Consider the following 72,089-nt stretch of genomic DNA (forward strand, 5'->3'; position numbering starts at 1 on the left):
TGAGATTTTTTGGCCTTTCAGCAACTTTAAACCTGAGAAATTTCCAAAGATTGAAAATGTAAACACAAATAAATTTGGCTATGTGACATAAATTCATTTTTCATTAAATGTTTAAATATGTATTGATGATGTTTGGGGCTATAACATGTCAAATTGGTATGGATTGCTTATAATTTGTAAAGAATCTCTACCTGAACTCATTCACTTGGTGAGTGAGTGTTCATTTTAATGTTTATGTTTATATTTACATTTATGAAAGAAAACCAGTTATCCCCAAACTTGCTTACTTTCTAATTCATGAATCAATGCGTTTCTTTCCTTCCTATCATTGCCTTCTTTTTTTGTAATGGTTTATCCAAATGTTCAGATCGTTCCTGATGCTTAAATCTAAAAAAAGAGCAAGAACGGTAACCACAGAGAGGCAAAATCAGTGATTGCCAAATAAATGTAATAGTTATACAACATGGAAGAAATTTAATATACGTTATATATTTTTTCTTCATGGTGTATTGCAAATTTTGTTTTAAAATATTCCCCACAAATATACCCGCTCCATAGATCATACTTAAATAGAGACAAGGGGCTATCAAAGATAAAGAGTGAGGGACAAAGAGGAAAGAAAATTTATTGTCTTCTTTTTGTTTGTTTCCTTCTTGCCCTCCATTTTGAAGGGGAACTCAATTATACTAACCTGAGGTCACTTGCCCCTCTTTAGCTTGGGTTATGAGGCTTCCTGTTGCTCACCAAGGCCAAAGCTGTAATGGCATGTGTCTCTTCAACTTTGAAGTCATCTATCTAGTTTCTTAGCTCTTACACAGAGTAGCAAAGAAAACAGAGCTGGTGTTCTTTCTTTATTGACCAAAACCTACTCAAAGCCATGTCTTCCATGCTACTCTCTCTTCCCATGGAAAAGAAAAAGAAAGCACCAATTTCATGAATAACTGAGATTTCTGAGGGCATAGCAAGGAGCATTAACAATCAAGGTAAACTCAGAGCAAAGGCACCAAAGTAGCTGAAGTGTTTAGGGACTGGCAAACTTGTAGGATGAAATCTGCATATGAAGGACTCACGAACACAGGAGATGAACAGGGTGTTTTTGAAAAAGTCAAGCTAAGAGTGAGTCAAGTGAGTCAAGCTAAGTGACATCTCTGCTAAGAGATGTCATTGAGTGACATTTCTTTAGTGACACTGCTGTGGTGTAGGACTTTTCCTACTTTTTCAGGTTCAGAGACTGTATTTGTCAAAATGATAAATCCTGAAGCTCGAAACACACAGCAAGCCAACTTGAACAGGAAAAAAAAAAAAATGAAAGAAAGAAAATCCAGTTATTTCTTGGCTGGTTATCGTGGAGGAAATAGAATTAAAACAAAAAAAATGGGCTAAGTACATTAACATAGGTGGTTGAGTGTGGATGGAGAACGCAGGAAAAAAAAGCAAATCACCACTTCATATAACATTATTATCTTACACTAAAAAAGATATTGATAAATGTCAGTATTCAAACGTATCAAAACATAGCTAAGATATGTATATTAATTAATTATTTTTTTAGTTTTCCCTTTCGGGTAATAACTCACTTCTTTTCCTATTGTCCAAGTTATCAACAAGACTGACATTATATTCCTTACTTAATACATTTTCTACAAGTTCTTATGAGCATATTTTTTTCTGTAAATAAAATAAGTTCATTGCTAGGAAATGGCACATGGGCTAGAATTACATATAGGATTTATGGCGAATAATGAGAACATTGAAGACATTTAATTCAATATGCTCGATGTTTGTTGAATTTCTCCTGGGCAAAGCCCCCATAGAAGAAATATGAAAATGAGTAAGAGTCCCCCACTTCCAAAGTTCTACTGTCTAGAAGAAGAGCCATTTATATGCAAGGAACTGTAGTTTGTAGAGACCAGATATGCTACTGTATGCATACTATTTGAAAAACACGAGGAGAGAAATTGATTCCTCCTAAGACAGGGTTAAAGGTGAGGTGGAATCAAGGTGATAAGGCTGTTGCTTGGGACTTTCAAGGTTGGCGGTGGTCAGTAGAGTTAGCGACAATCCAGAGTTGTGTTGAAGGAACCAGAGGTAATGCTGTGTATGTAGGTCAGGCAGTGGGACTACACAGGCTGTAAGAGGGTGGAGGGCTGGAAGGGTGGGCAGGGCCAGATCCTGAAGGATCTCAAAGTCTCAACTTGGGATCCGGACGTGGCCTTAGCAAACCGGGTAAGGTTTTGAATGGAGGAACAAAATGAGAAAAATAATTCAGATGACAATGAGGAAGATAAGAAGGGACCAGAAGGAAATCAAGAGGTGCCTAAGAATGAAATTGGAGACAGAGAAAAAGGAGATGCTTGTTTGGAGAGGGAGTTTCGGAGAGCTGACACGGATTTAGTTGCAGATGCTCCGCAGACTTTTAGAAATACAGAAAACGGTGCATAGAAGGGACCAGGATGGGGCTCTCACGAATTTCAAAACTCTCCTCAGTTCTAGGGTTTCATATTCTCTGGTGATCACTGACTGAATCACTTTGACTTTTTTCTTATCTGCTGTAACATTATATTGCAAAGCCCATTGCATCATTTCTCCTTTCGTTTTGGGCTGTTGGTGCTTGACTTGTGATTATTAACTCAGAAATGGTTCTATCAGAGGAGGCTCAGTTGCTGCTGTTATCTGGCCTTCCTTGCAGTGGCCTGTGTCAGGGGAATTTGTTTGGAAAGTAAAAAGTGTATCTCTGTTCTTTTGGCAAATAGAGTCAAAACTCTTTCTCTGCTACACTTAACACCCTTTTAACTTCTCGGGTTCTTCTAACCCCTCTGGTTTCTGTTTTCTCTCTCTTGAAAGTGCATGAACCCATGTGATTGTATCCTGGCACCTGGACTAAAAATACAAATACTGCATCGCAGCAACACTCCTAACTATACTGTTGTCTCCCAAACACTGGAGAAAATTGGGGGGGGGGACATCTATGGCACTTGATTTTAATCTCTTTTTTGGGAATGTGTAATTGGTTGATGTAGAAAGCATAAATGAGCTTCTTATAAATAATTTTTTGGCTCTCTTTTTTAAAAAGTTAGGCTAAGCGACACTTGGCACTTTATTGTGCCATAAATTAATGGTACACAACTTAATAAATATTGTAATATTAATTGTATCAAGTAATAGATTAAGGTTTCCATGTGCCTTGGTCCAAGAAAAAAATCTAAACTTGTAAATGACTTGCTGAAAAATTAAGAAGACAAGGTATTTCTCGACATCTTCATGTTTTGCAATTCTTGACACATGAAAGTGCAGTTCTTTTCCTTTATTGCCATTATCGTGTTTTGCAGAAAAATCCATATTAATGCCAGTTATATCCTTCATAATGGTTAATTTTCTAAGACAAAGACTCATAGTAAAGAGAAACCTGGAGTTCTTAAAACAATTAAAAAGCAAAGAAAGCATCCTGAGCTTTGAAATTAATGGAAATTTTTAAAGATACACTTTTTCTTTTGTTCTAAGTCTATATGCTCTGATACTATTTATACTTTTTTTGTTTTTGGTGTTTGTTGTTATATGTCCTGATTATTTCAATATGTATTTTAAAATCTTGAAATGATTCTAGCACTTCCACAGTATACCAGTGTATGTCGAATGGAAATCATTGTTTGAGTCTGCATTTAATTCAAAATATATGTTCACCCTCTTCCTTCATCGGAGTCCTTGATAAGTCTACTTTAAATACACTACGATTTATTTCAATAGAAGTGTTCTTCTCTGAATTGTAGGGCTAAAATATACGTAGCAATTCTCTTTCAGAAAGTGATTACGTGATAATTTAAACAATGTCAGACTGGAACTATACGAAACATGTTTTGTTTATGTGTCGCAAACAGGTACAGGTTTTAAAGGAGATTCATTCTTCTGCACTAGGAATGTTTCAACCATGGAGGAGGCTTGCATGTGGCTGCAGAAGTCAGGATGAAACCAGATTTGCCTCAAGGAGGAGTGAGGAGTTGAGGCAGCCTACTTGTTCCTTAGTAGAGTGTGTGCAAGGAGATGGGCTGTCCAATATATACCACTCACTAGACAACTACATTTGTTTTTAGGTTCAATGGTAAATGGATGGGGCTCTGCATCTGATGAGGATCGTAACTTTTCTAGTCATAGATCTAGCGTAGGTAGCTCCTCCGATGGCTCCATTTTGGCCAGTGGCAGCTTTGCACACGCACTGGTGGAAGCGGCAGATAAAGCTGGTTTTAGGCTGCATGGAACCAGCCTTACAAGAACAGGTTGGTAGACCCTGAGTCCACACTCTTTGCATGAGAGAATCTTGTCCTTTAGACACTGAAATATTTTTCTCCTGTTCTTTCTCCTCAGTGAGTCTGACTGCAGGGCTTTCTGTGATATGCATGACCACCGTTGTGATCCTCAATTACCAGAACTTTCTTCTGATGCTACTTTTTTGCAGAGCCAAGAATAGGCTTCTACTCACCACCTTCTATCTGTTCTTTCCTGTTCCCTTCGTGGCTCTGCTGAGTAATTTGGAAAATGCTTCCTTTTTAAATTACAACCAAGCTGCAACTGAGATTGTCATTAAATTTTCAATAACTCACATGTTGCAAAATTCTCACACAATCGATCATGTGCCCAGTGATTAAACTTATTCAGCTTTTATCACCATTACTTTCCTTTGCCCCATTTCTTTCTGCAAATGCATTTTCTGGGAAGGCTTTCTCAGCATGGGGTGAATGGGTCTAAGGCTGTCAGTCTAACAGTACAAATGGCTGATGGTCTTATTAATTGTTTGGCTGTTAAAATCTTAACCCAATAATTTATTATCTGTTTTAAAGGATGCTAATTAAAGATACACCTACTGCATTTGCAACTTGAATAAAATGATGACTACATGTGATTGCTCTTGCCATAATCTAATTTGGGTTTCTGAGAACAATTGAGTACCAATTATATAATTTTTCATGTATCTGATTCTTTTCCCCAAAAGAAATGTGAGATTCATTCTAATAATAGATGAGTAATTTGTGTTTGTTGTTTGACTGAAACAAAATAACTTTGGCATGATCCATGCTATTACATGACTGTACTTCTTAAATGCACTTTTAAGAGGGTTCTAATATATGAACTAAATGGAGCTACCTTACAAAACAAACTAATGAAGACTTTAACACATTTTTGAAATCTTAATCATATTAAACTAGTAAACTGAAGAAAAATGATTTTGACCCTTCACTAAACTCTCAGGTGATGAAAAGGAGTCTTGGAAATTTTCTTTGAATTATCCTATCAGTATTTCTTTTGAGTATGCATTAGGAATCTTCAAGCATATAAAAAAATTTTTCAAGCATTGCAGAGGTTTATTTTTCATATAGCATCCGAACTAAAATATGTTGTGATATAACGGTTATTTGAATTGTCTTGCTTTATAAAGCGTAAGTCAGAAACTTTCTGTTGCCTGAGTGCTCTGTGTGGCATAGCTATGAGCACAGCAGTGAGAAAGTGCAAGGAAACTAATAAATTAGAAGGCATAAGTGCATTTCTTACATGTATGCTAATAGCTAATAAAGCATTAAGCAACAGCGTGTCACATTGACTTAAGAAAATGTAACTACATACAATAATTTTGTGTGAAATGAGAGCATGCGCAAGAGAATAAATACATGCACATAAAACCACCCTCACCTACCATAATAAACATTCTATTAAAATCACAACATGTTGAACATTTATTAGCTACCCTTTTCACAAAATAAATTTCCCTGTGTATGTACTAAAGCTCAAGAAAAGGACATAACACAATTTCATTTTTCAATGAGAATTTGGAGTCTGCTCAGGTACAATAATAGTCATCAGAAAATACCTGATATGCAAGGTGAATTTAACCTGCTACCTATCCTATACTATATGCTAATGTTATTGAGTTTCTGTAGAAGCGGTAAAATTCATCGTGCATTTGTATGAGTTGGTGAGGTCAGTTTAATATATGTCTCTGAGCAGATCTTTCATGTAGATTTGTCAAATGCAATTACTTCAGGACCTTTTTCTGTGCTCAAAGTGAGTTTGTAAGATTCCATGGATAAAATTTGGTTAAGCAAGTAAGACAAGTACATAATTCAGTTCCGAAGTAACTTCTTTAATTTGAAGAAGTAAAAGCAGCATGAATTTGCATATATCCATGAAAATATCACTAAGATCGTCAAGGTTAAATAAAAATATAACCAAGTGATACCAAGTTTTGGGTTGGTGGATTTGTTTAATACCCATTGGCTTGAATTTTTTCAGTGGGCAGTGTGCTGGTTACTAAAAATTGGGTAAAATATATGCGACAAGGCATTTTTTTTTATGGAGATGCACCAGTATTTGATATCTTCAAATGGCATCTCTTGGCAAGTTTACAGGTTAGGCTAAGTAAGAGCAGAAATACAAAACAGGCAGAATCACTGCCTTATGACATTCTCTATACCCCATTCCCTTTGTTTTCTTTTTAGGCAAAGCTTTTACCTCCTCTCAAAGACCTCGGCCTACCAGCCCATTTTCTACTGACAGTAATACCAGTGCAGCCCTGAGTCAAAGTCAGAGGCCTCGGCCCACTAAAAAACACAAGGGAGGGCGAATGGACCAACAACCAGCATTGCCTCATCGAAGGGAAGGAATGACAGATGGTAGGTTTGTTTCCTTCTCTCTTGTCTCCTCACTGAAGAGATGCGCTCTGTGCAAATCATTAACTTAGATTAAAGTAGCTATGGTAGATTAGGCATTGTCTCATTATATAACAAGGCAGAAAACCTAGCAATATGGTCTTGTTCAAATAAAACCCAACCCTCTTTTCCAACAATCTGGAATTATTTCTGTATTACCAAGCCCCAAGAAATGTGTGCCATACCACTTTCCAACGTTGATCTTGCTGCCATTCTGGCATTTTCCATTAATGCTTTTTAATGAACATTCCCCTTTGAGGTTAGGAAAGAAAACGTAGGTAGCACATGCACTTCCCATGCATTTCTGTTTTAAACTTGGGACATTTCTGACATCAGATTGAGAGAACTTAGATGGTATTTCACTTTTGAAAAAAACAAAGTGATTTGTAATTTAACAGTTTTTTTTAGTTTCATAAATTTCAGGGCTAAAAGCATACTACAGATCATCTGGTAGATGGGTCAACAAACTTTTCTGTAAAAGTCCAGATAGTAAATATTTTTGGCTTTACCTGGCCATACAGTCTCTGTCACAAATACTCAACACTGCCATTGTAGTATGAGTGTAGTTATAGGAAAAAAAAAATGAATTGAGTGTGACTGATTTCCAAAACCTTATTGATAAATAGGCAGTGGCTGAAATTGGCCCATGGACATAGTTTGCTGATCTATTTCAATTCTTTTATTTATGTATAACATTCAGTCTTTGAGTATTTGCTGGTTGCAGGAAGCACAATATTACTGGAGATGTCCTTGTTCAATAAAGAGTAGTTCATCTCTATAAAGCAGGGAAGCCTGCTTCTCCCTCTTCCACTCCGCCTGCTTATGTTCCCTCTCTCACTGTCTCTCTCTCTCTCTCTGTCAAAAAAAAAAAAAAAAAAAAAAAAAACAGGATCTATTTCCCATATGTTCAACTTAATTCTCAGACATTTAAAAATAGGAATACAAATATTTATCCTGACGTTTTATTCTAAGGAATATTTAAGATGATTGATGTCAATAGCCTAGTATAATGCCCAACCCAAAGGTGAATTTCTTCCCCCTTCTCAGCACTATCCTCTACAGGCACACAGACTTTATCCTGAGGTAGTTCTACTAAACACCAAAAGGATGAACTTAGCCAAGCCGCACATTAGAACCATCTAGGGAGCTCTTAAATTATACCCTGGGGATTGTGATTTAATTGTTCTGGGTGAAAACCTATTGTGGGTATTTTTAAAGCTCCATGAATGAATCTAATGTGCAGTCAGCATTGAGAAGCTATGACGGAGTCCGTAGCATTCATTTCAGTCTCTTAGACTTACCATTATAGGACAGAATGAGGCTTAGTTGGGGAAGTACTTACTCTTTATTGGTTTGGGGGGAAGGGTCTGTATTTGGCTGCCATCTTTGTGCTTTCTTTTGTCATTTTGTAATTCAGGGCCAACTTTAAAAGTCAACCATAACTTGTTCTAAAAGCTTTCAGGTTTATTTATCTTTCCCGTTACCTTGTTTTCATTGGGAAGTGTTTCTGTGGAATTTGAGGGTAAGGGTGCACTCAAGATTTTGATTCCTTTATAAACGAATATCATGTGGTGAACAAAAATGCTCACCACTGCCTTTCTGCCTCAGATGATCTGAAGATTAGTTGAGCCCTTAAAACAGTCAATAGTGTTGATCTTATTCCCTCTAGATAAAAAGGACCACCCCAATTGATATGGTAGTCATAAAACTCAGAATTAATAATTTTGTATAGTTTTCCTGCTATCAATGTTGTGGAAAGAGAAAAAAATTTTTTCTGAAATGTTTGAAGATTATTTCCAAAATATGTAGAAGATAAAAAATATAAACCAACAAAATGGAGAGTGCTCCTTTTCTTCCTAAAATACTTTTCTTGCAAGTTTTTTTCAGAATGTCTGGTTAAAGCAAACTGCCTCCTAGTTTAAAGCATGATCAATTTATTGCTTATCTTTCTAAACAACAAACAGGTCCCTAACTCTTAAAGGTGCCAGCATTTCAAAAGGGGGTTATGGATTATGTGTTGTTAGTAGATATATTTTGGAAGTAGTGATATTGCAAGCGAAATTTTGGCTCCCATGTCTTCCCAAGTTTATGATTCAACAACGTTCTAATTATGACATGAGGACATTTATTACGGATGGCACTCTATAGATTATCCTTAAGGATGTTGTTATTTTATAGTAAATGTATGTGCCATAGATTTATATGGTATGAATCCATGCATCAGTATTAATTTTATAATATTTGTATGTAAAATCAAACTATTCTTTTAGGGAAGGCTGCTGTTTAGTAGCATTTAGTGTATAGACGTTTTTACACTAAAACTTTTGCTTTATACATTTTAGAATTATATTTGGTGAGTAAATTAATCAGGCTAATTACTGGCAGCTGCTATACCAAACAGGCACTTAGTACAGCAAGTTTGTTTCTCCAACACAGTAATTTATAAAGGTCAGGTGGCTCTCCTCTAAGTAGTAATGTAAGGATGTATGCTTCTCCACTATTGGGATACCATTATTTTTAAAGTGAGACATTTATGGCTTCTGAGTGAGGGGAAGACAAAATCTGGGTGATCACTTGGAAGGTTCTATGGTCAGTCCTGCAAGTGGCACATGGCACATGTCACTTCTCATTTCCCTGACAAGAGCACTGGCACATGTCATCAGACTACTGAATGGAGTGGGAAAATAATATTTTCTTGTGTCTAGTAAGAGGAACTGGGAACGGTGAAAAGCATCAGTCTCTGTCTCAAAGGCAAGGCAAACCCCAACACAAACATCGAGGATTCTTCTCCCTTGAATAAAGACTCTTCTAAGCAGGCATTGCTCAATCGAAATCTTGTGTTCCATTTGCATAAGCTAAAGAATACCCTTTAAAACCAATATATTGACAAATGCTGAAGAAAGAAGGCAGAGAAAGTAGTTTTCTGTCCATCAATCTTTTTTCCTGAGATCATTTCCTTCCAGTCTGTTCTCCCCTCATTCCTAATGTCCTGGTTAGAGAAGGGACTCTTTCCTCTGCCACAAACTAGCTTGGCCACGAACTAGCTCTGCTGCAAACTAGCCTGTACCATTAAGCAAATTTCTTTATTCATTAATCTATGCAATTCCACGCCAAATGATAGGCTGGAAACCAACAGGCAAAATTCCCTGCCTTTCTGGAGCTTACATTCTATTGAGGGAAGATAAAGAACAACATAATTATATAAGGGAAAACAAAAGTATATAAGACGGTGGTAAGAGTCATGGAGGAAAAAAACATAGGAAGTCGAGAAATAACGGGGGTGAAGGGGGGAGGTCTTTTTTAAATAAAGTCTCAGGGAAGGCTTGACCAAGTAGATGACAGTAGAGAAGGCTGTAAGATTAAAAGGAAAAGAGCAATGCTGATATCAAGGAAAGGTCATTCCCGGACACGAGGACAGCAAGTGGAAGCCTGAAGCTTATTTGCTGAAAAGTAAGAGAAGCAGTGTAACTGAAGCAGAGAGAGCAACAAAATAGAATATGAAGTTAGACAAGTCAGTGAGGGCCAGTGTTTGTAGGATCTTAAGCTTCTGTAAGGACATTGGCTCTTACTTTGAATGGGAAACCATCGAAGGGGTGTGTGTGTGTGTGTGTGTGTGTGTGTGTGTGTGTGTGTAAGGCGAAGGGTAACATTATCTTACTTATGCTTCTATTTTAAAAAAAACCACTCCAGCTGTTATGTTAAGGTAGACAAATGTGCTTCTGTGTGGAAGCACAGAGACCACATAAGAGGTTGTAGAAGTCACAGAGGGAAGAGACGTTAGAGGTTTTTCTCCATGACTCTTAACCACTGTCCCGAGGTTAAATCAGTGGAAGCAATGAGAAAGATTGAATTCTGGCTATAGCTTGGCAGAGCCCACAAGATTTGTTCATGAAATTAACACAGGCTGTAAGGCAAGGAAGTCAAAGATTACTCCAAAGTCTTGGTCACTTGTAGAATGCAGTTGCTACTAATTGAGATGATGAACACTAAAGAAGAAGCATATCTTGTAGAGGAAGGTCCAGAACTCAGTTTTGATATGTGAAATTTTAGATGCTTCCTAAACATCTAAGGTGAACTCCTCAGTATGGAAGTAGTCATGTGAGTCTGGAGCTCACAGAAGGGGAGATCCCAGCTGTAGATATTTGATTTCTTTTTGCCTTTTTTTAACCTGAAAAAGAGGATGATAATAATGGCACATATTTCATTGGACTGTTATGTGCCTGACAATAAGAAATCCTCAGGAGGCCAGTAAGAGACTCTTTAGTGAATTGATTTAGTAGAAATGAATCAACATGGAAATGAATAATAAATTTAAGTAAACATATTTGATTACATACTTTTATTTTTGCCACAGTCATTCTTAATCCATCTTTTTCCCAATTTGTTTATTTCAGTGTGCATGCCATGTTCTTTCTTCTTAGAATATACAAACTCCAAGTTTATTACTTAATTATGTAGTCATATAATTTCAGGTTAAATTAAATAGTAATCAGAATTTTGTCTAGCATAAGCAGATGCCATTTTGGCTATTTTAAAAATGAAGCTGCTTTGATGGGAATAAAAATCAATGACCAGATATGTTATTTTGAAAGCAAGTATAATAATTCCTGCTCCTCCCCACAATTGGCAGTCTTAAATCCAAACACGCAAATGAAATAATTACTTCACATTTATAATAATACATACTAAAGGAAGTCAGTATTGAATAAAAGGAAACACTAAACTCATTGGTGGATTATTCTACAAACAGATATCACAATATTGGATTAGCTCTTCATTTTGGAAGAAATGTTCCAAATGCAACTTTATTCTCCCAGATGGAAATGCTGTTCCCTTCAATAATTAGTAATTCATAATCTAACAAGAGGACATACATAAGAACTAGGAATTCTGCTTCAGCATGGGAACTCCCAAAGCAGATGCAGAGGAGAGTATTATTGTCAATTCAATGGAGGACGGTATCATTTTTCTCATTAAGAGAGAGTATAAAGCTTCTTAACAAAGTCTTTAAAAAGAACAACTTAGCCTTCCTTAAGGAAGCTGTCTTTTGTTCACAAGAAATTTGTGCTTTTTCCTTTTAAATTTCACAAATAGTATTATTAGAAATGAGAGTACAAATACAACGATATCGGAAATAATGGACTAACATTACATGCAACAGCCCCTATTAATAATATAAGTATGTAGTGCATATGATATTTGATTTTATGCACAAATAATGTAATCACTGATATTCTAAGGATGAGCAGAGAAGTTCACAATAGTATGCCAGAAAAATTAGAAGGTAGTATTGTTTAGAATGTTCAGGAGATTTCAAAATCTTCAACAAAATAATTTTAGAACTAGTATAATGGTATAAATCACATAATAGGACTAGTACACTACTTAAAGAAAGATGAAAGAAGAGATTAAGATCACAGTTGAAGACAATCAAAATATAAAGGTGTCATGATCCAAACAGCTAATGAAAGGAAAATGAAAAATTAGCCGCATGTTCGAACTTTTGATTTTTTCATACCTTATATTTAATTTAAAGAGCTTTTTTGCAAAGTTATCTATTCTACTACATCTCAAATTTTTATGATGCCTTGTCTATTCTAGCACCATGAATCATATTCTATCTGTACTCTGAACATTGGTTATTACTTATTAAAATTAATACACTGGAAAGTTATAATGTATTAGTTGTAACTCATTAGCTAACTCATGAAACGAACAGCCAGAATTGGTTGTCAGGCAGAATGTTAATTGCATTTAATAAATGTTAGCTTAACCCTTTGACTGTTGCTAAATGTACCACATACATGGGTAAAGGCAGTCATATGTTGCATATAATATGGCATATAGTTCTTAATTTCCCAAGGGCAACATTTCCGATGGAGATTGGCAGGACAACCTTTATTCTTCCCGAGGCCTTTTATTAACACAGCTGCTAAAGTGTCTAGTCATTTTGTGTCACGATATGTCTACTTTGAGGAGGTGGGGGTGGACAATGGCGAAAATATGGAGAACACATAAATTGCCTTTTATACCTTGAACGTTAGCCTCAATGTGCAATTGAAAACACTGTCCGCATATAATAGTTGAAATCAGTTGATTTTGTTTCAAAGACACTGTGATCCGGAGATAGCAAAGAGATCAATAATAGGCATTTTAGATAGAAATAACTGACCTTTGCCCCCCGCCTCCTTCCCCCAAATTTGTTTTGCATGAGTGAAACTTTTAAGATGGCACGGGTTTTTTTCTTCATCTTGAATTAAAACCTGTATTTTTTCATTAAGTTTTAGTCCATTCTAAATATTATTCACAATTTTTAGATCTTCCACCACCACCAGATCCCCCTCCAGGTCAGGGTTTAAGGCAGCAAATAGGCCCGAGCCAGCATGCTGGTAACGTGGAAAACTCAACAGAGAGAAAAGGAAGCTCTCTGGAGACACCACCAGCATCCAACTTAGAAGACACAAAGAGCTCATTGGATTGTCCAGCTAGAACGTCCCTAGAGTGGCAGCGACAAACCCAAGAATGGATAAACTCCACAGAACGCCAAGAAGATATACGGAAAGCCCTACACAAACAAAGTGTTGGACCAGGTGTGTTCTGCACAGTCCCAGGAAAGTGTGGACTTTTACCTTTTGTTTTCCTACCAGGTATTTTAGAAATGGCAGTTGTTTAAGAGCATCTGAAAAAAGTTTGCCTTGAGTCACTGAAAAGTTGGGATTCCTCAGCAGAATTTACCAACACACACTTTAAGGCTGATTCCCGTGGGGATTGTTCCTCAAGTTAACCTCTGCATAGGGGTATTTCAGCTCAAGAGACCTCCAAGCTTCACCTGTATTGTTCAGGAGACAATTTGATTTTTTGCCTTTTAATGTTTATATCAAAATACATTTAAGACCTCTAAATTTCATCTTAATGTCAATTTAATCCCTGCCTTCAATCAGTTTCATTTTGACTGAAGTTACTATAGTCATTTTGAAAGGAGAACTCTCTTCAGTCAAATCACTGAATTCATTGAAATAACAAAGTTGTTTATAAATGCACACAAATACCTCAGGATAGAAAAGGTTAAAAACTGGGCCTGTACTTTCTCCAGCTGATTAAATTTAGTTGATTGTTAACACTTCATTGGGAAATATTCTTGTTTATAAATCAAGCTTCCTGGAACTGTCCCAAAATAAATGTCATCATTTGTGGTTGGATTTTTTTTTTTTTTTTTTTTTTTGGAAGTGGTAGTGGCTGTTGGGACCTATTATAGAAATACATTTTCTGGAACATATCTTCTCATATCGGGATTCACTTTCATTGAGTATTAAAACACACACAAACACACACATAACAACATTTGAGAGTTTCTTTACACATTTATTTTTTAATTTGGACTCAATCTTTTGTAGATATGTCCACTACCCATGCATTTTCAAAAATTATATGATGTCACAACTTGGTGCTTAAGGTTTTAGAAAATGTAATATATACAAGAGCCAAAATATGTCAATTTTAATACCTAGACTTAGTGAAACATTTAGGAAGCTTACATCATTCAGGCTGTGAGAGAAAAAGTATGTGATCCTTGAGACTTCATAAAGACCATCTAAGGAGAGAAAACAGTCATCACAGTAATAATAATGGCCATACCTAAAAGAAAGGAAAAAAACAGAAGAGGTAGAGAGGGAAAAAGAAGAAGAAAGAAGGAAAGAAAGAAAGAAAAAAATGTTTCAAAATATTAGGTACTTAATAATACACATCGTGTTATTTGTAGAGAGTTGATACATAAAATATGTTTTCATTTATTATTATTTATTTATGAAAATGTGTATTTCTCTTTTTCTTTTAAGGAAATACACAATCTTTAAAATAATGTGTTTCTATCCCCAGAAACAACAAAAGTTTAGGAAACTTATTTCAACTAATACATAGTTCTTTATCTAAATTGACTGAGAAAATGTTGCTATAAAGTGAAACAAAAACCATGTTTCTTCAATCTTAATTGAAAAATTTAATTGGAACCACACTGAACGCCAAAAATTATACTCAGAAATGCTTTTGTTAAACAATATGGTTCATTGTATGCAACTCCCTTTTATTAATATATTTAAATTTTGCAAATGATATATAACATTGTATTTTTATCCCCAAATTTATTTTTTTTAAGATTTTATTTACTTATTTGAGAGAGAGAGAGAGTGAACAAGGGGGAGGAGCAGAGGGAGAGGGAGAAGCAGACTACCTGCTGAGAGGGGAGCCCAACACAGGGCTCCATCCCAGGACCCAATCCCAGGACCCCGGGATCATGACCTGAGCTAAAGGCAGACACTTAACCGACTGAGCCATCCAGGGCCCCTATCCCCAAATTTCTTTTAATTTAATCCTGTTTTAGATCCTATTATCAGAAATGTTATCTGCACATGGAAATTTTTTTAATATCCGGGCTTATTAAACCTCTTATTTTTAATTTTACTAAGGAGTGAAATGGGGACACCTGGGTGGCTCAGTCGTTGAGCGTCTGCCTTCAGCTCAGGTCATGATCCCAGGGTCCTGGGATCCAGGCCTGCATCTGGCTCCCTGCTCCGCGGGAAGCCTGCTTCTCCCTCTCCTACTCCCCGCCTGCTTGTGTTCCTTCTCTCGCTGTGTCTCTCTCTGTCAAATAAATAAATAAAAGGTCTTTATTAAAAAAAAAGAGTAAAAAGGTAAAATAGCCCATCGTGAACTTAATATTAAAAGTTTGTTTTGCCTCCATGTTGCTCTTCAGCTTAGCACTTTGTGTTTCTTTTTCAGAGGAGACATTGGTGCCCTACAGCAAGCCCAGTTTCCCATCTCCAGGAGGTCACAGCTCATCAGGAACAGCTTCTTCTAAAGGATCCACTGGACCAAGGAAAGCCGAGGCGTTGAGGGGAAGTCACCAGCGCAATGCCAGTGACCTTCTTGACATAGGATATATGGGCTCAAATAGTCAAGGACAGTTTACAGGTGAATTATGTAAGTGCTTTAGGACACTTAAAAGGCTCTCGTGATTGAGAACAAAGAGTGGGTTAATAATGTAGGGGAGGAAAAAGTTTCCTTGACCCTCTTAGGGTCCTAGGCTGGGTCTGAAAGTTAAACTGATAAAGACAGATTAACAGGAGAAAAGCCTACAAATTTTATTGAATTTATACATGTCCATGGGTGACTTCAGAAGAGCATGAAGACCCAAAGAAGTGACCAGAGTAGAAAGCTTTTATATCTTTTAGACAAAGAAACCATAAGCTTGTGAAGATTTTATGAGACCGAGGCGTTTGGGTAGGGGAGTAGTCAATGGTAAAGAAGTAACTAAGAAGAGAAGGGTTAGTTTAACAAGGTTTGTTTGCACAGATTTCTCGGTCCCATAACTCTCTGTCCCTGGGAATAAGAATGTCTTCCTTCCTCTGGTAGAGGGAGGGTAACTTTCACGTGGAAGTTTTATGACCCATTTCAGAAAAGAAGAGCCAGTGGGGAGGAGGGAGGTCAGAGTGACTTTCCTGCCTCCGTTGGTTTCTCAGACTTCTTCCGCTTTCGATATTCAGTATGCCAAGGTGTCATATTTTGGGGTAGCATGTCCTGAACCTCATCAATAATATTGGGACAATAAACAACTTTCAGAATAGTAGAAATCCTGCTTTGCTATGAGAAAAAAATTGATTATGATTTTGAGCAGGTTCAGTCATAATGTAGACCACTGCTATTTACAGTCATCTATTAAATGAATATTTCTGCTATTTCAAGTCTGATTTACACTATACAAAAATTGCCTATATTTAGGCAATTAATCTTAATATTTATAAGTTAATTAAACATAGTCCACTTTGTAGTTTTCTTTGCCTTTTAAAGAACCTCAGGAATTCCTCATTCCCTAAGTTGCTCTACATTTATTTATTTATTTTTTAAATTTAGGCAGTTGACCTTGTAAAGTTGATCTTTGATTATAATAACATATTTTATAAATAAATTTCTTTTTGAATAAATAGCCAGCATTGATAGTATAACTAATCTATAAAAATAAAATACCAGGCAACAGAGAAAGATAGCATGTCACAGTATGTCACAGGAAGAAGCACTGAATTCTTTGTGTTAATTTTTTTCATGAAATTTACCAATTCTGCTATCCAATATCAGAATTATACTTGTCGAATATTTTCAGCTGCTTGTTTGGATTCATGTTAAAAGCACTGCTGAAGGAGCAGCCCTGGGTTCCAGTCTTCTCAACCCAGAGCAAGCAAACTACCTTCCCAATCTCTGTACCTCTTGACCCAAAACATGGCATTACTATTACTATTACGCTGACATCACAGACTGGGGGATTCCACAAAATAATGAAAAGTAAAAGTACTTTCAAACTGTAAAGTTCTTTATTGACTAGACTTACCATTCTTGTTGTCTATTACTGATCTGATTATTAAGATATGTTTATAATTTTTAATTTGATTCATGACTACTTGGGTTTTGCTTTGACTTTTATTGTAGAGTAACTATAAACTCACAGGAGATGTGCAGAGATAACAGGAGACATGCAGAGATAGCTCTATGTGGATTTTAAATCCCCAGATTTTGCAATGTTTCTTTCTTCCCCTCCCATCACTATATTTCCCAACTTTACACACTCACAAAATGTGTCTGATGATGTTCTATTCATATATTACCTATTCGCCTTGCTTTTTGTTGTGCTGGTCAGATGAAAGACTACTTAATTTCAATGCAAACTTATTTCTGATTTTTTCATCTCTTTGTAGAGTAACTGAGAGGAGACATGCAAAGCTGCTCTGAAGGACCACCAGGTCTGAACTCATGGAAGTGATGACACGAAACAGTGCAATGAACAATTTCTTTATTTATGTACAATTAAAAGAACTGTAAATGCAATGTAAAGACACACAGCCACACATATCCCACAGATATTTTACTTGTGTTCTTCTCTTAAGTACACCACCCACCTTAACTCTTTCTTGTCAGGAGTATATAAAAAAGACAGAAAAGAAAACCCGCCCTCCAGGAAGAAAAGGATTTTCCTCTGTATATAATTTCTTTTGTGCATTGCTATGCAAGCTCACTCTTTTTAGATCTGTTCATACTATTGTCTGTTTTCATTGGTCTGTTGTACTATATGTGAATTAATAGGCTGTGGTGCCATATATTAACTTTTAATTGTGTAACTTTTATGTTTAAATTTTGCACTGCAATTTTTTTTGGTGATAAGCACAAATCTCTACTCCTCGTGACATGAAGAACAAGACTGAATGTGAAGGGAGTTTCCGTACTGTAAGCTAGGCTGGATGTGCTGGTTGGAACCAATCACTTTAGATGGTTTGCAGTTGGGGTGTAGGAATAGGAAGATGCAAAGGAACAGTGGTGTTGGCAAAGTCTTCTTTGAATATCAGGGACTGAGTCAATAAAAAGAAAAGCAGAAAGGTGTCTTTTGCTATTGACAAAAAGCAGGGGTCAAAGAAAGAAATTTAAGTCTTAAGGCTAAATAGGCATTACAATATACAGGTAGCAAAGATGTACTAAGCTTGCTAAAAAAAAAAAAGAAAAGGAAAGAAATTAAGGTTATATGTAGAATTAACTGAACCTGTCATTGTAATTGACCCATCTGAGAATTATAACAAGCAAAAGGAAATTAAGGTGTTTCACAAGAGCTGTGTTTATATTACAGTTTTTATAAAAGCATTTTCTGAATTACCATAATTAATCTCTCCAACTCATTAAGTCAGAATATAATATGACGTTCCCCAAGGAAACAAACAAAATGAACTCTAGAATATCTAGCAAATAGTTAAAGAGGCAATTTATTATTAGGACATACTCGGGCTGCTTCCAAACACAAAAACTCTATTGCAATATCTCGTTTCATCTTTCTAATACATGTACAGTACACACGAGAGGATAGAGCTGCATCACTTAAATTTATGACTTTGAAAAAATAATGCAGTCTGTAGACAACTTTGTGTTTTATTTGGTTAAGAAGTGAAGTTTATGCCACAAATGTATAGCCAAATTGTAAGTGCTTACAAAGCAGTGCTCAGAGTATGTTCAGTTCACAGTAAGTAGATTTATTGGAATAAACATTTTATGGTACATTCTCAGAAATTGGCTACCAACTAAAATATGTTTGACCCATTTTGAATGAGTAAGTTGAAAAGAAAAATTTAAAAGGAGAAAAATGCATGTTTATACACTTTTTAAATAAAACCAAACCTCATTAAGTGGACATTAATAACAGTGTCCTGCCTCATTTGTTTCCACGACTTTGAGAACAAGAAATTCCTGAACATCAGTCATGTATGGTCAAAATGAATCCGATTTTGAAATATATGTCAGCCACTGTATGCGTAGAGTCGATCAGTCAGGTAGAAGAGACCTTCCCTGAAATTCCCACTTGTGACATTTTTTCTATGTGCTGCCTCCACAACTGTAAATTCTATTTCTAGTTATACTTTCTCATGTTTTTCCTATGATGTGTTCAGTAGTTGGTATTTTGAAAAATGTTCGATGTAATGATTAGAATCAATTCTAAAATATGGGACCTGCTTGAATGACAATTCATACTCCCATGCATGATTGCCTCGGTCACCAATTCCGTATCATATTGTTATAGCAAAGGGATAACATAATTCATTTTTTCTATACTTTTTGTTCCCTAAGACTGCATCAACACAGGCAAGAGTGGAGGAACGTAACGTTCTTTATGGGCCCCAACATCTTCTTGGTGCCCTGTAGCTCATTTCTTCACCGAAGAGAAAAAAATATTCTGAGACACACTTATTAAATGCTTTATCAACTTTCTGCCACCAGTGCCTGAATTTTAATGCAGTTTGCTTTCTCTGGGTCAGATTGTCTAGGAAAGATGAGAAGTTCCTGCGAAGAATGACTACATACTATTCGCAACTGTAGGACGTGAGGAATTTAATTTTTATTTATGCGGTTCTCTACTTCACCTCTTTCTATTTAAAAACAAACAAAGTTTTGTTCATTTGTGTTCCCTCTTTATGCTTCTCTGTAACCCACTTTAGAGTAAAGCTTTAATTCATTACATTTATTACACGTAGATGTTGATCCCTAATGTGACAAATAAACCAAGACTTCAGTGTAGAGTATGGGTATGAAAGTGACTTCTGGAATAACGCAGGACATAGCAGCATCATACCTTCCTGATTATTTTCAGTGTATAAAACGTAACCATTTTGGTTAGGTTTTGGCAGTACAGACCCTATGGTTACTTGGAATGTTCTTTTAGAACATTCCCTTAACATTCCCTGTTAAGTCTAGTTTTACATGTAAATATAGTAGTAAAATCCTGCACCCAAGATATCATCCTCACACAGATACAGAGCAAGACAAAATGCTGTGGCTACCCAAATGAATTCAGGAATCTTACCCAAAAATCAAAAGCTTTTGTCAACTTACTATATGTAAAAAGCTTCTAATCAGTATATCAGAATGTCATTAGAAGAATGCAAACATGTATAAGACCTTCCGGAATTTTTTTCATTTTGTAGCCCATTGAATGAGTGTGATTAGAAATTCACTGAGCTCACTCTTCTTCAGGTCTACACAAGGCCTGCATAACTTGTCAGAAGGAAATCTGGTTGGGAGAGAATGCAAACTCACCTCGCACTCACAGGCCATGCTGCTGTGCAGTCAAGCCCCAAACAACACAGCTCCATTCTCAACATGCCACGTCTCCACTGGGGAAAAGCCAGTCAGCGCCCCAACTCAGGTATGCCTCCAAGCGTGCAGGCAGAGTCGGCCCACCCCTTTCCAGATCTTTTCCATGCCATATTTAAAGTGGGACAGTACAGGGGCTTGAAAACAACGGATTCCTTCACAGGATTTGAATCCAGCTCAGGGGAGCATATAGGAAAATCAAGACGAACACCTAAGGTGTCCTATAACCAAAGGGAAGTAAAAACATTGCAAGTATGCTTGTTCTAAGTAACAAAACAGATAAAATGGTGTTCTATGTCATAGTTGAATGCTCTGGGTATTTAAAAATATCTTCAATAGGATTCAAGTTGAAAGTTTGAGCTCTGATAGAACACCTCCAAATTTCTATTCAACAAATTTATGGACCTGTCCATCGACAACATAATGATACGAATACCAATGAGCTCTAAACTATGGTTTATCTTCGCCACTGGAAAGTGATTGTGTGTCAGTATTAAAGATATGAAGAACCATGACATTCACTAATTTGTACATCTGCTTCTGTACATTGTGTTTATAAAGTTACATGACGAGAATTGGTGTAAAGCAATGTTTTCCCACATCATCTTAGAGGTGAAGTTACTTTTATTTTGCTTCTCTATCATGTGTACTTCAGATGAAACCCCATACCTTTTTTCAGTGAAGTTCCATTTATCTCATCATTTTCTTATCATTTTCAAAAGCATTTATTGTGACTTTAAAATGTTGCAAGATAAGGGATTTTGTGGCCGTGGGTAGACTTTTTATACTTTGTTTTATAGATGGACTTTTTTTTAACTAGTCTGTTTAAGTCACCAAACAGCGTCCAAAATCTTAATGTGTTTCATTTGATGTTGTTAGCTCAGAAAAGAAATTGGCATAAAATTGGTTAATAGTATTGTCAAAGAATTGTGTATTGTGTACTCACTGGGAAAAAATAAAATATATTCACATTTCAAATTTGTAAAAAAGCCATTTATGTAAAACAGACTTGCCTGTAGAAAAATCAAACACAGACCATTCTGTCACTTCTGCACCTCGACATTAGTATTTTGTGACCAAATGCATAATCTGATTTTCTCCTTTGGTAATGGGGTGGGTGGTGGTAACTAGAAAGTGACGTTGACTTATATTAGTGACTCTATTGATGACACTGATGAATATAAAAAGCATTTGAAATTAGAGATTCTACCCTCTAAGCCCTACTCTCCAGATCTGATCTTCCCCACCCCATAAAGACCTTTAGGTAGAGAGAATACAAACTTCTCATCTACAAAATTACCTTCAAAAATCATTCTTTAAATATAAATAAATATGAGAATGGGAAAAAGTGGGTATTTCTTAATTGATAAGAATTATAAAATTAATTGATAAAAATGATAACCTTTTTCTAAGAGGATGGATGTTGAAAAGTTATATTAGGGACTGGGTAGAAAAGAGAAATTCCTTACTTTATTGTACTTCATGAATATTTCATTCTTTTTCACTAAGTACAATTACAGGATCAAATTATTTCTAAAAATAAAAAAAGCTCCTGTATTCTTTACGATAATATAGTATAGTAAAAATGAAATAAAACTACTGAACTCTAAAACAATTTATTCAAAAATATTTTTAAAGCACATGGTAAGTGGATAATACACTTCAGAGTTTCATTTAATTTAGATTAACAATAGGGAAATAAAACAGTATTAGAGGAATTAGAAATAATGTTGCATTAATATAATACAATGGCATAATACGTGTGATTAAAGACAAATATATCAGTTACCAATATGATATATAGTAGAGGAACTACGAAACACTCATTGCTTTATCGAATCTGGGTGCAATATGGAAACACCTACAAATGGCAAAAGGGCAAAATTACCAGAAAGATTTATTAAAATAATACACTGTTCTCTCTTGATTATTACATATTAGCTAAATAAAAGATATACCAGTGGTTCAGGAAAGCATTTTAACAAGAAATGATATTTAATGTCCTCAATTCGTGAAATTGTCTTTTTTATCTTCCAAAGAGAAGATCGGCCAAGGTCATGTGAAATTTCACTTCATAACAGAGATGTGAAATAAAACTGCACTAACTGAAAAGCCAGTTGCAAGAATTCACAAGAAAAGACGCGTAGAAAGGCCTAGTAAGGCGGGAAGCTTAACATGCTGTCTCCAAAAGGTTTCAAGGGCTCTTTCATCTCCATGAATTTAGTGCAGTCTTGGTTTCAACTCTCAGCCTCAGGAGGAGTTTTCTCCACAGCCAGAGAAGGAATTCAGTCTTCGAGAGGGTTACAAAGCCGTCAAGAATCCAAAAGACGATGCAAGACAATTGTAAGTCTGTGTGTGACCCGCGTTTGTATCTTTCCGCCCACATGCTTTCTCCAGGAAGCAGTCAAGCTACTAGAAATACACATAATCAGTTACCTTGGCAATTAATCAGGGAAAGGCACTTGTGGTTTGTGATTCAAATACAGTACCTGGGGTGCAGGTCAATGTCCATGATAGGGAATTTGCAGGCCACTGTAACTGCCCTCAGATCATGACACCATAGCACCCTTTGTCTATAAAATGCTTTTGACGGATACAGCTTTTAGGGAGTAGACAACTTTTTTGGACAATTTTTACACAATGTTTCTCTAGACAACATTTATGAATAGTTTGTTTCTGACAAATGGCTTTTTGTTTGCTTGTTTTGGTTATTTATTCATTCGTTTTGCAAGCTAGTACTGAGACACTGTGCTAAGAATCGTACAGAATGGTGAGAACAGAATTAGCTTTTGTCCTCAGAAATAGATGAGTATCTTCTGTGAAGTAGGGCCCCGATCTCTGGGAAAGTATCTTTTATGATGAATGTTTTTGAGCTAAGCGGAAAGAGGCAATGAGCAAGGCTTCCAAATATATTTGCAAGCAATAAAATCTGCATTAGTTTCATTCATATCCCCTCACACTGTCCCATTATCCATATTCTAGTCTTTCTCAAAATAGTCTATGGAATTTTAATAGGTATTTTAAAAAACAAAGACGCAAACAACGGGTGAACGTGTAAAGAGATTTCTTTACTACTTGACTTCTTTTCAAGTTTGCTCAAATTTTATATGACATAAAACACTTTGTCCTGAGGCATCTCATGGAACTAGTACTTTGTGACACCCACTTTGAGAAATACTCTCCTAGAAACTTTATTCTGTCCCTAGGCACTACATTAATGGCCCCCAAAAACCCTTGCTGTGGTTTTGTCTTTTTCTTGTTCCAGTTTTTTAAAGTCAATATAAACTCATGAGAAAGAAACGTGAGAATCTCAGGTATTCTGCAGAGATAACAGAAATGCTGTTCAGTGAGAAATTGCATGTATCCTTCCCACTTACGACAGAGTTTAAGCACTTAATTGAGATCAGTGCTCAGCACTTGAGCAACAGGGATGATTGCATTATGTTCTTTAGATTTTGCACAATCATTAGACTAAACTAAAGCAGGAAAATACACTCACTGTCTTCCCCCTCCCAACTCCCAACTCACAAAAGTATAATTTATTCACTTTTGAGACTCCTCTATGATTATTGCAAAGTTCTACTTCAAATAGAAGTTTGCTAAAAATGATAAAAAATAACAAAACAAATAAAAAAAATTTGTGGCTCACACAAAAGTTAGGGGGAGAGGACTTAATGATTTCTCAGTAAGATAATATGGAACTGAGTCCCAGTGGAAGGCAAAATGTGGCGAATTAGTCATGAAAATCTGTGTACTCAGAAATAGATAAATACAAACGTACAGAAAAGAAATTGAGGATTACCGTTATATGAACTTTCACTGGCATTAAGTATAAGAAACTATGATATAAGAGAAATTACAATGAAATGGGGGCAGTTGGGATTTAAATTTACTTAATTAATTTTGAGATGGAAGATGAATGCAATCAATAGATTAAAATGCCCCAGCATAGGTGTTTTGAGAGTAATTGCCGATGGGTAATGGTTATTCTAATGAAAAAGATGGAACAGACAAATGGAAGCAGCCTTAAAAAAAAAAAAAAGACATAAATGGAGAATAGCATTCAGCTTAAAGAGAACGATTAAAACATTTCAATAAATGTGCAAGCATTTCTTGTGCAAGTAATTATCTGTCAAGGATTAAGCCTTGTTTTCATTAATGTTGATGATATTCATTTTTTCCTAGCGTTTTCCTGGCATTTAAGGTATTCTATAGCTATAACTAAAATGCATAACACAAACACCCATGTACATATGACAACAAATTTAAAGAAATATGTGTGCTAAATATTTAATACCATGTAATTCTTACTAACATCATTTGAATAGTTATTATTTAAAAGGTTAAAATTTATAATGATGTTAAGAACTGTTTTCATCAATGAATCTCAAGTGGAAAGATATTTTGAATCTGTTCTAGTAATAAGCCAAATAAAAAGAATTATATACTTGAAATGTATTATATAGCCAATACATGTGGTAGGAAACTCATACATGCATGCACATAAACACATATACCTACACACCCACATGCATACATACATATATATACGCACATACACATATACATATATAAATAATTTCAGTTCAGTAGAATCTAAGGTATGATGAGTAGATTTATAGACTATGGAAAAGAGGCACTAACAAAGATTATTGGGGTCAAGACAGGCATTCCAGACAGAATAATGCTTCCGATACTCTCTATTTCTCTAGACAAATTATATATGTATGTATCTGTATGTATACATAAAATAAGGTGCATTTATGTTTCCATGTATGCACTTATATTTGCATATATGTATACATGTGCTCATGTATATATATTTATATGTATACATACACTCATATACACATATGTATTATATTCATCACATATATAAAACTTTCTTATCTTTGTATGTCTGAAGGAATGGATATTTTGTCATTTGAATGACCACATGTTTTAAATGAGTAAACAAATGTTGTATACATAGTATTTTGCTTGGCACAGTACAGTGGGGCCTGGCAATAACAAATCATACAATCTCACTATGAACTAGTTGGAGGCAATATAAGGCATAGAGTGAACATTATATTAGAAGTAGAAAGTGAAGCAAGTCATACATGATTGTGAGTGTTGCAGAAATCCCTTTCAGGAGTTGACAGGTAGGAGGGAGCACGGAGGTTTGGTGTGGGCAGGTGAGATTTCAACATTAAAGGGATTGAGTTGAGGGAAGGATTGATAGAAGATAGCCTGGAGGAGGGGAAGCTGACGGGACTCAGGCTCTAGCCCACAGGAAACTGTAGTCTGATGAAAGAACCAGTGAACTGAGCAAACATCTCCAATTTGGTGGAATCCAAAATATGATAAATGCATGCAGAGCGTTACCTTGGCGTTATGGAAGGTGGGTACCTACTTCAGACTCTAGGAGTTAAGATAGGAATCCCAGACCAAATAATACCTCAGTCTCTATTCCTCCTAGACAAAGAAGATAAATGTGAGGGCTTCACTTTCCCTATGCAAAAGCTACAGCATCGTAAATGTAATATAGTAAATGGTAAGCAGAATAGTCAATGGTATGGAATGTTTGGAAAACAACAACAGAAAAAAGATACAGTGGAGAAAGAGTGAATGGAATGAAAAGAGGTAGAGTAAGAATGCCTAGACTTAGAGAAGACCTAAAGGAACACAAAGAGTCTCCCATGCCCCCTTCACAAACTTCCTTTTCCGTCCTGGGGAGGTAAGGACATGTCATCCTCAACGGGGATTTATGCTTTTGTAAATGGGAAAATTCAATTCTATCTCCAAATTTTATGTATCCAGCCTTGCCCTGCATGTGGTAAGTTTCCCAATAAAGAATGCCATATAAGCCAAAATCTACAAGCTAAATAAATATCGTAATTATAGTACACTGTGAAATATTCCCGCTTAGAAAGTGTATAGTTTCATGTAAACAACAACAGGAAATACCAGACACAAGCAGAATGAGAGTAATTATGATTAATACAATACAACCCCAAGTGGGGCAGAGCGACTTTCTACACATGTGCAATTGAATGCAGTAGAGCCAAACCAGACCCCAGGGCTCAAATAGGAACTTCATTAGGGAAAATTAAAAACAATACACAATGCTGATAAATCTTGCAACAATAATCTGCCTGAGGACCAACTACAAAAGGAGCACCAACAAATAAAACTATATCCTGCAAGGAATACATGAATGAAAACAAGGATAATAATGTGCAATAAAACTTAGTAGGGAAAATGAGTTTGAAAGCAAATCTTGGTCTTCCTGTCTTTCCTCCCTCCCATTCTGCCTTCCCCCAGGATCCTAATGAGTTGTTGATTATCTCTTTTTAAAAGACCAACTACAGAAAAGCTTAGAAACATGAAAAATAATTAGAGCATAAGACTAAGTATGGATAATTATGAAATGGCAAAATATAATTAATCATCCATTCCCTGCAAATGTCTCTTCTAAAATGACTCCATAGTTTTAAAATGCACAAGAACTTTACTTTTGTAATACCCACACACACTCATAAACATACACATAGAAACAGCACACAAACTATGTGCTGACAAAATTAACTTACTATAAGACTTAGGGGCAACTTTCAACCTACTCTTGAACATTGAGTTTGCTACATTAGCTCCCCAGGCATAAACTATACCTGCTCTACACTTTGATATCATTCCTTAGTTATAGCTCCTCATCAGGGATTTCAAGTTTTCCATGTCTGAATTTAGTGCTATTAGAGATGATTTCCACCTCCCTTGAAGACATGTATATTTATTTTCCTAACCATTTGAGACTTGAGAGAGGGTTTCTAAATAAAGATTGTGAAATATTTAAAAATGTACGGCACTAAAACACCATGTCTTATACTCCTTTTGCAACTGCCAGTTTCTGACACAACAGTGAATTGAAGGGCTGCCTAAATATTGAATTGATTTGAATATCCTGGCACCCACTGAATTATTTTACCACATTAAGTTGAATGGCATTGTGACTTTCCTTGTAAAAGCATTCATTCCATTTGACTAAATACCCCAAGAGCTTAAAGTCTAAACATTTTGCAAAATAAGCTAATTAGTAGTGGAAACAGGATAGAAGGCAACAAAAATGTGTTTAGAAGCTAACAGGGTTGTTGAGCAGTAAGTTTGGACTTAAACCCACCTAAGAGGAGCAAAACATCTTATCGCATCATTTTACCACTTTATGTCAAAGTAAACAGCACGAAACTCCTCTGAAGAGACAGATTTATTCTGCTAAAATCTCAAGCAAGCAAAAATTTAGCAGGAGATTTTTTGTATACATGGTGAGTAAGCCAGTAGCACTATCTTCAGCTGCAGCTTTGCAAAAGCAGGAGGACTGTTTTTCAAAGAGATCATTTTTTTTTAATATAAACCCTTTATAAAAGCTGAGGATTGAAGTCACAGTAAATATTACCTTATTCGAGGCAATTTTATTGGTGGTGTTAAACTGTAGGCAGTAGACCAGTATTTTTTTACCTGGAGAGGTCAATCCACTTAAGCAACATATACTTAGGGAGCAAACAGAGTCAGTATTTTCCTGTGAGAAGATCCTTGCATCATCTGAAGCATTTAGCAAATGCCTGAGTATTGCATTATATGGAAGAAATTGTCCTTGAACTAAAAATGACTCCTGCATGTGCTCTCACAAGGAACTTCTCACTGAAGGAACTCAGCTGTGTTATGGAAAATGCACTACCTTCCTTGAGCCCACCAGAAGTCACTCAATGTACTCTTAAGAAACAAGACACTCATCAATTAAATGAGTGAAACTATGTTTCTCCATACAGGTGTTGATGAATGGGTGGGTTTCCTCAGTACAATGAGTGCTCAGTGGCAACTATCAGGGAAAACTAGGCAACAGGTTTCAGCCTTCTTAACATTTCAATTCTGATTTCCTTGTTTACTATAATAAAAGTATGTATTTTGGGGGCGCCTGGGAGGCTCAGTCATTAAGTGTCTGCCTTCGGCTCACGTCATGGTCCCAGGGTCCTGGTATCAAGCCCTGCATCAGGCTCCCTGCTCAGTGGGGAGCCTGCTTCTCCCTCTCCCACTCCCCCTGCTTGTGTTCCCTCTCTCGCTGTGTCTCCTTCTGTCAAATAAATAAATAAAATCTTTAAAAAAAAAAAAGAGTATGTGTTTTTTTCCCCTAATTGTCGATCCAAATTGTTAAGGTTCATATTAAAAACAAGGGGTAAATTATAAGAAAAAATACAATTTTTATTAAAAATATTGTCGTTAGAATACTCCATGTATCACATAATGCTTTTGGATGCAAGGAACAGAATATGTCCCAAAGAAAATGCTTTAAAAATACAGACTTAATATAACTTAACAAGCTGTCAATGTATAAATAATGTCAGAGTGGTCGCAGTGAATGAGTTGGCAACAAAATAAATGTAATTAGTTGTGGAATAATTTTGCCCCAATTCTACCCACTCTTTCTCATTAAATTAAGGGGGAAAATGGCATAGAGTTTTAAAACCATGTTTAAAACAATTTTTTTTGTCATTTAGAGATATAGACATAAAAAAAGAGACTCGTCTGTGATGTTGATTATTTTCAAGTGATCATGTTTTATACAGATTCTGAAACATTCCAGCGGAATATAGGTTATCTTAAGATCTTTCCAGATTTATGTGAATCTTCAGACATTTTAGAAAAGATGGAGTTAGTGGGCTCCCAGATGGAAAAGGCAATGAAGAATAATAATTAAATAAAGTGTTTAACGTGGATAACCTAGGGGTTCTCAAAAGTATCTTTCCAGTACCCGGGGTGTCCTCAAGACATTTTCAGAGAGATTGTGAGGTCAACGCTATTTTTATTATAATCCTAAAATATTACTTGTCTTTTCCACCGAATCTATCTTTACAATGATAGTGCAAAAGTAGAGGTAGGTCAAACTGTTCCTCCTTGAACACAAATCAAGTTAGTAGCACCAACCGTACTAGTAGTCATTGATTGTATTCTTCAGTGTACCCACCATATTAGGTGCTAGGCCTACCATAGCAAAGTATCACAGACTAGATGACTTAAAAACAGAAATTCATTTCCTCACAGTTCTGGGGACTAGAAGTCCAAGGTCAAAATACTGGCAGAGTTAGTTTCTTCTGAGCCCTCTCTCCATGCTTGTAGAAAGCTGAGTACTTCCAGTGTCTTTATATGGTCTTCCCTCTGTGTCCTAATATCCTCCTCTTATAAGGACAGAAGTCATATTGGATTAAGGTCAACCCTAATGTCCTCATTTTAACTTAGTTACCTCTTTAAAGACCCTATCTCCAAATGTAGTCACATTTTGAGGTAGGGCTGGTTAGGAATTCAACACATGCATTTTGGAGGGGACAGAATTCAGCCCATGAATTACACCATCACAAAATTCCCTTTAAAAAAGGAAAAAGAAAATTTGATGAAGCAGTAAAAAGTATTGATTTATTAAATCTCAATCCCTGAGTACATATTTTTTTATTACTATGTGCGATGAGGTGGATGGGAAATACCCATAAAGCACTTCTGCTTCACACTGACATATGAATGAGAGTCCCAAGATAAAACATGTGTTTTTAAAATAGAACATATTTACTTAAAATAACTACTGCCTACTTGACACTCAACAGACTTTTTTTCAAAAATGAAAGATGTGAGTCTAACACTTCAAGCAAAGATGAGAGTAGTATTAATGATGACATTTGAGCTTTCAAGCAAAAATTAGAATTTTCAAAAATGTGCATGGTTTTCATGCACCATAAAGTTGACAACTTCCTAATACTTAAAGGTGTTTCTAGTAACACTGGTAATGATATTGGTATATATGGTTTTTGATATTATGTAACAAAAAGAGCCAACAGTTGGAAGATCTGCATAACTCCATGAGTCAATATTTTCCAAATGGCCAAAGCATGATACTTAAAGTCTTACATAAACAAAGGATCTATTCCAAGTGCATGATAGACTAATGGATTTTAATGTAACAGAGTTTTAAAAATTAACTGATATGGTTTCAAATTTTACATTGCAACTTATTTTCAGAAAATTCCATTTGTCAAGTTTAATATATTATCAGAAAAAGCATATCCATTGTTATCTGAAAGGACTATTAAAATACTCTTCCTTTTTCAACTATATGTCTTTATAAGGCAGAACAGAAGAGCAGCTGTGCCCGACTCTTAGAGGATTCTTCTCCTGCCGAGGCACTGGAAGAAGCATATATTTCTGGGGGTGAAGTTACAAGACTCTGGAGATCCCATAGGCCTGGGTGACTCAGTGAGTGGTTGGAGCAGAGTCTCATGATGGGCATGTGCCATTAATGAAGAGGATGAGCTATACAATTTGCCCAATGCAAATGTGATTGTACTGAATGAATGCCGTTGCATTGTACATTTAAAAAGGGCAAAATTCATGTTACCTATATTTTACCACAATTAAAAAAAAAAAAAAACTTTAAGAATACCAAGATAATGACAGCAGTTAAACCAAACATTGGCCCTTCTTGAGCATGGAGCCCTGAGTGACTGCCTATCTTGCAAGCCCATGAAGCTGGCCTTATTAGAAAGAAATCAACCTTTATTGTATTAAGCCATTGGGATTTTAGTGTTACTTATTATCACAGCATCACCTGACATGTCCTGAATAATAAAGAGCTGAAGAAGGCTTAACTAAAGAAATGACTTTCCAAACTGATATCCAGAGAATAAATAGGAATTAGCAAAGTGAATAGAAGAGAAGACTTGCTCAAGGAGAAATGGCAGAGGCGCCTGGGTGGCTCAGTCACTTAAGCGTCTGCCTTTGGCCTCAGGTCATGATCCCAGGGTCTTGGGATTGAGCCTCACTTCGGGCTCCCTGCTCCATGAGAAGCCTGTTTCTCCCTCTTCCTCTGCCTGCTGCTCCCCTTGCTTGTGCTCTCTCTTTCTCTCTGTCAAATAAATAAATAAAATCTTAAGAAAAAGAAAAAAAAGGAGATGGAATAACATATACTAACACGCTTAGTAAGAAGAGAGAATAACAAACACAGCATAATGATACCCCATTTGCTGGCTATTGCTGTTGTCCCTCCAAAATACTCTTCACCATCCAGCTTTCTGCCTCAGGAGATGAGCTGTATGGGCTTTAACAATGGATTCCCTTAACTTCGGCTTATAGTTAGATTTGGCCACTGGAGAGCTCTGAACTTTTTGTTTTTTTTGCTTTTTCTTTTTTTAAAGCTGAGGGAAGAATAAAGAAACCAGTACATTTATTTCTCTGGCCCTCTCTATGAGGTTGTCTCAGGTAATGCCTCAGGTAATGCCTCAGGTAATGCCTCAGGTAATGCTTTTCCACTAATGACATTCAGGTCTTCTCCAAAGGGATCTTTCTTCCTAGGTTCCATAACCACTTCTTTCCCACAATCCCTTTGGTCCTAAGGATGGTAGCGCATTCTGGTTGTGGTTTCAATCTGTCTTACTCACATATTTGTAAACAGTTCCTTCACTGAACCCTTATTGAATTATCTTGTTTTAAGAGGCACCGTATTGTTCCCATTTAGGCCCAGTATGATAATGCCAGTATCAGAGAGCAGAAGAATGAATACAGCTTGAGATGTGGTTAGAGAACAATGTAGAGACCAGGTCCATGTGGATATGTGAAGCAGTTTTGCCCACCATCTTTTAAGAGAAGCCACTGAAATACATGCTGGAGGCATGTTATGAATGTAGGTACATTTTTAGAAGAAAGCTTTGAAAAAAATACAACTTAGACTCTATTCCAGTGGATGTATTAATCCTTGCACCCTACATAAAAAAATCCATTTTTTTCTGCAAAGTAATCACAAAACTCTTGTCATTAGTCTGTACAGAGAATTATAATACATATGAGTTAGAGAATAATGTAACCAATTCAGCTGCCTTCTCTATAGAAGAACAAAAGTGTATAATCAGTCCAGAAGGACAACCCTAGGGGTAAGAGGGCACATGTTTTTAGGTTTAATTATCTCTAAACTCTAGGTAATTACCCATAATTTCAAAGTAAATCTCAATTACATTACCTGGTTTATATTTTTTTTCATTCCCGTAAAGAAATTTGCATCATACTTCTTTTATAGTTAGAAGAATCATTATAGCTACCAGTTGAACCATAGATTTGTACCTCATTGTGGCTAATAATGGTACTTAATTAGAATAACCAGACTAGCTAGAATAATTGGTTACCACCTGGAATACTTTATTATAATAAAAGGAAATCATGCTATCTATTCATGTCCATTCATGTCCATTTCCTAAACCCAGAAATACTTATTTCCTTTTCATCAAGTTGTGTTTTAGAAAAAGTTGTATGTTGTATACAGTCCTTCTAGGAAGTGAATTGTGACCCTTCCTCCCCCAGTCATATGTTGAAGTCCAAACTCCCAATACGACTGTATTTGGAGATAGGACCTTCAAGAGGTAATTGAAGTTAAATGAGGTCATAAGGGTAGGACCCTAATCCAGTAGGATGGGTAGGCTTATAAGAAGAACAGAAGAGTAGAAAAGAAGCATGCCACAGAGGAAAGGCCATGTGAGGAAATAGCATGAAGGAGGCTGTCTGCAAGCGAAGGAGATCTCTCCCCAGAAACCAACCCTGCTGGACCTTGATCTGAGACTTCCAGCCTCCAGAATTATATGAGAAATAAATTTTTATCATTTAAGCCACCCCATCTATGGTATTTGTTATGACAGCCCAAGCTGACTAACACAGACTTTGGGACTGAGAAATGGAGTGCTACTGTGACAAATACTTATAAAAAAGGAAGTGCCTTTAGAACTGGGTAGTGGGTAGAGGCTGGAAGAGTTTGAGGTACATGCTAGAAAAACCCTAGATTGAGAAGAAGGAACTGTTGACAGAAATGTGGATGCTAAAGGTAATTTTGGTGGGAGCTCAAAAAAGCAAAGGGGAGCTGGAGAGAAAGTATCCATCTTCTTAGACAATACATAATCATGAACAGAACGTTGGCTAAAATATGGATGTAAAGACCATTCTGGTGTGATCTTAGATGGAAAGGAGAAGTATGATTTTCCCAGAAAAGCATACATCTGGTGACATGTTTGAGGAGTTTTTTGGGGAAAGAATTGGCAGGGTCCCCATTTTGTGGGTTGTAAACAAAGTGCAGGAGTTGAGCAGTTTTAAAGTTCTGCCTTGGCAGAACTGTGATGCTCCTTGCATCCAAAGAGATTGAAGGGGAACAATTAGGCTGGGGGAATTAGAGAATCTAACTGATATTTCCTGTGGTCTTGTGGCCGTCATGCAAATGGATGCGTGTAAGGGTAGCTTAAATGGCTGAAATGCGAGGTTCCAAGACAAGTGGGTTGGTGGAATGCAAAGTTTGAAATCTGTTTGAGATTGCCATAGATAATCTAAGACTGCCTGGGGCATATTAGCTTTGGGAACTTTGGTTACAGTGTAGGCCAAGGAGGCCCTTATTGATATCCATTTTTATTTTTCTTTAAATATGGAACACTTTACAAATTTGTGCGTCATCCTTGTGCAGGAGCCATGCTAATCTTCTCTGTATCATTCCAATTTTAGTATATGTGCTGCCAAAATGAGCATTCAGTGTCCATTCTTTAGGGCCTGGGAAGTAGATCCAGGCCACTTCCCAGGAGGCATCTAGGAGGCATAGGAGGCATCTAGGCATAGCCAACAATTGGAGGAATAGGTTGAATTGGCTGTTTGGAGGAGGTATTGTGCCTCCTTAGGGGAGCCTTAGTATTACCAGTGGAAAGTGACAGCAAACAATATAAGAAGAGCAGAAGAGGAGTGATATTTCACAATGGGCAGGTCTTTTTGCTATTTTGGATTAGAGCCAATTATGTGAGCATAGAAATCCACATTTAGGATTTGATATATACTGAAAGAAGTTTACAATGAGAAAAACAAAGATCAACCCAAAAAGGGGTGATGATTGTATTGTGAGAGCAAGACATCAAGGGCAGGGACAGCTCCAAGTAAGTAATGATTTCTGACCAAGTAAATTCAGAGAGGTCACCCTGAAGGAAAAGGTTGAGAATGAAGTCTTGGAACCGGGAAGGAGAATCATGAGAATTTGGAGAGGAAAGTATCTAGGGAGTTTTTCTAAGATAATATCTTAGAATGATTGCATACAAGAGAATGGGGATTGGCCAGATTCATGGGCCTCCACATCTCTGAGTGTGTATCACCTGAGTCTCATTTGAATAACAGGTATAGATCTCGAATGGCTCGAAGCTGTGCTTGGTGGAGGGCTCCTCATCTGTGGACTAAGCAGTCTTGATTCTGGAAAGATGGATCCACAGGGAGAAGCCGTGAAATTTTACCAGTGTTGGAGTGGTCAGGAGAGCTTGATAGGGCACAGTCCAGAGAGGTTCCAGTGACTTTTCATCCTGTGAAAGAGTCTTAAGGTATACCAAATCCCTGGATGTAAGTTTTGGATGTATGTTACCTGAGAACGAGGAGTCAGGTTTTCAACTGCACTGGTTTTGGTGGTCATTAATGGTGGAGACAGTTTGCCCGAGGGATATAACATACTGTGTGAGATGGTGGCTTTCAGGGTCTAATAAAAGATTTGTTTGGAGGAAAGGTTTCCCATAAAGAACCCAGAATGGATTGAGATGGGTTGTGGATTTTGGGGTGAAACGTGACCTTAATAATGCAAGGGGAAGGAGGGTCAGCCAAGATTATTGAGTTTCATGCATAAGTTTAGTGAGGAGTCTTTTTATGGTTTGGTTGGTCCTTTCCACCTTACAGGAGGACTGCACCCACAGTCTTACAGATGAGCTGCCTACAGATGGTATGTTCTCTGGAGGAATTTGCTAACTCCCTGTGTTATTTGAGAGTCAAAAGTTGGGCCATTGTCTGACTGTAAAGAGCGGAAAAGCCCAAAACAGGAAAGGATGTGATCGAGGAGAAGAGTGGGGATCTCCGAAGCCCTATCTGTTTTAGTGGGAAAGGCTTCAATCTACCCCATAATGGTGTCTACAAATACCAATAGATACCTGAACCCTTTGCAGGTGAGATATGTGCTTAAAATCTATCTCCCAATTCTCCCCTGGTAGAGTCCCTCATCTACAGATACACTGAAGAAGTGGGAGAGATTTATGGGCCCCCTCTGGTGTGATGGGACAACAGGTAGAACACATCTGGGAGATAGCCTGCAAGGTTGGGGGGATGTCCTGGTTTGCCCGATGCAAGTTATGAAGAAATTTCTGTTGTAACATTCCTTGGCATAACAGTTTATTATGGGGGCCTTGTAGCCAACCTTCTGGGATATGGGAAAGCCCTTTTTAAATGTCCACTGGGTTTTTTCCTGAGAATATTATGGGGAAAAAGGATTTAGACTGGGAACCAAAGTGGCTTGAAGGGGCAGCCTGGCAACTGCCTTTGCTTGTCTCTCAGCTCTGTTGTTTCCAACAGAGACTGAGTCATTATCTTTTTGACATGCCTTGCAATGAATAATAGTTATTTGGGCAGGGAGAATAACTGCCTCTAGCAAGGCCAAAATTTCAGAGGTATGTTTGACTAAGGTATTTTGGGTCATGAGGAAGCCCCTCTCTCTAAATAGCAGCGTGGGCGTGGACTGCATGGAAGGCAGAAGCTGAAATGGTATATGTTTAGTTTCATTTTTGTGCCCAGTTGGGGGGCTCGGTAAGAGCTGCAATAAGTAAATCATCAACATATTGAAGTAAGGCACTGCCTCTGGGAAGCTGAAAGGTGGACAGATCCTTGGCTAGGGCTTGTCCAATATATGTGGACTGTCCCTACAGCCCTGAAGGAGGGCAGTCCAAGTTAGCTGTTGGGTCACTTGGTTGGTTACCTACCCAACAGGACCTGAGTGGTCCTGCCACTCAAAGGCAAAGAGGAACTTGGAATCTGGGTACACTGATATGCAGAAGAAAGCATCTTTTAGATCCAACACAGTATACCAAAGAGTGTCCAAGGGGATCAGTACTAGGAGGGGATAAGGGTTAGGAACAATTGGATGAATAGGGATAATGGCCTCATTGATAGCTCTGAGGTCCTGTACCATTCCGTATGGGCCATCGGACTGTTTTACTGCCACGATGGGGGTATTGCAAGGTGAACTGCAGGAGAGCAGAAGTCCTGTTGCTAAGAATTTTCATGTGAATGGTTGTAGACCCTGCCTGGCCTCCACACATAAGGGGTACTGGAATTTTCTGGGAAGAAAATTTTGGGACAATGCAATGAAGGTTTGGATATATGAGATTTCTGACCTTTCGGAGGAGTTCTGGTAAAAGAGGTCAAGGCCTTAGGGCTCAAATTTATTCCAGCCCAAGAGTGAGTCCAAAAGAATAGAGAGGGTTTGTCCCAGAGTGGAAAGACAAGCTGCCAATTCCCAACAAAGCCAGGTAGCTGAGAGTCAGCTCAGGAAAGGGTCCCAGCAGAGTCCGTAACGTGGGAGGATTTGCCCTGGACAAGCTGTCACAGTCAGTCGTGCTGCACCGTCGGAAAGGAGGCCTCAGGGGGACGGAGCAGAAGAGAGGAGATGAGAGGGTCCTTCACCCTCACAGATATGGGCAGTCCCGTCTGTTCAGCCTCAGACCTTCAGACCACACTGAGGAGCTGCCCTGGCCAGAGACCTTCAGTTGTCTGAGGAGTACAAGGGTTAGACTGTTGAAAGACCAAAAAGGGAGATGAGAGGGAGGGAAGGATCCCTCCAGAGAGCAAGAGGGGAAATCCCTCACCTTGTAGGGCCAGGGCAGCCTGGCACTTCAGATCCTCACCAAGGAGTAACCTCAGTTGGAGGTCGTCAGTTCCACAAGGAAGCAGTCCACTGAGGGAAAGCTCTGAGAAATTCCCAAAGAATCCAGGGACAGTCCTGGGCCAGCAGAGGGTCCCTGTATAGGCCACCAGATGTGGGGTAACCAAGTGGATGGAGGCTGGAGGGGCGGGCGGTGAAAGTATTCACCCCAGGCAGAACAAAGCAGATGGAAGTTTATTGAATATACTGCAAGGGAGGGGCGGGCAGGACAGCAGAGGAGAGACTCTGCCACGAGGCAGGGTGGGTAGGAGGCTGTAGTTAAAGGGCGGAGAGTGAGGTGGTGTGGGAACGTATGGGATTTTCCTTTTTTGGTACCTGTGCCCGGTTGTAAGCAGCCCATTGGTCAGCTAGGGCTTACGGACATTTTGAGGTGAGTCGCCTTATGAGCCTGTTTGTATTCGGCCCTGTGGTCGCCGTGGGTCCTTTGACCTCACTCAGGTCTCCATTGCTCAGGCCTATTGCCGAAAAGGGGTCCTCTTCAAGTGCGAGGCAAGATTTGAATCAACCATCTCAACAGAAGGCAGGATCAGAGACAGGATTATACCAGCAGAAACACCAGACCAAGGGAAACGGAGAAAACAGGAGGGATTGAAGGAAGGCTGCAAACATGTGTGTTAAACTTTGAGAAAAAGGAAGGTTGACTCCAGAGTCAGTTCAGAGATCAAGAAGGATGCCACTCCCACCATAGTTCCAGGGGCAAGCCTACTTCCTCCTCCTTTTCAGTGGACAAGGAGGCCACTGCTGATAAGGGCATGAGCAAGGTCCCCGCAGAGTGCTGCTGGGGTAGGGCCAGGCTGCAGAAACAAAGGAGGAAGGATGCCCTTAAGAACCATGGGGTGACTCAGCAGGCCTGGAAGGCAGAGCATTAAAGCAAGGAGGATTATTTTTGAGCCTTAAGATTGAATGGAATTTGCACTCCCAGGCTTTGAACTAGCTTGGGGCCTGTCACCTCTTTCTTCTTTCCAGTTTCTCCTTTTTAGAATGAAAATGTCCCTCCCACACCTCTCCTACCATTGTAGTTTGGAAGCACCTAATCTGTCTGGTTTCAGGGGTTCAGAGCTGGAGACAAATTTTGCTTACGGGATGAGTCATACCGTGAATCTCATTCATACCTGATTTAGAGGATATTCAGAAGGGACTTTGGACTTGAGAATGTAGACTTGATGCTGCAATGAGTTAAGACTTTTCAGGCTGTTGAGGTAAAATGAATGTATTTTGCATATGAAAAATACATAAACTTTAAGCTATGAAATAAATTCTCACCCCAAATTTATATGTTAAAGCTCTATCTATGTGGTTGTATTTGGAGATGGGGCCTTTAAGAGGTAATTGAGGTTAAATAAGGTCATATGAGACCTAATCTGAGAGGATTGTTGGCTTTCTAATAGGAAGAGATCTCTCTCTCTCTCTCTCTCTCTCTCTCTACCTCTCCCCTCTCTTTCTCTCTCTCTCCACATGCCACAGAGGGTAGGCCATATGACGAAGTAGCAGAGGGCAGCTATCTGAAAGCCAGGAGGAAAGCTCTCTCTGGGAACCAAATCTGCCGGCACCTTGATGTGGGCCTTCAAGTCTTGGGAACTGTTTGAAAGTAAATTTCTGCTGTTTAATCCACACAGTTTGTGGTATTTTGTTACGGCAGCCCGAGCTGGCTAAGACAAGACTCATTTTAAAATTTTAGATAGTAAAAGAGAAAAAAGAAATTCCTGTCTCCCTCCCCTGTCTTAACACACATTCTATGTGGCTTTTGTCTTCTTCTTCTTCTTTTTCTTCTTCTTCTTCTTCTTCTTTTTTTTTTTTAACTGAATTCAGTTTGGGTCAGAAGCCTGGGTTTTGGGGGATCAGATGAAGCAGGAATAAAATAATGTAATTCCCTGGCACTCCTGTTTTTTAGGCCAGATGGTTAATGGTGCGACTGCAGGACTCTCCGCGAAGACTATTGTTATTATATGAATCATTTGGAAGTAGCTTTGCTCCTCTCCGCCAGTTGCCAGGGCAACTCGAGTATTGATTGCTGTCTTTTTGCTTCTGTTCGTTCCCTTTGCTCTATCTTCGGAGTTTGCTGACATCCATCTAAAGGAGGTGATATGGATGTGTGGTGTGCGCGTGTGTATATGAGTATGAGTGAGATACTTTTTCACCTGCACTCATCCGGCCCATGTTTATTTATTTGTTTTTGTTCCTATATGAGGAGAAGAACACTACCTCTATTTGGACGTTGTAAATTCTCTAACATAGGCAGAGCTGTCTTCCACTGTGCTTTCGAGGATTAGCCAAGGACTTTCAAGGCCATGCGAGACGCTGCTATACGTTGTAGATTTAACTGCAAACAAGAGATTTTCTTGAAGAATGAACCTACTGGTAACAGGGTTCTCAGTTTGGCTTTCGTTATGCTCCAAGTTCTCACAAAGGTCATCCAGAGGAAGGCGTGGGTTTAAGAGCCAAAGAAACTTCTAGCTCTGGCTCCACCAGTAACTAGCCAAACAGCTTTGCACATTGTCATTTAGCCTTCCTTGGTCTCACTGATTCGTGAAATATTGTTCAAGGACCCACAGGATGTCAGATGCCATTCAGAGCTGCCCTAGATTTCTGTACTCAGATCAGAGCCTCATTTTCCCAGAAAGAGGGAGTCTTTGTGGCAGGTAGAGCAGAGAGCCGAGATACTTATTAGCTCCAACAAATGCCAGGCAGAGAGAACAGGTTAGCGGGAGAGCCCCTGAGGATGCAACGGCATAAACCCAGAGGCGGAGACTCATCTTTGCACGCACGCCCCATCCACCGTGTTCGCAGTACCTGAGAAGTGGGTGGGCTGTCTTTGCAGGGACTTCTGTTTTGCAGCATCATGAATGTGAGGGAACTGAAGTAACAAATCAATATTAATGCTAATACAACCTCTATGGAGTCTATGGAGAACCTGAATGGGGCCATACAGATTATATACAAAATTATCATTAACATATAAGAACTATCTAATGAATGTGGGTACAAACAGCGATGAGGTCACATAAAGTTTTGGAATTAATAACTCGTGGAGGATTTGAGGAAAGATTCAATTGGAGAGGCTGTAGTTCATCATTTTCTTAAAGGTAGGATAACACATTTCATATAGGGAAGGAGGAAACATTTTAAAAGGGTCAGTGTATGAAAAGGCATGGAAAAATAATCATGCCCCAGTGGGAGAACATATCATTTAGGAATGTTACCCATTGCAAGTAATAAAAAAGTCAGTAGCCGTAGCTTAAACAAAGAAAAGTTTGTTTTTGTCACATAAGAAGAAAACTCACAATAGGCTTTTGCTGAATATGGCTCAGGGAATAGGTTATGTCTTTCCTTTATGGTGGCAAGGTGACTGCAAATATCACACATATACTTCAGTCAAGAGGAGGAAAAAAGACAAATTGGCCATACCAGCCATCCTGTTTTACCTGGAAGGATAGAGCTTTGCTAGAACCCTTCCTCCCTTCTCCTCTCACGTAAGCTAGAAGTCACACATTCCCTTTCAGCTTCCCACCCCCTCCCCCAACCTCCATTAGCAACAAGGCAGTCTGGGAAAGCAAATATTTAGCTGAGAACACTGCTGTATTGGAAAAACCCCAAAGAATTCTGTTAGGAAGAATAAAGGATGAACCAACAGAGAATAGGGAAAAATGACATATGGCTGGAATGTACAGTCTTTGTATGGGAGGCAGGGAGAGCTTCAAAATGAAGCCTAGAAGTAAAGCTGTGGTCTGATTTTAATATCCCCTTTTGACTACACTTACAAGTTTTTGTTTTGTTTCTTGAAATAGGGAATAGACTAATAATCTTTTAACTTCAAGAGTTTGCAAAATCCCTTGTCAATAATCTCTAACATTCTATAGAGTATCCTTATTTGAACATTACCAGTTTTCTCTTATTTATTAACTTGCTGCTTGCCCCGTTTTCCCTAAAACCCAATAAATGTAGAACAGGAACACGTCTCCCTCCTCATTCTCCCTCATCACGTCAATACTAGGACCTTGGCCACATAAGGATTAATATAACCAAGAATTACAGCGAAACAAAAGTTAAGAGCAGAGCATCTGCACGTGATATAGGTATTTGCAGCATCAAGGAGAAGCAAAGGAATGAGCAAAGGACCCAGAAGCAGGAACTTCTATTCAAGTCCTGACTGTCACAGATGAACTGTGTGGCTTCGTGCAACTCTGAGATAATACAATGGAAGTAGTAAAATTCTAGAATCCCTTCTACTTCTATGATTATTTGTTGGTTCATTTCCTTTAGCTCCTCCACGTAGGCGCATACACTATGGCTGTATTTTTATTAAGGACTTATCGAATGAGATTTAATGGGAAAAAATATCAAGGCAAAAAAAGTCCCTCATTAGGAGATAATATGGATCTCTAACTTAAATAGATTTGCAGTCTTTGTGCAGCTGACAATTTTGCTATAAAGGAGCCTATTAAACAATATCCTCTCAGTTTGGGGTCTTACATTTCTATGAATTTAGTTTCTCTTATTTCACTGTCCTACATTTTGAAGTCTGGGGTTTTTGGGTAATTCTGTTGTTTCCTTCAGAGCACATTGCTGCCCATTAAGCTTAGAGCTGCAGCCTTCATGTTTCTAGACAGTCACAAATATCTTTAAATGTCTTTCAGGCATGACTGTGCTTATAAGAATGAGGAGGTTTTGCAGTTGGGTTCAGGGAAATAATGACCTCTCTGTCATTTATCATCAATAAGCCCTTGACAATAGCACATGTAGGCACTCTGCTGGACACAGATGCCAAGCTAGGCTACTCAACTAGCATCCAGGCTCTCTTGTTTATTGCTCTTCTTGGATCATTTCCTTTATTTAATTTTGGCAACTTACCAAAGTTAAAGAAGATATTTGCTGCTGTTGTGGCTGAGATCAGCCCACTTGTCAAACAAACTGATTATGAGATTTGGGGGGAAACTTCTCAGTGACAGGGACCAAAGACAACAATGTTCACTGATGGAGAAATCTTTATTGCTGTGAATGTAGAGCATGCTTTTGTTGCAGGAGAGCTGTGACATTTTTCTAACTGGATTGCATCTGCACTTTTAAAAGACAGACAACCAGAGTATCACTGGAGATAATAGGATCTGGGACTTCATATTTTATTAGGGCTACATTGATTCCATTTCTTTAAGTCACTGGAGTGTTATTTCACATTCCAGTGTCTGCATAACTGTATTGCCTTTGTTTCTCAGTTCCATTTAAAATTCCCTGGCATATCAAGGCTGGTGAATGTCAGTGAAGATAACTATCAACATGTAATAACTTCCAACTACAGGAACATGTAGCTTGAAAACACTTAAATGAACAGGTCTTTCTGTAATAAGTGGGAGCCAAGGGAGGACAAATTAACTCCAGCCACTCTGTGTATGTCAGATTTCATTTGAGTTTTGACTGCACATAGACATAGACATTCATTGCAGGTGGTCAAAGAACTGGAGTGTGTTCCAGTGAATAAGAAGGCTACATAAACCAAATGAGAGACTGATCACCTACATTATAGAACCTTTGTATCAACCAGCCTCAAAATCATGTAGGAACCAGGAAAAGAGATAACTCAACTTGGAGCTATAAGGAAATCCTACAATGACAACTTAATTTACTATCTTGTTTAGAACTCTGTTTTGGTTGTCTGTTGTTGCATAAAAAAACCGTGACAACCTTAAGTGGTTTTAAGCAACAATTTATTATTTTCTTTACTGGTTCTGTAAGCCTCCCATGAGATTGCAGTCAGATGTTAGAAGGGTCTGGACTTGTTCGAAGGTTCAATTAGAACATTGAAGGTGAACATATAAGATGTCTTCTTCGATCACAGTTGTATCATCTGCCCGAGGTGGGACAACTTAGGACTGCCCAGGCATCTCACCATGCTCCTTCCCCAGATGAAAAATTTGAGCTTCCACAGAACATAACAGTCTGAGGGAGCTGGCTTTTCCTGGAACATTCATTTCAAGAGACAAAGATAGAAACCACAAGAGTTCTTATGACCTAGCATCAGAAGTCAGACAGTATTATTTCCGTCACATATTATTTGTTTACCAGTGAATCATAAGAGTCAGCCCAGATTCCAGGGAAGTGAATTATACATGGGCATGAATATTAGGAGGCTTGGTCCTTTGAGGTTCATCTTTAGAGAATAGCTACCAGAATCTACCAAGTTCACCACCTAAGTGAATTGTTATAGCTTACTATGGGCCAAGGACTACATTAACTACGTTTAAATGGATTTTCTCTTCTAATCTTTACAAGAATCCTGTGAGTTATGTAGGATTATTACCTTCATTTTATAGATAAATTAATTGACTCAAATATTTATCAGTGGCAACTCTGTAGCAGACTGTGGTAGACAGAATTCTAAGATGGCTTCCATGATCTCTGCCCCATGGTGTTACTTTTGGGACTATGTTATATCACCTGGCAAAAAGGATTTTGAAGATTTAATTGAGTTTCTAAATCAGTTAACCTTGTTATAGAGAACTATTAATTCCAACTCTCTTCGTGTACATCAGATATAATTTGACTTTTGGCTGAACATAGACATAGACATTCCATCACATATGGTCAAGGAACTAGAATGTGTTCCAATGAACAATAAGGCTACATAAACCAAATAAGAGACAAATACCTTACATCATAGAGAGGCTTCATATCAACCAGCCTCAAAATCACAGATGAACTAGGGTTTTATACAGTAGATGAGCCTAACTTGATCTCACAAACCTTTTTTCGAGCAGAGGATTTTCCCAATTGGTAGCAGAAGATCAGATCAGTTGGTAGCAGAAATCAGAGATAGAGGTATGAAGTACTTGAAGGATTCAAAGGGTCATGGCTGACCTTGAAGATAGAAGAGGACATGTGCAAAGCTGTAGAATAGCATCTAGGAGCTGTGAGTGCCCACTGGCTAACAGCCAACAAGGAAACAGGGACTTTAGTTTTACACTTGTGAGGGACTAAATTCTGCCAAAAACCTAAATGAACTTTGAAGCAGATTCTTCTCAAGAATCTCAATATGAGTTCTGCCTGGACGTAATTTTGATTTTCACTTTGTAAACTCCTAAGCAGAGAACCCAGTTGAGTCTGCCTGGGTTTCTGACCTGCAGAACTTGAGCTAATAAGTGAGCTCTTTTTTTTTTTAAGTTGTTAAGTTATAGTAATTTGTTATTTAGCAACAGAAAACTAATCCGGGAACTAGAAGAATTTTCTTGATATTGTACCCTTGCTTGACCTTCCTTTTTTTCAAATCCTATTACCCTACTTTTATACCAATTTTTTTTCAGTTATTTCTTTCTAATAACTCCATTTCATACAAAGCTTATCTTAGAATATGATTCTAGGGAATCCAATCTAACACAGTTGAGTTGTTAACAGAGATGGTTTAGGAAATAGATGGCCAGAGGGAATTCTGGAGTGAGGTCACTTACCAACCAGATGTCAACAGAGGTGCAATTACTGGTGAAAATTGGATGAATGGTAACTCCTGGTACAAAACTGCCTTACAATTACCAAAACCTTCCCTTGTGGTAAAGTGGAATGGGCTGAAGGTAGAAGATGGTGTATTGGCTTATACGATATCTCTAGCATTCAAGTAATGTAGGAGTAATGGTTATTTTTAGAATTGTGGAATTGATTGCTTTTTTGTTAGGTGTCACTGATGAGCTAAAGAAAGAGAATGACAAATCCAGGTAAGTCAATGACCAGCTCAAGGCATATTATGAAAGTGAAAGTTCTTCCATGGTAGCACTAATAGAGACTCTTCCTATCTGGAGCCAAAGAGTGGACCACACTAAGGTTCAGGCTTAGAACTCAAGCGTGAATCTAGCAGAGCTACAAAGAATGATAAAATCATATCCTTGTCAAGTCTCTACTCTGAAGTCTGGAAGAGACTGGAATCCCATAATCTCTATGAAGATATTTGGGTAGATATGCTTGAATACATTGAACCTAAAATTACCTGGAAACTTCTGTGTCTACAGAAGTGGCCACTTACTATTGCTTGAAAAGAGCAATATCTACTTTCCTAAAGACCATGCAGAAGCATCTGTTTCCCTGAATCCATACTGAAATCTCCCTTGAAAAGTACCCTTCCTGGCTCGGACATCAATAACAAGAATCAAGTCTTAGGATGACCCAACAAGGAAGTACTAACTCTACTAAAGGAGGATAGAGGTTATTCATCAAGGGAACAATAAAATCTGGTTAGTATGTCACAGCTAGAATCAAGAACACTTAGCTAGGAGTGGACTTGACGATCCTGCAGAAATTGAGTTGTATCTAAGCTGGATTGGGAAGCTTAAATAATATGGGGGCTCTTTCTCATGATTCAGATTCAACACCCTAACAAGGGCTTGGACTTAATACACTGTTTAAATGGCTCCTGGAAGGACAGTCCATATTACGATGGTTCATATCAAAGTACCTGGTGATGACAGAACTATGATTGTCAGAATGTTGAGGAAGGAACAAAAATACTCAGAGAAGTAGATATGCAAGAATAGATCTATTATGATAGGTTAAACAACCTACCAAATAGCTATGTTTTCTAAAAGGGCTCAGAGGACACTTCTTTTATTAATAAAAGCACCAAGTGAAAGAGGAACCAGCAAATGGAAGCTCAGTGGTGGAGTCATGGCTATCCACTGGAGGCCAATATTAATAATAAGAAATGCTGTTGTGAAACTGCACCCGCTGTTGTGGGGATGATATGATTACAGAATAGCAGAGGCTAGGTGGTAGCATTTAACCATCAGACACAGAGTGAGGGTATTTACTAGTATGGGTAGTAAGGTTGGAATAGAAACCTGGGGGCTCTGACCCACAGGACCTATGGTTATGGCTAATTCACCATGGTATTCGCAAGAACCAGGAAAATGGACAAACAATAAGGTTTAGCTTAATATATATATTCCAAAAAAAAGATTAAAGGCAGATGAACTGATGTTAACCACTATGGTGGAAAACCATTATTCCTCACCCAGTTTCCAGACCTGGGCTTGACTAAAGAAGATACAAGTGAATTTGAGGAAGGACTCTGCTATGCTACAGCCATTCATCCAATCCTTCCCCAAAAGAATCTATGTACAATGGGGGTGGTGGAATACCCAGAATTTTTTGAAAGTTGTTGGTTACAGGTTCCAGCTATAATGAGACCAAGGACCCCAAATCCCATTGTGGTCACCCATTATAGTGAAATGCCAAGTGATGAGTGGAGTTCTTGTCCAGTTCCAGAGAAAACATAGATTCACCCTGTGGTCATTTCCTGGGCCTTGAGTTTTTAATGGGATGAATATATTTACAGCCAGAGCAGACAGTAATTAATATACATTCCAGTCTTGATCAGGGATACTTTTAACTTTCCTGCTCTATGTCATGGTATAGGCCAAAGGGATCTTGATGGTCCTGTGCATAAGGAATCCTGGAAGACAGTGGCAAGAAAGAAATCTTCCCAGGGTGCAGAGTTTGTGTAGTGTATCTGGTCTTCTATCTCACGTGAGGAAAGGAGTGGCCTGAGATAATGACATACCGAGATTCCCGACCAGTTGGAAATGGCTTGGCTGATTGATCAGTGGCTTGAAAGAGCAAGACTGAAGAAAAAATCTAGAGGAAGGCATATGGATGTACTCATGGGTGTGTAGATCTTTGAAGCCCACATTCATGCCAACTGCGAGGCACTAAACAAGGTGGTGGTCAGGAGGACTCATCCAGTATGTCAACTACCCTCTGTACTCATTTGAGCCAGTGTTCACACAGGAGACCCATAAATGGACTAGGCATGGTAAAAGAGGTGGTGGCTTTACATGAGTCCAATAGCATGAGTGTATTCTAACAAGTCTGATACAGCTATCTTTGTTGCTAAATGTCTGCCTTGTCAGCAACACAGTTTGCTAATGGGCCCTTGAAGTGTTATCAGTTCTCAAAATTAATCAGCCACTTGGTGGCAAGATGATTACATCAGACCTCATCTACCCTGGAATGGGCAATAATTGACACATGTGCTGGTATGTGTTTTCCTTTCCCTCCCTTTAAGTCTTGATCAGTATTTAAATATCAGCTTACAGGGTGTCTGACTGACTGACATTTTATCTCATATGATATTTCTTCAGATCAAAGGACACAATTTGCAGAAAAGTGATCATAACATTGAGCACAGCCCAAAGGATCATTAGCCTTACTGTTTTTTAAACCACTCAAAGCCTGACAGTCTAATATAATGTTGCAATGACCACTCAAAGGCATGCGTAAAGCTCTAACTTGCAAATAATACCTTGCTAGTTTGGAGAATTGAATTCAGGTATGGTATATACTTATAACTAATGGCCATTTTGTCCTGAGTCTCTGATACTTCGAATATATGAATCCATCACTCCCAATGCCCCATTTAGAGACTATGTGCCTCTTGCCTTAGCAATTTTAAATTTGGCAGGTCTAGAGTTCTAAAATTATGACTTCCACCTGGTCATTTTAAGTTCCTCATGCCAATAGACTTGCACACAAGAAGTTTACCATATTGGCAATCGTAATTGACTGATCACTGTGAGGAGGTAGAATTGCTTTCATGCAAAGTAGCAGAAAGTAGTCTATCTGAGCCTCTGGAGATGTACTATGGCATCCTTGGTGATCTCAAGCCTTGTTTTAACTGGGAACAGCCCATAGCCAAACAAAGGCACAGTACCAAGAGCTCAGTCACTTGAGGTACAAAGATCTGGGTCACCCCACCATTTCATTAACCCAGAGCAGCAGAAATGTTGGCCAAGGAGTGAGAGAAAAGAGGCAGATGTTGAATATCACCTAAGCCTGAGAACCAGTTACAGCAGTGAAGTCTGCTGATCTCTAGTTTAACCTGTTGATCTTTCTTTTGAATCTTTGTTTTTGTTTTTTTTTTCTACAAGTGTTCCCAAGCACCTTCTTGAGGAATTAGTACAGTAAATTTAATGTGAGGGTTGACTGGATCTCACCATTGAAATAGTTGGAATGTAGCAGACATTGTTTGTTCTTTGCACACATTCCCTGAAAACAGAAAAGAAAAGAGGGGCATCTGGGTGGCTCAGTTGGTTAAGTGTCTGCCTTTGACTCAGGTCATGATCCTGGGGTTCAGGGATCAAGTCCCACATCAGGCTCCCTGCTCAGCAGGGAGTCTGCTTCTCCCTCTCCTTCTGCCCCTTCCCACTGCTTGTGCCCTCTCTCTCTCAAATAAATAAAATAAAATAAAATAGAAAAGAAAGGGAAAGAAAAAAAGACCTGATTCATAGCACCATGGCATCACTAAAAGTAGAATTGAATAGATATATGCCAGATTGGATCCGATGTACGGATAAGAGCGAGCTCCAGCACACCATCGGGTTTGGCACAGTGCTTCACATGTCATATGTATCCATAACTATTAGCTCTTGGCATTCTTATCTGTACATACATTCCACTTTGAACCCTGTATTACATTGTATGTTTATATGTCAGTCTTTCCTCCTACATGTATTTTTCTTGAGCTCAGGGATCATGGTTACATGGTTTAAAAAAGCCTTATAAGACACTGACCTCTTTCCTTAGGTCTTTCTCACCCTATTTCAGGAATAAAAAACCCATGTCTTTATTATGACATATGGATATGACCATCCTGTTTACCTCCATCTCTCCCAAGGCTGAACTGGCTAGGTCATTTTTGGCTACCTCCATTGCCTCATCTCTTGTCTTTAACCTAAGCCTCCTTTTATCTGCTGCTTTTTGAAAAATATTAACTAAATAAATGAATTACAGAACCAATGAACTAAGATGGAGGACCATAGAAAGAATATCAATCCTGAAAACCAGGGTAAACACCAGGATGTTAGTTTGAGGGCTTTAGATGCACTCATCATTAGGCCCTGGAAGATAATGTTTGCCAATAATACTAACAATGATAGGAAGAAGGCAAATAATAAATATAGATGTCACTGATAAAAATAATAAATATAGATAAACTATGAGGGTCATTTGTCAAAGCATTTTCTATTTTAAAAATTAATAATCACAGCAGCCCCATGGGATATAAAACATTATTTCTACTTTACAGAAATTAGCAGCAAGGGACACTTAGGAGAGAAGTAATGACTGGACCTTTAATGGTAAATATAGGAACATAACAATTGAAAGCCCCATTGGATTAGGTTGGAATTAAGGACAGGGTAGTATGGCTGCTGTGGGAATTTCTTCTGGCTCAACTGGGACTAATTCAGGAAAATTGGGTATGCTGAATCTGCATACGGGAAATGAGTGGATATAGTTATAAAAAGTTGAAGAAGATAGAGAAGAGAAAGCAAAGGACAATGATGCATGTACAGATCACAAATCAACACAAATGTGAGGAATGCGTCCAGGATGGAGAAAGAGTTCACTTACATCTAGCACACATTTATGCCTTCTCTTTCTAAGATACTTTCCTGAATTTGAATTACTTTTATTTTCACAACCCAGCCCTCATAGGTAGGTATTCTTCTCTCAGATCTCTCTCTCTCTCTCTGCTGTTTGGATTTCACTGTTACTTTCTTCCACAAGACTACGAATTCTTTCTTCATTGTTTGCTACGTGGTAGCTGCTGTATCAGTGAGTCTGAACAAAAAGCAGGGGAAATATTGTAGATCTTGCTCTGCAAAGAGATAAACAAATCAAATCTATTTTTGATTTGCCACCTTTATTTTTACTTAGTCATCATCCAAGTTTGAACTAATTTGTATACAGAAAATCTACAGTTTTTGGTGAGATGGAATAAAAAGAGGAATGACTTAGTATCTTGTATTTGACATAATAACATTATAAAAGGATTAAAATGATGCTTGTACTAATTTGTGTAATACCGAACTATCATAAGCTCTTCAGCATAATCCTTGAAATATAGTTTATATAAATAATTTTATTTAAAAAAGTTTTGGAGGCACCTGGGTGGCTCAGTTGTGGTTAACTGTCCAACCCTTGACGTTGCCTCAGGTCATGATCTCAGGGTTGTGAGATGGAGCCCTGCATCCAGCTCCGCATCCAGCTCCTCTCGCAGTAGGGAGTCTGCTTGAGTCTCCCCCTCTCTCTCTCCCTGCCCCTCCCCCCTCTCGAAAATCAATAAATAAGTATTTAAAAAAAAAGTTTTGGTCAATTCTAGACAGAAATCTTGTACCATAATTTTTTACATAGTACACCAGAGTTAATACATAACAATGCTTCTGTCCAGAATACCTGAAAATCATTGACCTTTGCAATTATATTAGTTAGGGTTCCGAATTGCAAGTGACAAAATCCCAAGCTGGCTTGATTAGACAAAACAGGCAATATTTTAACTCAAGAAATGTAAGGTATAAATGAACATCCAGTACATAAGAAAGTTGGGGATACAGCTAAGGCTTAGGAACTCTTAAAAGCAGGGCTTGAAGGAGTCTATGTACTAGCTGGGCTGCCATTTGCCTAACTACATTTTTCTCAATATAAAAGTTATAGAAGTTTCTTCTATGTGGCAGAAAACATGGCGTTTAATACCTTCTATGTTTTTCATCTTAAAGTTTTAAATCTCAGAGACTTATCCTGATTAGTCTATGGTCAAGTTCCTAGGCCTGGACCAATGACTTCGGCCAAGAATCAAAGAACTCTATTTTTACCAGCTTTGGTCAGATTTATACTCTTGGACCAAAGATGATGTTTAAAAGATGGAGTCATGAAAACAGAGCCTACATTGACAGAACCCTTAATTGATAGCGGGAATTCCAGAGAGCAAAGTATTGGGCAATAGCTACCCATTATAGGAATACAAAGACACAGTGTCCAGTTCTTATATCAGTGGTTACTGGGGACCCAGTAACTTTTTAGTATGTTTCAGAATGGTCCTTGGCTACCAACTCTCAGACTGCAGAAGGCTCTTCTTACAAGTTGCATCTATCAGTTGTAGCTCTCCTCCCGTTTGTTATTCCTTCTCACAAAAGGAACACTGTTAGTATTCACAACAACACTTGATAAAATAAAATCATGAGTTTACTCAATACCAAAGGCAGTGTTAGATATTAATTAACCCTTGTTGCTATAGAAAAATAATAACAACAGTCCTTTATTCTTTTATTACCAAGATTATAATTTAGCAGTACTTCCATTCCTGAGTCTCTTTAACAGGCAGTGACCTTTAACAAGTATCCACAAACAACATTAATATTTTCCTTCTCAGTCCTTGCCCTCTCCACCCGTTGTCTCTACTCTGTCTTTCAAATCACATTGGGTCATACAGAGGACACATGCTAGATGTTTGGATTCTAGAATTACAAGCTTCACAGCCAATTTGTATTTGCATAAAAGCAGACTCCTTTCTCAGACATTAGACACACATAGCAGCATTCAGCCTGCCAACTTTATTACTGTTCATTTCACCATCCTACACTCGCTTTTGCTGAAAAGAGCAGCATAAATCTCAGCAGTATAAAGGAAGTATCCCATAATCACTCATCAAAGAAATAAGATATTATCTTAATCCATGATACACATCAATGATGGGGTATTTGTTAAACAATTTATGATTTGGAAACAAAGGTAATAAAATCTGATTGAATATCTGAACCAGATATCTTGAAGGATAAAAACGGAACTCAGGGAAATAATATATATATATCTTTTCTTTTGTCTGGGAGTGCTATGCCAGTAACATATCAAAATACTTAGGTACAAATGTGGCAGCATAACAAAAATGCTTGAATAGGGAGACACTATCCCATATATTTTAAAATAGACAAACACAAACACACACTGTATATGCAATGTGTTCACATTCTAAGTCCCATTCTGTGACTTGCTGAACCAGCTAATGGGTTCCTCCATATTCAAAGATTTACACTAAGCCTTTTCTTACCAATTTTCCTTCTGCTACGGGAGTTACTGATGCTGACTGAACTCAGTGGCTCAATAAACAACTTTGCTATCTCAAAAAATACACCCTCTTTGCCAGCAAGAGGTTTGGAGTCATTCCAAGAAAAAGAAAAAAAAAAAAAACAATTCTGGTCAACAGAGAGAAGGGACCACATTGAAACGTCTGCACTCCTATTTTTACTCTGGTCATAAATCATTATCTACTCTGGCATTGATTAATTGGCCTTCCTCAAATCCTCCAGAATTCTTATGAAAATCCAGGATAAAGCACGATTACAATATTAGCAGCCAACAGGAAGGGATACGTTTCAAATTGTTGTCTGGAGATAACAGTGTATAGACAAAACTGTGTCACATTGGAAGCAGCTTTCTGATTATTTACATTTTTTAAGTGATTTAGTTCCTTTTGTCAAAGACTTCATTCACCCCCTTTCTTATCTTAGGTCTACAACCAAGCCCGAGAAAGGTGAGGATGACACGCTCTACATATCCCACCTGTCAGTGTGACACGAGGGCATCCTAGACCCATTGAAAATTTCCATGTTATGATGTCTAATTCTTCAGGGTTTATTGCTAATGATCAAGTTTTGCATTGGTAATGGAAGCTAGTATCTTAAATAGATTATAAATGGGCTAAAACAGCTGTCTGAATGTCACATATGGTCAGTCTCGAGGAGATTAGACTTGTAATTCTAACAATAGTTTCACTTTGAGAATTAATAAGCTTTTTATTTGAGGACCGTTCACTGATTCTTGCTTTCCATTTGCTCACTTTCTTCTTGCCTTACTTCACTCCTCAGTGATCGCATATCTTCCACTTGTGTTTGTTTCCTTTAAAGTAAGTTTCTCATTTCATTCTATAGTTTGGTAATTACCGTCCTGAATGATACATCATTGCTTGGTAAAGATTGGCTATTACCATAAATTTATAAAAGTAAAAAAGTCTGGCAAAGCACAAGGAAAAAAAATAGACCACCGGATTACGTTCAAGACTCCAAATCTAGAGCCATGAACATATGGACATTCGGTATATGGCAAAGATACGGACATGTCTTTATATGGATGGCCTTAATATATATGTCACTGGGAAACTGGCTAATTGCATGGATAATTAAAAATTAGATGCTGATTTTACACCACACAAAAATTTAAAATTTAGGTGAATTAAAAATGAATGAAAGGTAATATTGTAAATAAAATGAAAAGTTAGAAATGTATCTCTGCTCCACCCCTGAAGTAAATAAAGATTCCCTAATATCCCTGAAGCAAAAATCCTGAGGTAAATATTAAATGTAATTAAATTAAAATTAAATGGACAGTATAGATTAAGTTTAAATGGTTTTATGATTAAAATTTTTGAGGATTTAAAAGTAGAAGAAAAAATATAAATGGACAGACTACTGTTATTCCTAAAATGTTAGGTAAATAGGCAAAACTGAACTCTTAATTAATAAGAAGAAAGAGGAGAATAGTCAAAGTATTATCCCATGGCTATATTTTAATTCACAAATATCTTTACAGCACAAAGCATGTGGCAAAACATTGTTCTAAATCCCATTGCAAATATTAACCACATTACCCATTGTAACAATCACGTGAAGTTGATACTATCATGGTCATCCCCATTTTACAAGTGAAGAAAGTGGAAAGACGTTTGTAACTCATCCTAAGTAAGGCAATGAAGAAATGGACTCACTGAGATATGACTCCAAGCAGTTCCAGTTATAGATCTGCCCTATCAACCATTAACCTGCATTGCTTTCCTCAAAATTTTGTACAGAAATAGCAATTAACATTAACAATGCTTTTCCTTCTGGAAAATATTTGCCTTTTGCTTTGATTTCCCCCCCCCAAACATCTCATATACTTAACTACAGTAATGGAAAAAAGAAAGCAAATATTCCATTTGGTGACAGTTTAAATATTTCCAGCTTACCAACATAGCCTTGCGACAAAAGTCCCTACATCTTCTTATAATTGCAATATATTTCCAGTCTACTCCTTTTGATGTTTTCTACTAATTAATCTATAATTTAATAAAAATAGTAAATTAATTCTTACCCTTTTAAAATATGTAAAATTAGCACAAAGAAAAATTGAATAAGTACAAAAAGTGAATTAGATGAAAATACATTTGGAAGAATTGGAGTTGGATGAGATGGAATTAATAGTCTTAGTCTCTTAAATGTATAAAACATGGAGCACATGTGGGCTCTTAACAAATATCAGTAGAATGAATTAGTGAGTACAGAAATGCATGCTGAGACTTTCAGTCTCTTTGAATGATAATTAACAGTGGAAACACTCAAATATTAAAAATTACAAAAAAACTATATGAATTACTATTTTGGGAGACAGGGACCACAGAGAGGTATAAGTAGTGTGCTTAGAAAAGACCCTTACTTCTCATAAGCCTGAAAACACATGTCCTTTTTAAGTCATGGAATAATAACATCTTAGCTTGGAAATAATAACATCATGGAATAATAACATCTTAGTCTTTGTCTATCATCTAGTCAAAAACCCATCATCCTTGTTCGCCATTATATTACACTCCTGACAAATAGGAAGTCATGCTCTTTGAAGAGCTATGGAAGTAGGAAAACCAAGACGTCCCAACAAAAATGGTGTAGGGGAAAATGAAGTTAATTAAGATTCAGGATTCCTTGGTTCTAGTTCTGGCTGAGCCATTAAAGAGTAGAAGAGCAAATCATTTAACCTTACTGAGTCTACATTTCTTCATCTGGAAAATAAAAGAACTGGACATGATAACCATAGGTATAATTCTATCAACATGAAACATGCTCATTCTATGATTGCATTTTTTGGATGGATTTTCACTATAAAAATTTTTCCTATAGTCAACAAATATAGGACTCCATCTAACTGTCACAAAAATTTTTGTGATAACCCTTCAAGAAGTAATTATTTTTGTTTTGGATATTTCTTTTATCATAACAAGCCACCTACAAACCTTAGTGGCAAAAACAAAACAAAACAAAACAAAAAAAGCAAAACATAAATTTTCATCATGATTTGCAAGTTGGACAGAGCTTGGCAGTTATCAGCTTGTCTGTTCTATTCGGCTTCAGCTGGAGGGTTCCAAAGACTGATTGCTGAAGTGTTGTTCACTCAGACGCCTGGTGGTTGATTCTGACTGTTGATTTAAACCTTTTCCTGGGTTGGTGGCCAGAACATTTACATGTGGCCTCTCCATGTGACCTGAGCTTCTTTCTTCACAACATGCTGGGGTTTCAAGGACGACTGTCCAGAGCAGTGATCAGGTAAGCTCTACCACCTCTATGACCTGGAAGTTATACAGTGTCGCTTATTCTTCAATCTATTTCTGAGAAACAAGTCACTAAAATTCCAGTGAATTCAAGGGGAGAGGAATCAATCTCCACTTTCACTGAGTCTTCTAAATATTTGAATATTAATATCATGACCTCTTAAATTTTCTCTTTTCTTTGCTAAAATGTACCCTTTGGTTTCTTTAAATTTTTCATTCAGAATACATTTTGGGTTTCCCACACCCATCTTTCTGACTTCAAAAAATATCCTTTTTATCATCTGTGTTAAATGACACTGTTCTTCTCAAACTATGAAGCAGTAGCTCTCAAAGTATGAATCTGAGATCCTTGGAGGTCTCTAAAATCTTTTGGGGATGGGTCTGCAATTAAAACTACATTTAATAAAACTAAGGCATTATTTTTATTTTTTATTTTTCACTCTCATTCTCTGCAGTGAAGATTTCCAATCCTACATCACAAGTGATTTCACTGTTAGAAGATACTTTTGTTTGTTTTTAGAAAAAGGTAAAATCCTGACTCTCCTTTGAATATAAAGTGATCATGCATTTAAGATGTTATTTTGTTCATTAAACTGAGCGAACCAGGCATATGAGGGAACTGGTTTAAAAGAAAAGTCAAAAGGCCCAAATTTTATATGGGGCAAAGGAATGTTGAAATGAATTGCAAACAGAGGCAGAACTGTTTTTTTCCACAGGGTTCAGGGGAAGATATTTGAACCTCTACCAAAAAAGACAGGCTTTATACATCTTTCAGGCACCTACAACTACCTACAGAATAGTAAATAATTCCCACAGAATCAGAATCTGAGAAGGTGGACGGGTGTGTCTGGGACAATGCCTAGATAGATGCTCTATTGAAGCACAATAGAACACTAGGTGTTTTATCTATGTCATAACAAATTGAATGCAAAAGCAGATGTGAGGATTTATCTTCCATGAAGCCAAACATTAATCTGTAAAGTGTAAAAGAAGGCACTGCTTCTCATTATTTCTTTATTTTGAAAATATATTTTCATAAAATATCTTAACATATCATGGGTTTATTATTATTATTTAAGTGAATTACTTAACATTTATTTTTCTCAGTTTTAACTCCTAATACTGTAAATATTGATTAATACAACCAATATGAACAAAGGTCTTCCCATCCTCAATAAATATTAACAACATAAAGGATCCTGAGGCCAAAAATTAGAGAATCACTACTTTAAGATCTTTGGTTATGAAGTGCATCAGAATATGTTACCCCGAAATAGGCCATTTTGGCGTAAGGATTATTTTGAACCAAAAGTAATTGAGAATCAATATATTCAGGAAGCATTCTCCTCCCCTTATCTATCTAAAAGCAGAGCAGGGCATCAGTTTCCCTTTGTGAAGGTGTTCCCTCCCTCAGCCCCCATTCCTCACCTCCTGCCTTCCTATCCCACCTGAACCAGGAAGAGGACCATTAACACCAAGGAAAGTTTGCATATACAAACTTTACTGAAATTACCCTTATCTTCCATTAGTTCCTCCATGTGTTTCCTCATCATTCCCCAAGATTCCCTGTTCTGTGAAGCCCAAATCTCCTCTCCTTTGTTAGAATGGTATATAAGCTCCCAAGTTTAACCACCTCTTTGAGTTTCACTTTTCAGTGAACTCCAGTGCATGTGAAATATTATTAAAAATCATTTGCCTTTTCTCTTGTCAATCTGTCTTTTGTTGGTTTAATTCACAGGCCTGTAGTCGTTGAGCCTAAGAGGGTAGAGGAAAAGATTTTCCTCCCTGATAGTTAACGATTCCTTCATTCTTTTTCATAATAAATTCATGGACAATCGAACTCCAGACATCCTGTATGCCAGTTTTGCCTGATCATTTAAATTTACCAATCTAATAATTCTATTAAAACTAGACATAGTCTGATCTTTTCTTAGAAAATCGATATAGGTTATCAATGAGTAACATGTTCTCCATTGAGTGCTTAGACATCTTTCATTCAACATTCCTTTTGGTAATCTCTCTTGATATTGATGTCAAGATTCGTAGTTCTGTATCTGCAAGAATCCAAGTTTTGGCTCTTGAAAGAAAAATGGGATTACATTTTATCATCTCCAGTCTTTGGGTACCTCTTTCATTTTCTGCCCCTTTTGTCAGGTTACTGATAGTAGTGTCACCAACTAGACCCCAAAATATGACCTTTACTGCCCACCTGCTTGTACCCACTAAGCTGTGTCCCACATTCTTTCTTAAGCTCTTCCTTCCAGCTATCTCTTAACTCAGGCAAAAGACTTGACAGCATAGCATCCTTTGATGGAAAGTGAAACTACCCCTCAAGCAATATCAACTACCCTGGTAAAGAGCTCTGATGGCCCAGACCACCCAGACCAGTTTGAACTCAACCCCCAAATCATGCCTGCATAGATGGACCATGAAATGACCCATAGGGTGACTGACAGCTACCTTTACCTCATTATAATGTTTCAGGATTTCTTTTCCTTTAGTGTCCAGGGTTTTTGGTCACGCTGCTTTGAAGAATGAAGAGGTAGACCAGATGAAGAGTGGTGGGCAGCAGAGCAAAGCTTATTGGGCAAAGCTCCTGAAGAGGATGGGGACCTGAGAGTGTTGCCATGGGAGTTTCTAAGTCTAGGGTTTTTTTATGAGAATGTTGGCGGGTTGTTTAATCTGATTAACCCTCCATGCACCTTTCACCCAATTAGGATTTTGTCTATGTGCTCATCTGCCTATCAGGTAGTTGTTTACACGGGAAAGGGTTGGGGGGCTCCTTCCAGGGTGGTGTAGAATAACAGGATGGGGTCTTTTTCCTTTTAAGGGTAGTTTCCTCTTAGGAAGGGCCCTTTGCCTCCATTAATAATACTAAAATCTCCACCCAAGGAGGAGCACAAACCTCATTTACATAACACACAATGTATGTATAGGTATGTTTCCTCAAGGCACATACACCACCTTATGCCTGCCTCTATATATGATGACAAAACTTCCCTTTCTGAATATTCATCCTAACCCTAAATCAAAGAAGTCCACTCACCCTTGTTCGGGGAGTCACGGCTTTGGAAGTCATTCGCTGTGATCTCCTTATTTGCTGCAAATAGTTTTCTGTGTGTGACAGTTCCACCTGGTGCAGTTTCCATCTGTGACGCACTAAGGTGGGAACTTGTGTTAGTTCGGTTACAGCGGTCCAACTACCTTCCCTGATTAGAGGTTACTTCTATAATTAGAGTTCTATAGTTAGAGTTCACTCCATTGTCAAAGATTAGCCTTGAGTAAATATTTAGTGACTAATTCAGTTTACTTTAGTGGCGGCATTTCAGTCTTATCTGTACTCTCTTTCACCTACTAAGGTTGCCTTCCCCATCTTTCAGATGATTTTTGATCTGGATCATTATATTCTCTATCATCTCCTGCTTCCCCCCTCCCTTTTTTTTGTTTGGTCTATGGAATATTCCTTGAGTCCTTAGAACAGTGATTTTTGAAGTGTGATACCATATCAGAATATACCCTTGTTTAGCTTGCTAAAAAATACACATTCCTAGACAACAACTACTGTATCAGAATGTCTGTTTTGAGTTAGATTTTTGTCATTTGTAACCCAAAGAGGTTTAACTGGCATTCTTGTAACAGTAAACCCTTCAGGAGTTTTAGCTATCTTACTCCTTTAGTCCTCATAAAACCTTATTAGCCCTATTTTATGATTGAAGACACTAAAGCACTAGCTCAAGGTCACACAGCCAGTAATTATCAGAGTTGGGAATCAAATCAGAGCCGTATTTATTTGTTTTTCTCCCTCCTAATGTTGCTTAAGCAGATTAAACACCTGAGGGGTACTAGGAAGGACTCCGTGGCAAAAAAAAAAAAAAAATCACTCTCATTGGCCCTGCCCCAGAGTCTGAAATCCTCAGCATTCCCCACTTCTTTCAGTTAAAGGCAGCTGTTTAAATGCAAATTATATCTGGGAAGGGTGTCACATTAATAGCTACTATCAGCTATTAACTCCTAAACACAAATCAATGTTCTTGTTCTCTAGAAAAGACAGGACTCTTAAAGAATGTAACATTTGGAGGAAATTTTTGAACTGAGGATGAAGGGAATGGGAAAGGTTGGGAGAATAAGGATGCTGTCATGGTGGGGGCTTTGGACAAGTGACAGCTCACCAGTGCTGGGCAGTGGGCAGGCCATGACAAGTGAGGGTAGGAGGAGGGTGCGTGCTGAAAAGGGTGCAAAGGATGTTAGAGTGATAATCATAAAGATCAGCTGCTTTACATTTTTGCATGGAACCATTTAGAACCATTGCAAATTCTGGCATCCATTTTGATCACGCTTCAGTCTTTATTATAAAACACAGGAAATTTCCCCCCTGAATGTGTAGTGGGTGTTAAATATGAAGAATTAATCCAAGACTGCCAAACCTAATACACATAAGGTCCCAGCATGAGCTCATATTTGACGATCATTAACATCTTTAACCTAGTCTTCAATTTCTTTAATGAATAAATGTATCTTACTTCCTTTGAATGTAGGACAATTGGACTGTTTTTCTTCAGTGGTGTATACATATGCAATGTAAAATATGACATTAAAAGGATTAAATCATGTAATAAACATTACCATGCTGCTTTGTTGTCAGAATCGTAACTGAAGAATGATGTTTGAAAGGTGTTGTTGAAACGGCTCTAGATTTATAATTTTTCCAATGCATTACTCATAAAAGGAGATTTCGTAAACCAATAAAGTCATTCCAGGGCTGCATAAATTACCAAATTACGTGTTAAGTTAAAAAATAATTGACAAAGCTTTTTGTGCCATAGTGGCAAATGTCAGTGCCTAATAAATTTGTTATACAATGTTATAGGATTTTTAAAAAATGATCATCATTTAGGCTCGGATTAACAATAAAAAAACCGAAGCTTTTCCTAAAGCTCTAGGTGAACAATGGCACTTGAAAATGAAACACTGGCAAATTGCCCATCTCCTGTGGGAAAAGGAGGAAAGAGGCAGCAGCATCTTTGTAAGCAATCACACTGGAGAAGGCAGGCTTCTTCCTGGGGCATTAACAACATCTCAACAGGACTCAGAGATTTTTGTCAAGAGCCACAATTTACACAATAATTACACTCATTGGAGCAAATACTGATCCCAAATTGCCTCCTACTTCTTGTCCTCTCTTCAAATCAAATGTTTTGTCCATGTACCCAAGTTGTTTCAAAGGATTAGTTAATTCATGTATTCATTTACCAAAGAATAGCTTTTGTGAGTGTGTTTTATTTTTCTAGGCAATCAATTCATAAAGCAGACACCATTTTCCTTTCTATTAATGTACTAAAGGAAAATAAAGAATATGATTTTGGAAGCTTCTGACATAGCTACTATGTTCTTAAAGAAAAGAGATATTTTTAAAAAGTGTGGCTACGCATGCTCATCATAATTTATTAAGCAACACAAACGCAAAGGTAATGAACAACAAGTTGGATTTATGTGGAAACTGAAAAGATTATATTGTGCATTTTGCAAGACAAAGGTCGTTCTTCCAGACTAGTAGTTGCTCGTTCTTCAAGGACAGATGCAGAGTTATCAGTTTTCCAGATGAAATAGAATGAGGGAGAGAGGCACATTTGCTCTGGCCTATGCTCACATACTTACTGTTGTTCACAAAACATCCACCTATGTCTGTCTTGACAACATGGGAATTTACAGAGCCCGTGATCAGACTCTGCCTTCATGATGACATGAAAGAGAAGGGTAATTTTAGTCCACTACAGCTCCAACTATTGATGTCCAAGCTCATTATGCATTATTAACTTCCTTATGGTGTTGGGACACCAAAGAGAGATCCTGTTAAGAAGCAGAGAGTGCAAAACAGGATCAGTGGGATATTGTAATCAGGTGGAGGAGTAACTAAAGTGCCTGGGAAAAGACCTCCAGATGGTGATGAAAAAAAGATGACCTCCAATAGCGATACTACACAAACTCCTGGAGGGGAGTCTCATGGCCACAAGCTGGGAAGGGGATCTAAGGAAGAAGAAAGAGGAGCCAATTTTTCCTTCTAGGTAGAGATCAGGGCCAAACCCTCCTTGGGGATAAAGGATAAACCCTTTGAGCCAAAGAAGTTTGTTGTTGATTATTTGTGGATTTTCATCATCCATACGTACTCCCCGCTCCTGACCAGCAAGAATTAGGTGATGTAAATATCCATGAAAATATCCTTGCTTATGGAGTTCATGAGTTTTGGTACCTCTACCTGGGTATGGCTAGACTCTGCTGTTTCTTCAAAGCTCTAAAGAAGTAAACCTAAGTCACATTCCACGAATTCTCATTTTGAGGCAAATTGAATATTTTTACCTGAGAGATTTTTTTTTCCTTTGTTTTACATTTCTGACATTGGGAAAAACATCAAAGATTCATCTGTCAATAATAATTTTTCTATCCATAGGCTTTTGAGAATGAAATAAATTGGTATTTGTTTTAATATTTAAAATGCTATATAAATATGAATTACTTTTATCATACTGTTGACATTGAAATCCATGCATTACCTACTCAATTGATGTAAAAAGTCCACTCTGAAATGATGACACAACTGCTTAATATTGGGTCCCACTAATCCCCTCCACATTTCCATCCTTCCATCGCTTATAAATAGCGACTTAGGAGATTTAAGGACATGATACCCATATTCTATTAGAAGCTATATAGTAACTTTTTAAAATTAACTGAAGCTCTAATGTAAACCAATCCTATCAAATTAGAAACAAACAAGTATATGCAAATGTATGAATAACAACAAATTCAGAAATAAATACATTTCCCCAGGAGATAACTGTCAAATGACAAAAATAAAACAACTTAATGAGTTTGAGCTAATGTATTTAAGGTAAAACTATACATGGATTGGGGAAGTCCAGTGCCTAACAAACAATGGAGTGTTTTTTCAGAGGGATTTTGGGCAAGAGTGAGTTTTAGAGAATGTTAGAAGTGGCATCATGGAAAGAAGACACGATTGGCTAGGAGGTCAGAGGTCTCCTTTTAAGGTTAGCAGGTCTATATTCTAGGGTAAGGTAAGCTAGCTAAAGCTGAGCTGGAGGATTGTGATTGATGTATGTTACATTTCCTTGATAATGAGGCATTTCCCCATATGCCAGCTCATTTGTGATACGCGCAACACCAGCGGGGCAGCCTCCATTTTGTGGACCCCGATAGACAAATTACCTTTATCACATTGTCGAATCAAACCAAAATGGAGTCCCTTATGGACAAAATGGAGACAGTCAATGCAGGTACATAAAGGAAACTTAACCTAATCTTACAGGAATTTATAGCTTTTCTTAGAAATCTTAATAACCAGCCAATCCTCAAATACCAAGTTAGTTCATGTCATCTCTAGACTTCCTTGTTCCCCAGATTCACCTATCCTGATCCAAATAAGAAAGAGGACCACTAGGCAACCAATTAGCTGTAAAAGCCAAATAATTTTCATACTTAGTCCATAAAAATCTCTTAGTCTGTGAGCAACTCAGAACTCATTGTTCCTGTAGCCCTGAGTTTTTCTGCTTGCAAGTTGAAACCCTTTGATATGCAAAGTTTGGTTTTTGACGATGTGACTTAGAGACCAGGAGCTTAGAGCTTAGAATAGGTTTCTGTAAAATGTACAATGACACAAGAAGACAGTCTTTTGGTCTGGTAAACTGGACCAGTTATAGAATTTGAGATGGGCTTAAATGATCCTATTACTTCCTCAAAAAGGCAGAATAAATCATGAGGTCAAAAAAATGATCTAAATCTCTGTAAATTGTCCTCACAGTGCACACACTGAGAATGGAGTTAGTGCGAGTGTGTGGGAAGTGTGTGTGTCTTTCTAGAGGTGGGGAAACAGTGGAGGGTCATGTTTGGTAGGAGTCATTTTGTCCATTACATTATGCAATATTCTCTGAAAAAATGAAACATGTAAAGAACGGGAGGTGTGAAATGCCAAGGTATGTTTGGGGGAGTAGGACCGGTCTGATCATGCCAAACCATTAGCTCTGAGGCATTGTAAGAATGCAAGAGAGGAACAAGGAGCCATCTGGTTGGAGAGACAGGGGTATTTCATCATCCTGCAAGCAAATCTCACCTTTCCATTCTCACAATATCTCTTTTAATATTTATCTTATGTTACTGATGCACAATTGCAACTACTTGTTAGTTTATTGGGAGCAGACATTTTCTTGCTTAGCTCAAAATCTCTATCCTTAGCAGGGTACCTCACAAAACCTGACACCTCAGTAAGTGTAGGAAGCAAGAGCGATGAGAGGAAGGAAAGAACCAGAAATCTGAGACCAACATTTAGAGAATCTGACTCCCTCTACCAGGGTCCATGATAAAGATTCTGCTCCATCTTCACCTTCAAGGTAGTGGCTCTGTGGCAAAAGGGGGAGGCATCTGAAGATGCCTCACAGGAGCAGGTGCAGGATTAGCAGTTAAAATCAGCTTAGAGAGAATGTTGCGTCTGAAAAATAAGGTGAGGGGAGGCCCAACTAAATGGTCTTAAGTCTCTAACCTCATGCCATCTCTAGAATTCCAAGACTATATTCAATTGTCTATTGGTCAGATGCAGACAGCATTATCGATGCGTAATGATTTCATTAACAACAGAACTCTCATTAGGGCAAGGTTCTAAAAATGAAATGCGCTATTCCTAATAACCAGTAAAAGAATCTGAAATGGGCTTAATTTAATTTAGCTCTAAGGAATTGTAGGGCTATATCGCAAGCTGTGAATAATCTGCTTTAGATCACTGCAGAAAGTGCTGTGTGTTCAAGCAGGGGAGAGAGAACATTTCGGTCCTTTCAGTGGGTATAGATAAGTGTGGTCATGAGCACACTTTATAAACCCACGAGCTTAGAATTAGAGAAGGCTGTAAGGTCACAGGCTGAAATTTCTCAGAGCACAGCCCGTCAGAGACATTTCAGAAACAGTCTTATAATTTCTCCTTGAACTCATGTGCTTTCTGCATTAGACTATTTACATTTTGACACACATCGTGTCAGTCAAGTAAGAGAAGATAGACATCAAGTGCTCAAGGGCCCTAATATACCATTTAGGACGGAGCCACCAGCTGTGGCAATGAAAATGTGAGGGAAGAATACAATCTTTTTAAAGAACCCTTTGAAACATAAAAGAAAAATTACAGTGTGCCTTGCTGCTTGATTGTCTCCTGTACAAAGGCAACTGACACTGACTAGAAACTGTGGCCTTGCACCCACGTGCCTTCCAGATGATCTAAATTACTCAGGCTTGAAATGAGAAAACTTGAGGCCTCGTCTTGTATGTAGACTGATGCAGGCATTTGCTTGTTTTCAATCAAACTTCAATATGAAGTATTTCACAATCCCCTCCTTCCCTCACTCTCTTAAGACAAAACAAAAACAAAATAAAAACCTGATATGAAAAGTGTTATCTGATTCTTGTTGAATATTGTCAGTTGAAAACCGTATCATCGCTTTCACAAATAAATGGGTACTACTATGTTCCTGATGATCATAATAATATTAATATTGACTCTCAACAATGTCATCTCTCAGCTGGTAAATGGAACTTACTACCCTTTTTCAGAATGTCACCAGTTCTGAATTTGGGGCTGGATATAATCAACAGCTGCTAGTTGAATATTTATTGGGGGTCTCACCGTTCCCATCTGTATACAGCTTTTAGCTAGAGAAAAAGATATCTCCTCCATCCTGTTTAATGCTAGTCGTCAGCTTCTCTGAAGAAGTAAAATGCAACAGTTGATTTTGACTCAGCACACACCATTTATAGGATGAGAATTAATTTGTGTTACCAGATCCTACACTCCATCTATTGCTTCACTGACTAAATAGATTACCCCAGGTAAATCGTACATGTTAATTTTTTTTTCATAAGAGGCTCAGTACCAATATCTGAACTGGAGATATTTTGTACATTTTAATGGAAATGTGTGGGAAGCAAGTAATCAACACTTATTGTCTACATAGTGGTCCAAGGCATCCCAATGCAAGCAGTGTTCTCAAATCTCGGTGTGCATCAGATCTCCTGGGTGGTGGCTGTTAAAAATGCAGATCCAAGTGTCTTATTCCAGATCTGCAAAATGAATCTCAGGAGGTGGGTCTGAAGCTCTAGTGTGAGGAGCATCACAGTGATACAAGTAGACCTGGGGTCTCTATTTCGAAAACACTGGTTTGTGATTTAGATAGAATCCAGCAGCACTGAAGAGTGAAAATGGTACTGGATTTACAAGCAAATTCCTTGGTTCCATTCACAGTTCTTTGGTCTGCTGTATTCTTGTCGATTAAATTAGCATCATTAGATCTTAGTTTCTTTATCAATAAAACCAAAGGCGGGGGGGTGTGCCTGGTTCTCAGTCAGTTATGAAGCTGCCTTTGGCTTAGGTCATGATCCTGGGGTCCTGGGATTGAGCCCCACGTCGGGCTCCCCTGCTTCTCCTTCTTCCCCTTCCTTGTGCTCTCTCTCACTATCTTTCTCTCTCAAATAGATAAATAAAATCTTAAAAAAAAAAAGAAAGAGGGGCTAAGATAGTATGTTTTCATCCTTCAGGATCCATCTAACAGTGTAACTCAATTCATTTTAATCTTTGTTTTTCCTTCTTTGTTTTTTTATTTTGTTTTGTTTGTTTGTTTATTTACTGGTTTTAGGGAAAAATAATCTAGCTTAGGGGAGTATTGAGAAAATTTTCATTCTCAGTGAACTTTTAATAATAATGTTCACCATACACTGCTCTTTGAAAAACTGCAGTTCTAAAGTAGATACATGAAAATGAGCTCCATTTTTATTTACACAGATTTCAAGTAGATCAATGTTAGCAATATGGTACATGGCCAAGAATGGGTTCTGTTAGGAGTAAAATAAACAAACAAACAAAAGAAAACAAACCATCTTAGACGTCAGAAAAGTGTGGCAGGGCCAAAAAAACAAGACAGAACTGTTGGCTTGGTAACGACATGCAAGACATTCGAAGTCTAGGCCTTGTTCCAGAACTCAGATCCTGGTTATTTGTACTATCTACCTCCAGCCTCAAAGTTAAATGTCAAAAAAGGGAGAAATTTACAAAAATGCACCCTTCCTTTCCAAAATTATACTCTTTCCATGATTCTAAAGTAACATTAGCTCTGGAGTTAATAGCTTATTTCATATTCTTACTGTGAAGAAATTATTATTATGTATTTAGCAATTGCAGTTGTTGCCAGGGAGATTGTCATGCAGCAAGGAGCAACTAAGCTTCTTGAAAATTCCCCATTTGCAGACACTCTCCGCTCCCTCATCACTTAAAAAGAACATTCTGGTGAAAAATATTATTTGTGTACTATATCCCGTCCTGTCTGCCAGAAGATTTAATCATATGGATGGAATGTTATTGACCATCTTTGCAAAGGCAGCTTTACCTATGCAACTTGGGAAGGGCAGGGCTAGGAGTTGGGAAAGCCGTCAGAATAATTTCCGATTGTTCAAGGTTGTATTCACATTGTTGAATATCCTTTGTTTCTATAATATTTTTCTAGGCTTTATTTATAATTAGATTTTATCAAACGTTAATACAAATCAGACCAATGACATTGTCTTCAGAATCAGAGGACTGCAAAACTAGGCATTTGGCAAACCATCTGTGGATTTGTTTTGCACCTGCACAATTCCTTTCTGGGTTATGTACTTGGAGGCCTAATGCCATACCTCAAGGGTAAATCAAGGTGTGCCCTGGCAGCAACCTTATAATAAATTTCCCAGCACCTGCAAATATTAATTGTTAGTCGAATTTAGACAGCTGAGGTAGGCAAGTCCTTTTTTGCTTCTTTTCTTCCCCCATGTGGTTCCAATCACAATTACAGATAACTAGATGACGTTTGACATTAATAAATGCAAATGCACTTCTAGGTCAGGTTAGTTTCTACAATATTGGAAAGGGGAAATGATATTCTCTTTAACTGGTGATTAAAATTAAAATTTATTGTAATTATCAAAAAGGAAAAAAAATCAGTGGGTTAAATATCTATGATGAGACAATGTGTTAGAAGGAATTAAATACTAAAACACATGTACAAATCTTTAACTAACGCTAATAAAACTTTCAAGATGGAGCAGAGACTGAGGTGAGGAGGCCAGAAGCAAATTCTGCAAGAAGGAGATTAGAAACAACACTTGTCCCAGGCATGAATGGTAATTGGGTGCTGCCACAAGTCGGTAGATCTTGGGTGACTCTATCTGTTTAAGGGGCAGGGAGAGACCATACCTGAACCAATGCTCTTTTTTTTTTTTTTAATCTTCAGCACTCAGCACACTGTGTAGTACAAATATGAAACCCCATCAATATCTGTTGAGTGAATGAATAAGTCAATAAACTATTCCTTCACTTTCTTTTCTGAAGATGATGATAAAGAACCTGAAGGTATGAAAATTAAAGATTTCCCACCACACTCTACACATATGAAAATATTCTTCAACTACTGGCCAATATTTACATTGTATTGCCAAATTCATCTATAACAAGTATTTTTAAGAACTAGTTTTCAACATGGGACAGAGGAGAGGTGCCTAATAGACTTTTGGGGAACTAGGCTAGGCATGCTATACACACTGTCATGAGATAGATGTTACTCTTCCCATTTCACAGACTTTGAAACTGAGGCCAGACTAGATGGCAAATGGACATGCTTTTACTAAGTGGCAAAAACTACTTAATGCCCTTTAGGAAAGGCTAGAGAAGTAGCTTTGATGAACAAAACAACAACAAAAAAAGTCTTTGAATGTATTTTAAATATATTCTAGGGTGAGTTTTGTATAATTAAATAATACACACCCGTATTTTGTTTTTTGTTTATACTCTATGTTTGTAATCTATGGTTTTAAATTAAAACAGTTCAAAATGAAATATCAATGCACATGTAAATATATATAGACACGAATAAAATGAAGAATAAATAGGCTTGTAAGCAAACCTTATACTATTAAAACACTCGATTCTACATTTCAATCAAAACCATTCACTGAGTAACAACTATAGGGAGTCTCAATGATTAAGACTCGCTGTTGGGCTTAAAGAAGTGAGGAGGAGAGGTAATTAGAGAAAATTACTGAACTATGTCATGAGGACTATGATGGAGGTATGTAAATGGTCTATGTAAGCAGGAGGAGTGGACAACCTTTCCATCAAGAGAGAATGTGAGCCGAAAAATGCAATCAATTGAATAACCTGGGACACGCATGCGTGCTCACTCATGTGCACACCCTCTCTCACACACACTCAACTTTGTTTAGTGGAATTTATGTCCTCATTTTTTTAAAAGATTTATTTATTTATTTTGAGAGAGAGAATGTGAGCAGAGGGAAGGAGTAGAGGGAGAGGGAGAGAGAGAATCTCAAATAGACTCCCCCAACCCTCTGCTGAGCAGGGAGCCCAACTTGGGGCTGGATCTCACTACCCTGAGATCATGACCTGAGCCGAAACCAACAGTTGAAGGCTTAACCAACTATGCCACCCAGGCGCCCCTACGTCCTCCTTATTGTGCTCAAATCTATTAAAAATTGAAAAGCATATTGCTCCCTAATAAAGATACCAAGTTGAACCCTTTTATAAGACACAGATAAAACTGACATACTATTTTACAACACTAAATTGCAAAATAATTTGTATACAAGATGGTAGGGTCTTTTTAAAAGAGACAATGCCAAGATCAAATTATTCTGTTGTCATTGTAAAGAACGACCTGGGACGAAATATAATGAGTCCTAGGTGTGTGGTAATAAGCAAAGTCCCCAGGGAAAGATGGCAGTGGTTCCTCAGAAAGCAAACAGGAAGGCAGAGTGAGGGAAGTCATTGAGAACATGGTAAGGGTGAGTTGTAAGTAACAATGCAGTTTTATAGGACTGGATAAGTTGGATGAAAATAAACCCCTAAAAGGGACAGAGCAAAATTTTGTAAGACTACCCTCAAGACAATCAGACTCTACCCTGAGACCACTCTACCTTGCCACTTTAACTTTGGGAATCTTAAAAAAAATAAGGTTTGGAGATAACAGTTTTGCTAAATATGATATGGCCAGTTTGTAGAAACATCTTCCTATTTTTTACCTGCACAATATGTATTTTCTGTTTTTCCCTCCAGATCCACTTTACTCTCTTCTCCCCCAATTCCTGCCCACTCCCTTTGCATCCTATAAGGTTGACCTTTATGGACCCTCCGGCCTCTGTACCAGGCCCGGTTCATATATCCCTAGATCTACACCATTGCCTTGCTTGCTCTCTGAGTGGTACGGCCCTAGCGAGGGCTGATATTATTCTGAAGATCACAGAGCCGGACCCTTCCTGCCACTGTAGGCCAAGAGTGCCTCTATTTGGTGGTTCACTTTCCTTTAGATTGCTCACTGGCACAACCCTACAGAGCCTTGGTTCATGCTAGCCACCTTTTTCCTCGCACCCTGCAGCTTCCTTATTGCAGCCGAGTGGGAAACACCATGAGACCACTCATTGCCCATGCGTGGCACGGTCCAGATCAGAGGAATTGACACTTCGTGGGCTATTAATAGCCAGTGGGCCCTTTCAGACTCCTGAGAGACATCACAGCTTCATAGCACTTCTCTGGAGATGCTTTGTGAAGCCAAGCAATCTGCTTCTTGTGAAGATGGGTTTATTTTAGTAAAGTACTTTTGAAATACTTGCTCTCCCTTTGTTACCTCATTCCTCTTCCCCTCACTGTTGCTTCCCAAAGACTATGTTAGCATAGGCTATGTTTATTTTTTATTTATTTTTTATTTTTAGATTGAGAGAGAGAGAGAGAGAGCATGGGAGTGGGGTGTGGGGAGGGGCAGAGGGAATGGGAGAGAGAGAGAGAGAATCTCAAGCAGACGCCCCACTGAGTGCAGAACCTGACCAGGGGCTGGATCCCAAATCCCTGAGATCATGACCTGAGCCAAAACCAAGAGTCGGACGCTTAACCAACTGAGCCACCCAGGCGCCCCAGCATAAGCTATGTTTAAAATATACTTTGGCTAATACACCATCTGGCTTCCAATTTGGGATGATGAGAGTTACGGCATGATAGTAGGTAGTTCAGAAAAAAACGAGTTTGGTGTTTTGTTTCCCTATTTTCATCCTTGCCAATTACACTCCAGACCTCTCTTCTAGCTCCTTGGGTTCCAGTGTCTGTCCTGTCCCTGGCTCCTTTAGGCCTCCTGGAGGTAATGACTCCAGGGTACCACACTAGTTCTCTTAACTCTGCCCATACCTTGTTTCATTCATTAATAACATAACCTCAGTTGCCCTGTTGATTTGTCAACACTTTACTTGAAAAAGATTGCAACAGATCCAGGGAATATACCTCATCCGTGAAGTTGGAAGTTGACACATTGATAACCCTAGAACAGGAACAATGGAGAAGGTCTGCCAAGTGTACACAGGCTGTAGGTGAAGAAAGGGATTGGCAAACCTGGTGTAAGGGTTGAACTACATCATCGCTAACATCTGCCAGGTCTAACATTGTGCTGCCAGCTCAAGGAGCAACACGATCCCTAGTACTAGTCATAGCCAATGAAGGGAACGACAGAGCAGACAATTGGGGTAGTTTTTCCTATTTTGAGTTATGTTGGTAAATGGTCCAAAGCAAGCAGGAAAAATGCACTGATATACGAAAACATAAAGCAAAAAGCACTCAGTTTAAAATCAGAATAGATAAAATAGAGCCAACAGTGAGATGCTTATTAGCTATTTGACACTGACCAAGTCATTTCCTTACCCAGAATCTTAGTGTTCTAATTAATATGTAAAATGGGGATTGAAACGCCACGTCACATGGATCACATGGTCGTTCTAGGGACTAAATAAGATGAAGCATGGGAAAGTATATTATTTTGCTAGAGCATTAGTGATATTGTAAATATGGATGTAAATGTTTGCCCTTCCTAGAAATAGCCTAATATGCACAAAAGAGTTCAATCTAAAACTATGAAACAGAGAACATTGGATATGCCATTTTCTTTGGGAAGAGAACAAGTTCTCTGCTTATCCATGGCGAATTTACCTTTTGATATCAATTTATAAATCTTTGTCTAAATAATGCACACTTAGACACAGTGTACCACAGAAGCAAAGAAAAAAAAATCAGATTCATTTTACATTATGTCTAACAAAAATACTCATTTTTCTGGCCAGTATTTTACCAAAATATTTCTCTGATCTATATGCCTGATTATTTTTTTCCTGACACTCTTTAGCAGCATTTATCCAGTATAGTGAGAAAAAGTGTTATCTTTCCAAAGCTGGAGGACAAGAGCCAGAAGCATAGACCAAGGCCCAAGCAGGGCCTGGTCTGAAGGTCAGGCTGAGAGCCCGTTCCTCTGGTTCCACAGCGCTTTCCCTCATTCTGTGGATAACCAAGCCACTTTGAACCAGCTATTCATGACTTCATGCACACACTCTGTCTGAAACTGCAGTATATGTTACCACAGGCCTTTGACTCGCTCTTATTTCTGAGACTAATTCAGAAAGGGTTTTATCAACTGTTCCTGCTTTCTTTGGTTCACATGTTGAAGTTTTGCTGACATCCACTGTAGAATTGAAATCAAATTCAATATCCCATCAATTTTCAGTGTAGAAAAGCAAGCACATTTCAGCTGTGTCACTGCATCGGCAGTAAACATATTTAATAATATCAATTACTGACTGCAACACTTCCGTGATCTGGAAAAACATGCAGCCTCTTCTAGATAGAGCTTTTTGCAACTAAGAGAATAATGCATTCATTATA

At 37.9% G+C, this 72,089-nt stretch overlaps 1 protein-coding gene and 1 non-coding gene across 19 annotated transcripts in view; one reads left to right on the forward strand and one right to left on the reverse strand.

Annotated features, from left to right (window-relative positions):
- The window catches only part of ROBO2 (roundabout guidance receptor 2), a 1,626,757-nt gene extending 1,605,429 nt beyond the window's left edge, over nucleotides 1-21,328 (forward strand). For 9 of the 18 annotated variants that reach the window (XM_073891943.1, XM_073891965.1, XM_073891952.1 and 6 more), the window contains 3 exons: nucleotides 6,486-6,659; nucleotides 15,471-15,671; nucleotides 17,438-21,328. In XM_073891943.1, the coding sequence (XP_073748044.1) occupies nucleotides 6,486-6,659; nucleotides 15,471-15,671; nucleotides 17,438-17,439 (377 nt within the window). In that variant the 3' untranslated portion in view covers nucleotides 17,440-21,328. Of the gene's footprint in view, nucleotides 1-4,088; nucleotides 4,272-6,485; nucleotides 6,660-13,012; nucleotides 13,286-15,470; nucleotides 15,672-17,437 lie in introns of all 18 variants that reach the window. The other 9 variants (XM_073891920.1, XM_073891929.1, XM_073891924.1 and 6 more) reach the window with 4 other exon arrangements.
- Nucleotides 21,329-33,834: 12,506 nt separating this feature from the next.
- LOC112834277 (U6 spliceosomal RNA) lies at nucleotides 33,835-33,941 on the reverse strand. Its single transcript, XR_003210826.1, has one exon. It is a non-coding gene; the product is annotated as a U6 spliceosomal RNA (small nuclear RNA).
- Nucleotides 33,942-72,089: the final 38,148 nt, after the last annotated feature.

The sequence above is a fragment of the Callorhinus ursinus genome, unplaced genomic scaffold (genome assembly GCF_003265705.2).
Source record: "Callorhinus ursinus isolate GAN/ISIS: 27379988/994484 unplaced genomic scaffold, GSC_fseal_2.0 scaffold1, whole genome shotgun sequence".
NCBI classification, from domain to species: Eukaryota; Metazoa; Chordata; class Mammalia; order Carnivora; family Otariidae; genus Callorhinus; species Callorhinus ursinus.